Genomic DNA, 72,089 nt, shown 5'->3' with positions numbered 1-72,089 from the left:
TGTGGTTCGATAACCCTACCCCTCATGGGGCCACCACTTTATTACTTGTTATGATCCATACACTTTCGGAGAGTGCATCAACTTTTTGGTGTCGTTGCCGGGGACTGGCAACTTTTAGGAAAATTAGGATTATGGTGATCTAGTTTTGTTTATATTGTTCATGTTTGTGAATATTTTTTTTCCTATCTGATCATTTGTTTTATCTTTCTTTTCTTATTTCATTTCCTAATCTTGAGCTAATCTTGTTCTAGCTTATCTTGTGAAGGAATAATTGTATGATCCCGAGGGAGTACTTCATCTCCATTAGCAAGCCCGATCTATAAATCGAAAGAAGTTTTCAAAGAAGATTGAGGCAAGTCAATCTAAATGGAATTGGGTTTGTGAAAGTTAGTATTGAGGTAAATCAGGAGGAAGAAATGGCCTGGAATCAACAACAAAGTATTTCAGATTTTTCTTGACCAAATTTAGAAGGAGTGGGGCCTAGCATTGTTCACCCTCATATTACAGCGACCAACCTAATTTTATACAGATGGTGCAACAAATATGCCAGTTTGATGAGCTTCAAGATGAGGACCCATATGAACACTTGAGGAACTTCTTGGAAATCTGTGATACTTTCAAGGCAAACAACGTATCTGAGGATGTTGTTCGGCTTATACTCTTTCCGTTCTCTGTACCAAAAATGGCCAAGCAATGGCTAAAACCCTTGCCGCAAAGGTTTATAGAGTAGATGGCCGAGATTTTTCTCATGATATACTTTCCTCCAGTGAAAATATAAAAGTTGAAGAGCGATATCTCCTCCTTCCTACAGTTAGAGTCTTTATCCTTGTATGACACTTGGGATAGATTCAAGGAAATGTTGAGGAAATAATAGCAACATAGAATAGCGGAGTGGATGCAAATCCAAATCTTCTATAATGGGCTGAATTGTGCTACCAAACAGATACTTGATGCAGCTTCTAGGGGATCCTTATGCAGTAAAAACCAAGTGCAGCATACAATTTGATCGAGGAAATGACAAACAATGGTTATCAATGGAGTTTTGAAAGGAACAAGCTAGTGAAGACAACCAAGATTTATCAAGTGGATGCCATTGCTACTTTAGCATCACAAGTTGATGATATCACGAAGAGACTGGACACTATGTAGTCGGGTTCTCAAGCACTAGTACCACCTTGTGAGAATTGGGGGCTCCTAGACTGATCTAGGGTGTTTTTCATCTGATATAGGTGCCGAACAGATTGAACAATTTGATTTTGTTGGGAAGAACCATCGATATCAAAAAAACCCATACAGTAACACTTACAATGCGGGTTGGAGGAACCATCTGATTTTTCTTGGAGCCAACAAGGATAGGGGCAAGTGGCACAACAACAACATAGGCATCCGTAACAGAGTGTTTAATCAACTCTTCCACCGCTAGGACCTTCCAATAAACTCACAGTTTTGTTGACTCGGTACATTAAAGACAATGAAATTCGTCTTGCAAGGCATGAAGAAATGATGAGAAACACCAATGCCACTGTAAGGAACTTAGAACATCATATGGCTCAGATGTGGAAGTCAATTGAAAAACCTTTCGGGTTCTCTCCCTAGTAACACAGAAGTCAATCCCAAGGAATCTCTCGAGGTTGTGACTTTAAGAAGTGGCAGCCAACTTCCAAGCCCTACCAAGAATGAACCCAAGATTGATATTATTGAACCTCAGTCAAGAGTAAGGTAGACAGTTGAACTTGATCCTACAGCTCCAGTTAACAGTGAGGAGAAAGGAAAGGAGCAAGGTAAGGGAAGAACTGAATTGCCTGAATAATAACCCAAACTTCTTTATCTAGTGAAAATGAAGAAAGATCAACAAGAAGAGTAGTACAAGAAATTTTTGGATGTGTTCTAGACCTTACACATTAATGTTCCATTCGTTGAGGCTCTTACACAAATGCAGAGGTATGCAAAATTCTTGAATGAACTACTCACTAACAAGAGGAAGCTTGACGAAGTGTCTTCAGTGACACTTACTGAAGAGTGTTTAGCTTTGATCACCAACAAGCTTCCTAAGAAAGAGAAAAACCATGGAGGGAAGAATCCCATGCATAATTGGAGGGCTTCTGGATGAAAGCCTCTAATCGATCTTGGCATAAGCATCAACCTTATACCCTACCGAATCTTCCAAAAACTCGGGCTAGGAGAACAAAAGGCCACCACAATGACATTACAATTAGTTGATAGGTATATTTGGCAACCAAGGGGCATTATCGAAGATGTGTTGGTAAATATGGACAAGTTCATCTTTCCGGTGGACTTTGTAATCTTAGATGTGGAAGACAAGGTGGATGTGCCTCTCATTTTGGGATGACCATTCTTAGGAACTTCAAAGGCCTTAATAGATGTGAAGGATGGTCGAATGGTACTTCGAGTAGGAGAGGAAGAAATCACTTTCAAACTCAGATGCATATAAGACCTGAGAAGCACATAATGAGTGTCCAAGGTCACAAACATCCAACCAACCCATGAAATTCATGAAAAGCCAGTCAATTTATTACAAATTCAAACAAAACTACAAAACTACTACTAAAGACTCAAACTCAACAAATTACCAAAAATCTTGCTTGGGTTACCTCCCAAGAAGTGCTTGTTTAACATCACGAGTTTGACATACCTGAAATGTGCATGTCATGGAGGCTTCTCCTGAAAAATTTCTTTACCCTGATTAGGAGTATCGCCAAAGTAATGTTTTAGCCTCTAGCCATTTACCTTAAATGTGCCATGTTCTGGATGTGTGATCTCAATAGCCTCATATGGAAATACTTGAGTAATACAATATGGCCCCGTCCACCTTGATTTAAGTTTACCTGGAAACAATTTTAAATGAGAGTTATAAAGCAACACAATGATTTACATCATAGAACTCACGCCCTGGCTTAATCAATTGATCATGATAAATTTTTGCGCATTCCTTATAAGTTTGAGAGATTTCATATGCCATTTACCGCCATTCATCTAACTCACTCAATTGAAATTTTCCTTTTTTCTCCCGTGGCTTCTAAATCAAAATTTAAAAACCTAGTAGCCCAATAGGCTTTATGCTTGAATTCCACCGGTAAATGACATGTTTTTCCATAGACCAACTGGTATGACGAGGTTCCCAAAGGTTTCTTATAAGCTATCCTATATGCCCAAAGAGCATCATCTATTTTTTTGGACCAATCCTTCCTACCAATGGTTACTATTTTTTCTATGATTTGTTTCAGTTCATGATTAGTGACCTCTTCTTGGCCACTAGTTTGAGGGTGATATGGAGTAGCCATTCGGTGAGTGACACTATATCTCTTGAGAACCATTTCTAATTGTGCATTGCAAAAATGCATGCCTTTATTGCTAATAATTACCCTAGGTACCCCAAACTGATAGAACAACCTCTTCAAAAACCTACAAAAACTCTAGCACACAATTATAACAGCATTGAATGTACCTTTGTGTATCATGAAAAATGGGTGGCCAAAAAAAGCCAGCTTCAAGCTTTTTCGCTGTAGTTTTGTTGCCGTTATAATATCCTCCTACGGGTCCTGAATGACACTTCCTAATGATTTCCAATCCATCCCAATGTGAAACACACCGTCAGATGACTTGATTTGCACATACTCGAAACAAGTATGGGTTGTTGATAAGTGCTAAATTGAACGTATTTTCTATATAATTTACATTGCATCTAGTGTGAAATTGTACTTGTTTAGCATCTCATTAGGATGAAATTTCAATCTTTTATTCACAATGACCTGTATTTCTATTTTAGGAAGAAAGAAGCGAATTCGATGACATTTTGAAGCAAAATGAAGTAAGTTGCTTAATCAAGGCTGTACCACGACTCACAATAGGCATATTGTGAACTCAAAAGGAATGTTGTCTATAATTACCACTGCCATGATCGAGCCGTGGTAGCATGAGCTTATTGGTAGCAGCATAGAATTTCGGACGGCCTTGCAATGGCCATTGTGAAGTCCATAACGGTTGTTGTCAAGATGCATAACACCCAAAGACCATGCCAGGACGTGACTTAGAGCTCAAGCAACAACTTACTCACAACGGGTATGGCAACACCCGTGGTGAGACCGTGGAGGAGGCGATTACTATAAATACCCTAGTTTTCTCAATTTAAAGGGAGATTCTTTTGCCAAAGAGTTAGGGCGGCCGGATTTTTGGAGAGCAAGAGCATTGATAAGTGCTCGTGTCTAAGTAATACGAAGTATACTTTCTCTTACATTGAGCATTGCTTTTATCAGATTTTATAGCTCATTCGTGTGTATTTGTGTTCATTTATGCATTTAAGGGTTGTGGAAACAATTTTAGAAGAAAGATAGCAAAAGTAGGTTATGGACGTGATTGTTGATAAAGTTCTTGGATCGAACAAAGGTGAAGACAGAAGTTGTGCTCAAAGACATATGGATGTGTGCCAACATCCATTATGCTCAAGTGAATACACATAGTGAAGTGGTACAAAGGCAATCACACTCACATGTTCCGACTTGTGCAATATTATCAAGAGCTTTGCCAATGTGGTATTATTGAAGACACGACCTGATCTACCGTATGGGTGTGTGCCCATTCATGTGGCCTTGATGAAAAGAGTGGATTCGGGAGCATTCTGGAGAAGCACTGTAGCAGTTTACTACAGCTAAACACTATAGCAATTACTGTTCACAGCGCGTAGGAAATAAAGTTCTAAAAATCCACACGGCCGTGTGAAAATTCCACACGCCTATGTGGATGCCCGATTCCAGCTCTATAAATACCACTTGAGAGTTTTATTTGGGGATCTTCTTCCCATCTTTTTGCCTATCTTTGGAGGCGCTCACGGCTAGGGTTTGGAGAGGCATTTGCTTGGTTCTAGGAGCGGTCTCTATGGCATTCGACATCGAGTTCCTTTGGAGGAGAACTATTGGGGGAGCTTTCATCAGCATCAATTCAGCGAGGTGTGCCCTAGTTTTGACAAGAGAACTTTTGGAGAAGACAAGGCAGCTCCGCAAGACTATCGATACGGACTATAAGGGGATTTTATCTATGGATTTCTTGCACTTATCTTTGATTTCATATTTCCTTTTGTATTTGCTCCATGGAGAGCTACATCCCTAGTGGGTGCTTGGATTTGTAAACCCTAGGATGATTTTATTTCATTGACTCTTATTATGCTTCTTTAGTTGATATTTTAATTGATTTTCAACCTTGAATGGTTGTTGAATTGATTTTCCCTTAGAGTGACACTAGGGTTGAGAATCTACTTTGGCAATCCTTGTGAATGAGTGGCACTTCATTAGGGTTAGATAAAGCAAGGTTGAAGAGGGTCGAGAGGGTGAGTTGAAAGGTAGCAGAACACCCCCTTTCCCTTTCTATGTGATTTGTCATACCTCCACATTCCAAGAGTTCTTTGCGGTCACGATAGAGTAAAGTGCTAAGAGATAAACTCCACTGGGGCTTAGTTGTGGGAGCAACAGAGTGAAGTGTTGAAATAATCCTTAGTGCTGGGGTTTAATCGTGACTAGGGGTCATTCGCCTGGACCAAAGGGTTAGATCTATACTAGGGAATAGAGTTTATCACTTGGAATCCTTAGATCTTCAAGCAACCCTACACAGTGTGAGGCATCGAGAGTATCCCTTTCCGCCGGGGTATAGTGTAAGGGTTAGTCACGGTTGACCATAGGTTTGGGGCTGTGTGTCTTCAGATCTCCACAACTCATTAAACTTCATTTAGGAGGCATAATGATTAGTCTTTCACTTGAAACAATAGTCCTAGGGTAAGAATGTCTGGGGGGCCCATCTTCCCATCGATTACCCCTCCTTATTCCTAACGTTTTCTTTTCTCTTTTATATATTTCTTTTTACATTGATTATTGTTCACTCAAATCACAACTTGGGTCACTTGATAGCTAAATAGCATTACTACTTGCTTCCTAACAACTATTCCCTGTGGATATGACTACCCACTCACTAGGGTACTTTATTACTTTGACAACCCGTGCACTTATGGTACACACACGCAAGGGATGTGTCAAGCATTGGAGGTGATTTTCATCAATATTTCAGCAGATTCAGGTGAGTTTCTCAAGAGAAGATCAACGATCATCATTGGAGGATGGCATGCGTGACACACGTCATCTGGACAACCTTGGGATCCACTATTTCCCAACCTTTGGAGAACTATTGGAGGGAGTTAGTCTAGGAACACATTGAACGTTTATTTATTCATTATTTGGTCTTATGGCTCTCTTTGCACTTTGATGTTTTACTTTTCTTTAATCCATGAGAACCTAATTCGAGAGGAATTGTATATCTAGGTTCCTCAGTTATTGTTTATGAATCTTGATTGATCAATATATATCATTCTAGTTTTCTTAACCATTGCATGCTTTAATTATTCATCTTTGTTGATGAGGATAATGAGCATATGACCCCCGCATTGATAACACCCATGTTATGATAGATCTATGCATGTTCTGGGAGGTTAGGTATAGCTAGGTTTCCGGATTAAGGATTGATTGACCACTAGACTTAGGGTTTGATTTATTTCTTCTAATAGGGTTCCCGTATTTAAGGCAATTATAGGAGGCTGAGGAGGATTAGATTCCATCTGAGTGACAGGGTGGAGGAATTCCATCTTAAATTCCTAATAATTTAGACCTAGTCGCCATGGCTTATTGGGGCTAGTAAGCATTTTAATTCTCCCAGTTCGATCCTAGAACATAATTGATACTTAACGCCTATCATAATTAGTAATCAAGATAACCTTCATACATACTCCCACTTTTTCCAAGTGTGCTTAACGACATCTCCAATTATATTGTATCCATAATTTGTATTATTAGACTAAAGAGTGAACTTAAACGTTTAGGCCATTGATTAAGTAAAAAGGAAGTAATATGAGCCTCTTGCCGTTCATGGGGAAATATGACCCTCGTGTTCATCCTCGAGGTATTACTTGACAACCCGAGCACTTGCGGTATTATGGAATTGATTACAATATTTTATTGTGTACTTGCATACTTATATATTCATATTTTCATATTTTCCCACACCCAAAACCAGTAGGAAAGTGTCCGTCAGTCATCCCATATATAATGCTTGACATCCGCAAAGAATTTCTTTCAAAGATGTGAGGCTATATCCTTGGGAAGGACCCAAGCTACAAGGTAATTTGCAAAGTCTACAAACCAAGGTGTATCAACTTTACCTAATGCATTAATAGAATAGAGATACTATTCAGAGAAGGATTCATTAATGCCCATTTCTTCTTGATGTTTCCCCTTGGGTGCTCAAGTCTTCACAATTGATCTGCTGCTAAATTCTTCGCACCTCATTTACCCTTAATCTCCACATCAAACTCCTATAAAGCAAAACCCAATGAATTAATCTTGGTTTGGCATCTGATTTTCTAAACAAATAACAAAATGCGGAATGATCTGTAAAAACTATGACTTTGGACAAAATAAGATAGGGATGAAATTTCTCAAATGCAAAAACCACATATAGTAACTCCTTTTCGGTGGTGGTATAGTTTTCTTGTCCATCATTAAGAGTTTTACAAGTGTAGTATATAGGTTGAAAGTGCTTATCCCTTCATTGTTCTAAGACCGCCCCGACTGTGTGATCATTTGCATCGCAGATGATTTTGAAGGGGAGATTCCAATTAGGGGCTGGAACAATCAGTGTATTCACTAATCTCTCCTTGAGGGTCTCAAATGTTGATAGACATTCTGTGGAGAATTCAAGAGGCATGTCCTTCTTTAGAAGCTTAGTGAGAGGCCGGGTTATGTTTGAAAAATCCTTAATGAAACATCGGTAAAAACCCGCATGCCCTAGGAAACTCCGTATGGCTTTTACTGAGGATAGAGGTAAAAGCTTCTAGATAATATCAATCTTTGCTCGATCAACTTCTATCCCATTTTGAGATATTTTATGCCCCAAAACTATTTTTTTGCGAACTATGAAATGATAATTTTTCCAGTTTAGAACCAAGTTTGTCTCCTAGCACCTCTATAGGACCTTCTATAAATTTTTCAAGCATTGTCTAAAATAGCCTCTAAAGATAAAGAAATCAACCTTGAACACCTCCACAATATCTTCAACAAGGTCATCGAATATGGTGCATATATAGCATTGAAAAAGTGGCAGGTGCATTGTAAAGAATGAAAGACATCTGTCTATATGGAAATATACCAAAAGGACATGTGAAAGTTGTCTTCTCTTAATCTTCTGTATTGATTATATCCTAACAACTCATCCAAGAAACAATAAAACATATACCCAGATAGTTGTTCCAACATTTGATAGATAAATGGGTGAGGGAAATGATCCTTTCTTGTAGTATCATTCAACACTTACAATCGATGCAAACTCTCTATCCTGTAACAATACTAGTAGGGATCAATTCATTTCTCAGATTAGTGATAACCATCATTCCTCCCTTCTTGGGTGGCAACCTGTATGGGACTTACCCATACACTGTCAAAAATCAGATAAATTACCCTGGCGTCCAGTAGTTTAATCACCTCAGCTTTCACCACTTCCTTCATGTTTGATTCAATGTCCTTTGAGGTTGGACAACTGGTTTGCAATCATCTTCCAATAAGATCTTATGGGTACAAAAGTAAGGATTTATACCCTTGATGTCAGAGATCTTCCACGCAATTACCCTCTTGATGTTCCTCAAGAACTTCAACTAGCCTATTCTTTTGCTCAATAGATAGATGGGCTGAGATAATGAGCAATAGTTTAGAACTTTTTGGCCAAAAATGTGTATTCTAAGTGCTCCGGCAATTTCTTCAATTTGAGTTTGGGTGGTTCATCGATTGACGTTTTTAATTTCTCATTTTGAATACCCAATTGCACCTCTACAACTAGTTCATCCGTCTCTAGTGATTGCAAGGCATTGTCATTATCTAGAGCCGCTAAGATATACATCTCTTGGTGTTGCCTACTGGGAAGCCCGTGTGGTGACTCCGAACAACCCAACAATATCCAAGTCAAGATTCTACGCTCCTACTTGAAATGGCATATCCGGTTTGACGGTTTTTCCATGACACATCAACTAGGTCGGCGGTGGAAACCATCTATTTCTTATTATATTAAGTAATGAGGGTCCCCTATGTCACCATCCAAACAAATAAGTAACATATAGCCCGTAGGCTCATTGTATAGATCAACACAATTGCAGAGATCTCAATATGATTTGACAAATTTTCAATAATAAAGTTTTTCAAAAACATAAATACAATGTTTTTGCAAACTTTGTGAATAAACATGATCACGATTCAAATATGAGTTTAAAATACCATAAAAGACATTTCAAAAGCTATTAACAATGTAAGGTGTTATTGAGGTGAAATTAAACCAAATACGATAAAGGTATGCGTGATATTAAAATCTATAACCCATAGAATCTATAAATCTCCCTTACAAATTTTGAATCAAATATCAACTCGAATAACTTTTCTTTTGAACAATAATACTTTTTTAATAAGAAATATATATATAACTCATTCCGAGTAAAATCTAAATCTTAAATCCAAGTATAAAACCTATAAAGCCTTACTCAAGCATCATAATGCACATATATATATATATAGGTGTTCTTCTAATAGGACTATGCTTATTAGTCCCACTCACAACTTTGATGATTTTGCTCCCTTCAACGCTAGTCCTCTTCTAGCTCTTTGCTTCAAACCAACTCTTCTTTTCCTTGCTAAAGAACAACAAACACCAACAATTGTTAGCACAAAAGCTAAGCAAGAAACCCTATGTTTCTTCTACCAAACAACCCTAATCAACTGTAGGGTTTGCTCAAACTAACACCTTGGGCTACTAAAGAAGTTCTAAAGGGTTTAGCCTCACTCTAATCCAAAAGAAATCAAGAAAACAAGGAGAACTCACTAGAGCTAAAGTAACTCTAACCTAGGAGATGAAAGATCTCTCTCAATCCTTCACCAAACCAAGGAAATACAACCAATCAAGACTCTAAACTCAAGTACAACCATTCACCAAGGATTTCCCACCAAACAAACTCAAATAAACACCACAAGAGAGAAGGAAAGAAGAAGGAAAAGAATCATACCTCCAAGCTTCTCAAAACTCCAAGGAGATCTTCATAAGGGAGGAGGAAGGCGATCCTCAAGCTTCACTAACAAACAACATGGAGAAGAACAAGGTTCAAGCTCCAAACTAAACCAACCAACTAACCCTAGTTTCAACCAACCAAACAAAGAAGAAGGAAGGAGAGAAGAAGACCATACCTTAAAGAAATAATGGATAGATTTCTAAGCTCCACAAACAGGCCCAAGAAAACCTCCAAAATCAGCTTTTAAACTCCAAAGATTGGTAGAGGAAGAATAAAGGAAGGGATGAGAGGGTTTTGGGAGAAGAAAGAAGGGGGAAAGGGGTCCAAACGGTCTTAAAATGCAAAATCATGTGTGTGCTGGCTGATGTGCGGACTACATAGTACCTACACACCCTAGGCAGAAGGGTGTGCAGCCTTCACACAGGGCCACACCCCTCTGCCTGGGGTGTGGGGCGCCTTGTGCGGTCGCACTGGAGGCTGCACAGCCCTCACATGCTTTGTGCGGCCTGTGTGCAGCCCACACACTACAAAAACCTTCGAAAAACACCTCGAAACTCTTGGCAAGAAGCCCAAAACTAAAAACAAAAATGATTCCACCAAGACATCAAATCAACAAACAAAGAAAGACACAAAATACACCACTCTACACAAGAAAGGAAAAATCAAAATACCACAACAAGCATTCAAGATACAAACAATGGGGAAAAACATGAAAGCTATAAAAACCCCCTTTTCAATCGCATTGATGAAGAATCACCGGTGAAGCCCTAGGTAAGCTTCCACACACACTACCAAGATGAGCTTAACAATTACGATATTCAATCCCCTTAAATGTAGAGTGGAATCCCCCTTGATACTAACCTGAATCAGTGTTTCCTAGATAGGTCTATACAGAACCTTGGGTGCTCCCTTAATTTTTTGGCATGTGCTACTAGGAAGTGGGCTTCTACAACTCAGCTTTGACTTTCTTTATTCTCCCTTTACTTTTGTGTGTTTATTGTGAAGTGGATCATCCCTTATGATTGTGCTTACTTTGGTTCAACCTTGTTTTGGTTTTAGTTTTTTTTCTTCTGGTTATTGGTTTGGTTCTTGTCTTATATTGTGCTTTCTTTCTTTAATAAATTGGTGGTTTGCCAATTTTTATCAAATATATGTGTGTGTGTGTGTGTGTGTGTGTGTGTTGATTAGTGTACTATATTATATTATTTCATATCATTTTGTACACTCGTTAGGCTTGTATCATGATCATATTGTGGAATTTGGTGGTATACATAGTGTGTCTTACATTCTCATACTTTGGACAGCAATTAAAGATGAGAGGTAATCAAAAGAAGCATTACAGACCCAAAACGAAGAAGATGGAGCTCTTTCGGCATCAACTGAATAAGGACAAGGCAACAGGATAACTTACGGATAGATTACGGCTTGACTTATGGTTGTAAGCATCTTCCATAGAACCTTGCATGTATGCTTATGCCTGTAAGAAGAAGTTCAGAGCCAATCCAAAGGACCTTACGGGAAAGACTTATGCCCGTAATGACTATCTAGTGGAGTTTATGACCAGAGCTTACGCCTATAAGGACGGTCAAAAAGGCAGCACAGTGAAGCTTACAGTTTAGTGCTTATGGTCGTGAGCTCGATTGTAACACAAATAGAAGGCCTTACGGATGGGACTTACGGCCGTAAATGTTCTTGTAAGGCTCACGACCCATCTTCTCCAATTCCTTATGGCCACATCCTTTAAACCCGTAAGTAGCTAAGTATAATTAGACTTGATGAGGATTTTAGGACATCTTTTGTTCAATCTTCATTCACTTTCGCAAAGGAGGTTAGGAAAGAAAGGAGACGGATTTCTAGGGTGTGTTAGGTGACTTTTGCTATCGTGATGAAAGCCCTAGTCATCATATTTGATGCCCTTTGTGATGAGAAAAAATTCCCACCTAGCATAGACATACCGCAATTAGAAAGAATTGTGAGTAAGCTTAGAAATAGGGTACTTTGGAGACCTCGCCTCCCTCAATTCTCCCGAGTGTGTTAATGAGAATTTTCGTGCTCTTTGCAATCATGTGGAATAGATTTTAGGAGAAATTACATTTCAATTCTATATTCGGATTAGTGGTAATCTCTCCTCACATGAGAGATTACCTAATTAAGAAATTCATATTAACTCACATCGAGGTTTCACTGAGTGTTAATGCAATTGTGTGGTGACTGCATCAATGCTGCACGGATTCAGTTTCTCTTCACCCTTGAAAGAGGGGTTTAGTATGATTTAGGAAATCTCTCGGTTTAGATAGGATTGCATGCTTAGGCAACCTTTGTCCTGCACTTAACAAACCCTAAAGGAATGCAATGTCAGGACATCGTTTATTCCTCTGATTTCTTTACTCTTTTATTCCTTCTTGTTTTCACTTTCTTTTGTTCACACATATTACTTGTTTGGTTAGGCTAATTTTTGGAACTAGAGTTATTATTAGTAATCTCATTCTTCCATGTAGACTGACATCTGGCTTTTTAGCACTATTATTACATGATCGGCACATACATTTGCGTCTCTATCATGTGTGTGTATATATATATTTTTTTTTGTAGCTCTTGTTTGTTATTGATTTAAATAAATTAGTTAGTTTGAATTTTATTAAGATGACATTTAATAAATGGAAATGGAAATGTATTTTTATGCAGTAATCAATGCCTAATTTAATACAATAACATAATAAATAAAGTAACTGACACTATATCATAGCATAATGGTGTTGATGGAAAGTTTGAGAAATAATGCGACTGTTATTACATATATATAAGACAACTATTATGAACATTAATTTTTTATAATGACTGCCTTTATTATGGAAAAAAACATTTGTTATTTACATAAACACTTTTTCCAAGCGAGACAAGTAAAGAACTTTTCTCCACTTACATCTACCAAAATCATAGATCATGTGCAGTGGCAGAGCCAGAAATTATAAGGTTTGTGGGGCGAATTACAAAAGAAAAATTCAATTAGTATGATTTTTATAATTTTTTAAATTTATTTATACATTAATTTATAGTTTAATTTATAAAAATAATATGCAAACAAAAAAATTTAAAAACTCTATTAAAAATAGAATTTTATAAATTATATAAACATTAAAAACTAAAACATATATTTTTGAAAAGAAATATATACTCAAAGCTATGCATTTGTAAAAGCCACATTCTCTAGATTTATAAATAAGTGGGTTAGAGTATATATGTAAACTAAAATAGTGAATAAATATACGAAACTATGCGTTTTAAAGGTAGTTATTATGTTATTTTTGGGTTTTTTGGCCCATGCTTTTGGGAAGAAAAATTTCCTTCCCATACTTCAAGTGTTTTCAGGCATTCATTACAAGCAATATTGTACCAACCACCAGAAATATCGATATCTTCTATTTTGATGACCCATTAAAATTGAGTTTTTCCGGAAGAATTTGAATAAAAAAATGTATATATATATATATATATGTGATTGAATTGTAACATATAACTTGAAGTAAATAATTCTTATATTTTTCTTAGAAGGGAAAACATTTACCTTGATGATGCTTGGATCAAAACTTAGAAGTTGTCCAATTGTTGCTATTGTAGTTTGTTTATTTTGAATAGGAATCTCAACATTTTCATTGTCAAAGATCAGAATATTTTCTTATGGTAGCTGAATCGCTGTAAAAAGGAAAGGGTAATAAATATAAATGCATTTGATATTTTTTTAAGTAGGCATGGTACTATACAACCACTAATTGTCAAATTATTGTGCTTCATTTTCAGCTTCTTTCTTTATATACACCTTAAATCTATATTGTTCATGTTTTTCAAGCACTGTCTTCAAATTTCACCTTTACTATAAAACTTGGTTCATGATCTTGGCCACTTTTTTCACATTCATAACTTGGTGGTGCCAACTTTAAATTTTTCAACTATTTCCTTCAGCATTACTTTAAATTAAGTGGTAACAATGGCAAGATTTTGATTTTCCGTTTTCTTCAATTTTTACCTCCAAATAAATCCAATTATCATGATGTTATATCAATTATAAATGAAAAAAAGCATAATAATAATATAAAAATAAAATTTTTTATTTAGGGTTTTTAACATAAAAATAAAGAAAATATGTTTATTTTTAAAATATTTGTTTTACAAACAATTAATAAAATATTTCAAAAAAATATCCAAATAAAACTTAGGGTTTTATAAAAGGAAAATTTTAAAACTAACAATATATATACATAACTTGATTAATATGTTAAGCTACTTGCAAAGATATTAATATATATATATGGCTTAGAATTATTAATTTTTTAAATATCATTATTATGTAATCACATGTCAATGGACATTTGTGTTAAAGGATTCAAAGTAGCTATCTTGTCAAATATTTTAGATCGCATATAGCTGTTGATCTTAAGTGTATCTATGCAGACCTGGCTTAATATTTTTTTTATTTTGTTGCATAGAAGTTAGATGAATGGCTTCTTAGATTATTTATATATAGCAAAATTAAGTAAATTTTTAATTATTAATTTTTAAAACATTATTATTGTGTAATCACGTGTCAATTGACATTTGTGTTAAAGGATTCAAAGTAACCATCTTATCCAAAAAAAAAATTTTGTAGATCACATTAGCTGACTTAAAGTTGTGACCTTCATAGTGTTTAATTGTGTTTTTTTTAATCTTCTTATTTATTCAAATAATAATAATAATAATAATAATAATAATAATAATAATAAGTCACTCAGATTACTTTAACCATTAAATATTTGTTTTAAAAATATTCAATACGGTTATCTAATAATTTTAGATTTCTTTAATATAATTTAAAATATTGGTTATTATATGTTTAACTATATTTATTTATGTGCCGGTGCTTCCAATTTTATAAAATGAAATATTTAATATGATTATTTCTTAAAGCAATTAATTTTGAATAATCAACAATATCATATAGTTGGTATACATTTATAATAATTATCCAATTTAAATTTGAGAGCTGCTTTGCGTAAAAAATTTATAAAAAATAATTGTAAAATTGTTTTTATGATTTATTAATTCAATTAATAATTTCACAATTACATATGATTTAATAATGAAATTAATTATAGTATTTTAAAAATAATTTAGTCACAAAGGAAAGATAATCAATTGATTACTCTATATTACTAAGAAAAATAAAAATTATTTGTTGAGATGCTTTGAATTTGAAATTGATTGTGATTGTAACCCTATCCAAAATTATGACTCGACCCTAATTTAGAGAGTTAACCCTAAAATAGAGATTTCAATGAAAATCTGTGGTGGGGTTTTGGCTTGGGCCTGCCCAACAGACTTATCCATTGTGGGTTATATTATTTTATTTTAATTTGGATATATATAGGGTTTTATCTGTATTATCTATATGAGTTTTTTTCTCGAAAGAGAAGAATAAGAAATCTCTATATCCACGCCTTTTCGGGACGTAGGGTCATATAGAGCGAAACCACGTAAATCTCACGTGCTACTATTTTCTTTTGTTTCTCTTCATATTATTATTGTGTTTGGCATAACAAGTGGCATCAGAGAAAGGTTCCTTGAATTCAACTTCAAATTTAGGGTTTTTGAAATTCTCATCAACGGAAAGGATGACCTCTCATAAATTCAAAATTGAGAAGTTCAATGGATCAAATGATTTTATTCTGTGAAAGATCAAGATGAAGGCGATTCTGGTTCAGCAGGGATGTGCGACAGCATTGGAAGGAGAAGGAAAATTACCAGTGGAGATGAAGGTGGAGGAGAAGGCAGAGATTTTGGCAAAGGCTCATAGCGCTATTCTTTTTGAGTCTAAGCGGTGAAGTCTTGCGAGAGGTCATTGATGAAACGATCGGCGAGGGATTATGGAAGAAAGTCTGGAAAGCAAGTTTCAGAAGAAATCCCTAACCAACCGCTTATATAAAAAGCAGCGTTTGTATACCTTTCGGATGACAGAGAATATACAGGTGAAAGATCATCTTGACAATTTAAACCGGATTATTCTAGATCTACAAGGTGTTGGTGTTAAAATTGATGATGAGGATCAAGCTATCATCCTTTTATGGTCCTTGCCAAATTCATATGAGAATTTTGTTGATACTATGCTATATGGTAGAGAAAGTATTTCTGTTAGCGATATGAAGGATGCTATACAATCTAAGGAATTGAAGTGGAAGATTTCTGGTTCCAAAGAAGATGGTGCAGAAGCATGTTTGATTGTTAGCAGAGGCAGGATCAAGGAACGGGATAGTAGGAACAGGGGAAAATCATGTTCCAAATCGAGACCTGGAGGATGACGTTGTTTTTTCTGTAAAGAAAAAAGTCACTTCAGGAAGGATTGCCCACAAAGGAAGAAAGGATATGAGAAATAAAGAATCAAGTGGTAATGCCAGTGCATCTATAGTGCAGAAAAGAATTACAGTGATGCAAGATAATGATGATGTAGCAGTGGATAGTTCTGATGAAGGCATGGGAAGTGATGTTTTAACTGTAAGTATTTCAGGTTCTGCAAATACTTGGGGCTTGGACACTGGTGCATCTTATCATATGACATTCTCAAAGGAATTGTTCACTTCTTTCAAGGATTGGAAAGTCAGTGTGCATTTGGGTGATGATGAGGAGCTTAGTGTTGAAGGCAGTGGTTCTGTGCAGATTAAGATGTATGATGGAATAGTCAGAACATTTGATGCATGGTATGTTCCTGGTCTATGCAAGAACTTGATTGCTATTGGTACTCTAGCAAAACAGGGGTACAATTTCTCTGGTGATGGTGAGCAATTAAGAGTTTCTAAAGGTGCTCTGGTAGTCATGAAAGATAGATTGCAGCATGGTATTTACTTACTGATGGGCAGTTCAATGATGGGAACAGTGGTTGTATCTCATTCCTCGGAGCAGCATGATGATAGAACAGAATTATGGCATTACAGACTGGGTCACATGAGTGAGAGAGAGCTTGCAGTGCTAAGTAAACAAGGATTGTTGGGTGGTGCAGAAACTGGGAAACTGAAATTTTGTGAGACTTGTGTTATGGGAAAGCAACACAGGGTGAAATTCAGTTCTGGAAAGCATACTTCAACTGGTTTTCTTGATTATATTCATTCAGATTTGTGGGGTTCCTCTCCAGTTGAGTCTCATGGCAGATGCAGGTACTTCGTTACTTTCATTGATGATTATTCCAGAAAGGTCTGGGTATATTTTCTGAGATTAAAGGATGAGGTGTTTGGGAGTTTCAAGGAGTGGAAGACTATAGTTGAAAAACGGACAGGCAAACAAGTCAAGACACTCAGAACAGATAATGGTTTAGAATTTTGTAATAAACCATTTGATGAGTTTTGCAAGGAAGATGGTATAGTGAGGCACTACACTGTACGATATACACCACAGCAAAATGGAGTTGCAGAACGCATGAACCAAAAACTGTTACAGCGTGCTCAATGCATGCAATTAAGTGCTGGCCTCTCTAAGCAATTTTGGCCCGAAGCAGTTAACACTGCTTGTTATCTGGTGAATAGATCCCCATCAACTGCAATTGATTTGAAGACTCCTCAAGAGGTATGGTCCGGTAAACGCTCTGATTATTCTGGTTTGCGTATATTTGGTTGTCCTGCTTATGCTCATGTGAATGATGGTAAACTTGAGCCAAGGGCAATGAAATGTATATTTCTAGGGTATGCTGTGGGAGTTAAAGGATATAGATTGTGGTGTACTGAAAAAGATAGAACTCCAAAATTTATCATTAGCAGAGATGTTACTTTTGATGAATCTGCTATGTTTGGCTAGAGAAAGGAGCTTGATAATGTTGCAGGTAATAAAGATCAGGGTGCTAACAAGAAGGTGGAGTTTGAGATTGAAGCTCAAAAAGGAATAGAAGAAACTATTGAATCATAGAGTATAGCAGCAAGAAGACCAAGAAGGGAAATTAAAAGGCCTCTGAGGTATGCAGATTGTGTCAATATTGTTAATACTAACTCTATTGCTTATGCCTTGGCAATAGGAGAACATATTGATTCTGATGAACCGAGGTCATATAAAGAGCGGTCACGAGTAGAGAAGCATCAGAATAGTTGATTGTCATGAATGAGGTGATACAATCTCTAGCAAAGAACGAAACCTGGGAACTAGTTCCATTACCAAAGGGTATAAAAACCGAGTGGGATGCAAATGGGTGTTCAAGAAGAAAGAAGGATTCACAGAGTTGAACCATAAAGGTTCAAAAGCAAGGCTTGTGGCAAAAGGGTTTCTCACGGAAGTAGGGAATTGATTATCATGAGGGTATTCTCACCGAGTTGTGAAGCACAAAACAATTCGGGTTCTTCTAGCCATTATAAGTGCTTTTTGATTTGGAGTTAGAACAACTTGATGTCAAAAGCGACTTTTTTTACATGGGAATCTAGAGGAACAGATTTATATGTCACAACCAGAGGGATTTCTTGTTTCTGGAAAGGAAGACTGTGTATGTTTGCTGAAAAGATCACTGTATGGGTTGAAGCAGTCCTCGAGGCAGTGGTATAAAAGTTTTGATGCATTCATGGTTTCTCATGATTTTGTGCGTAATGACTATGATAATTGTGTTTACTCTAGAAAGCTTCTAGATGGTTCCTTTATATATTTGTTGCTATATGTGGATCACATGTTGATTGCAGCTAGGAATAAAGCTAAAATTGATAGTTTGAAGGCATTATTGAGCAATGAGTTTGAAATGAAAAATTTAGGTGCAGGCAAAAAGATGTTGGGTATGGAAATTTGGAGAGACAGGAAAGCAGGACTATTATATGTTTCACAACAGAAGTATATTGAAAAGTTGTTGCAGTCTTTTTAGATGGAACACTCAAAGTCAGTTAGTACTCCTTTGGCATCACACTTTAAATTTGATGCTAGTACCTTACCTAGTACAAATGATGAGAGGGATTACATGAGTAAAGTCCCTTATTCGAATGCTGTTGGTAGCTTGATGTATGGAATGGTATGTACCAGGCCAGATTTGGCTGATGCAGTTAGTGTGGTAAGTAGGTTTATGAGTAATCCAGGGAAGGGTCATTTGGAGGCAGTTAGATGAATTATGCGATATTTGAAAGGTACCACTGATATTTGCTTGGTTTATGGTACTGATGGTTGTACTGGTGGTCTTGTTGGCTATACAGATTATGACTATGGCGGAGACCTTATTAAGAGGAGATCTTTGACTTGCTATATCTTTACCCTATTTGGGTGTGCCATCAGTTGGAAAGCAATACTTCAGTCTACAGTTGCTTTGTCTACCACTGAAGTAGAATACATGTCACTAAAAGAAGGGGTGAAGGAAGGTATATGGGTGCATGGTCTTGTTGATAGTTTGGGCTTGAATGTGTAGAGACCAATTATTTATTGTGATAGTCAGAGTGCATTAAGCTTGGCTAAGAATCCAGTCTATCATGAAAGATCAAAGCATATTGATGTCAGGTTGAACTTCATTCGGGATGTTATTGAGGACAAACGGCTCTCCATAGAGAAAATAGCCACAGCAAACAATCCAGCAGATATGTTGATGAAGCCTTTACCTACAAAAAAGTTCAAGCATAGCTTGGACTTGGTGAATATCCGCACAGCGTGAGGCCCTTCGGGGCGTGGATGGCAGGGGGATGTTCTTGGTTCTTGATGAATAGGAAAATTCAAGTCAAGGTGGAGATTTGTTGAGATGCCTTGAATTTGAAATTGATTGTGATTGTAACCCTATCCAAATTATGACTCGACCCTAATTTAGAGAGTTAACCCTAAATTAGAGATTTTAATAAAAATCTATGGTGGGCTTTTGGCTTGGGCCTGCCCAACAAACTTATCCATTGTGGGTTATATTAGTTTATTTTAATTTGGATATATATAGGGTTTTATCTGTATCATCTATATGAGTTTTTTCCTCGAAAGAGAAAAATAAAAAATCTCTATCTCCCTGCCCGTGGACGTAGGTCATATAGACCGAACCACGTAAATCTTTGTGTGCTACTATTTTCTTTTGTTTTTCTTCATATTATTTATGTGTTTGGCATAACATTATTCATGAAAATTGATTACTTCATAAGACTGCCACTTGAGTCATGTTTGAAGTGTTAATGAAAAATTATTGTGAAGTGGCAATGAAAAAAAGATAAAAAGCTTTGTTGTTATCGAGAATCGGTATCAGTATTGCTATTATTTCAAGAAGGTTTAACCGATGATTTTTTATCTTTTAATTTATTCGAGAAATGATATTAAGATTATTAAAAAAAATTAATATGTGAGTAACTCAAGATAAGCACATGTGATGTGTTTTGCCGTTGTAAGTACAACCGTTTATCTATTTATTTCTTTATTCATATCCATCCTCTCCAAATTTGGAAATTTGTTTTTAATTATTATGAAACACAACCAAAAAGTAATTTGTCAATTTTTAAATTCAATTATCTTTCATATCAGAACACATTTTTTATATTGGTAACCTTAAAAAAAGAACAAAATCTTAAAATGCAAGAAATTTTAAGATTTTCTAAGATGTTAAAAGAGAATTAATTTTTACTAACCCAAAAAAGCATGATTTACAATCAGAAAATCTTAAAATTTTTAATTTTCCTTACCACAATCAAAATTTAAAAAATGCAAGAAATTTTAAGATTTTGTAAGAAATAAAAATAAACATGTAATTTCATAAAAAAATAAAAAGGATTAAACTGGAAATAGGAGTAGGAATGGATTCTTTCAAGAAGTTTTTATATTTTTTTTGAAAAGCATTAAATTCTCATTCTTTAATTTCATGTATGATTATTTTTTACATATATTCGTAGTGGTAATTATAAAAGAAGATGAAATAAAAAAATCAAATAGATCATCAAATAAAAGAAAAAGAAAAATTTAGTTTCACACTACACAAATCAAAATTAACGAGTAGAATAAGATTTTTTGCCCCATAAATTTCATGGCAAATCATACAATTACAAATAGAGAATCAAATAATAGATTATAGGATAAAAAAAGTAAAAGAAAAACACAAAAACAAATCTTCCAATTACACAAAGAGAATCTCATGGGATAACAAATAAAAATAAATACAAAAAACTTGTCATTAGATTTTGCTTGAAAACTAACAAAATCCTCAATAATATATGACTAATCAAAACATTCATGAAATTAACTTTAAGAAACCCATAATTCCCTCAAACTCTCATCATTATTTATAAATAAAAAAATGAACACCAGATCGACCATGGTCAAAGCTAGTAGTGAGAACACATCCAAAATCATTCTTGATTTAGTAGATGCTCATCTTACTTTTCCGATGACGACAGTAGATCAGAGAGTTTCTTCATCTTTCTCAGTCACCCACTTTTTTCGGACCCATTCTCTTCTTTCTCGGTAACTAGAGAGACATTAGACCTATAAAAACAAAGCCCACTTTGTGAGCTTCCCCTCCAATGGCCTACACATCCTTTCAATCATGTCTAGTATATGCTTTAATGTGATTAAAAATATGGGGAAAAGAGGAAAGATTATCCAATTCAAAGAGATGATAGAAGGAAATAGGAATACTCTTGTGTAGGTGGTAGAGCTTCAATAATTGATAAACACTATGTAGAGAGTTTAGATCTATAAGAACAAGTTTCTTATAGAAAGAAACCTGAAAATCTCAACCACTTGATCAGGAAAATTCACACAAGCTCAAGAAACCAGGAAAACCAGTAAAACATAAGTCAACATTACAAAACTAAAGATACCAGATTGTATATAACTTTGTTTCCTCTCAAACTCAATACACAAAAAGTTGAGATCATGAACAACAACTTTCTTATATAAAGTTTGGATGAAAACTCACTCAATTAAGCAGGAAAAATCATTCAAGAAAAGGCTTCCACTAAAAAAAACTTAACATTCTTATATGAGAACACATAATATATCTCTGTAAAAGTTTAGTGACTGAAATGAAATGAGCCTGCTTAGTCACACCACACGCGTCAGGTTCTCCTCAGCTGCAAAGCTTGACCTGTTTCCATGCCTCGAACTTAATACAAATCTCTTGATCAACAAATCTCAGCCATCCACAACAAACACAATCCAAGTCACTTCTAATGCCTCGAACTTAAACCTTTGTCTTTGATGGATCAAATCCTGACCATCCATTACACTCCCTCCGATTCTTCAACTAACTTAACAAACTTTCAAACACAGGAAATGACTTATATACCCTCTACTTCTTAACTATTGACACCAGGACAAACTGAGCTGCAACTTCACTGCTTCTTCTCTGCAATTTACTTCTGAAATTCAGTTAATCTTCAATCAATTCTAACAATAATCAATGCATGAAAGAGATCTAAATTCCCATCAAATTAACAATAGAGAAGTTTGATGATAGAAACCAAGAAGGGGATAAGGACAAATGGACAATATATGATTGAGTTGAAGATGAGCATTTAGGGTCTTTTCCCAACTAAAACAAAAGCAAAATTTAGAGTAGTTAGGGGATGAGTGTGGAACACCAAACACAAAGTTGTTCGGGTGTTTCTGGGGAACACCGAACCCACTCTCTAGAATGCGCGACATGTAAAAATACAAGAATGGTTTTTTCCCAAACAAAAAGAAAGGTAAAGTTCAGAGTAGTGAGGGTGTTTTTGTGGAACACCATACCCTCTCACAACAATATGCTACATGTCGGACTTAGAAACCATGAAGGAATGAAATTAATATTATGTATAGATATTCAATACCATTAAGTAAATCGAGCTAAGAAATAAATATAAAAATCTAAAACTTATCGATTTCAATAAAATAATTATCAACTTGTAATGAAATTAAAAATAAATAAGAACTTTAATAAAATAAACGTACATTAAAATCTTTAAACTGTAATATCTGTATTTATATTATCAAGCAAAAACTATCATTTCTATATCCCATAATACTTTCATCAACTCGATTCTTGCCCTGCCAGAGCATTGTTCACAAGTTGTATCGTTGAATGTTGATATAATCTTCAATGGCACGCAATAAAACTTAAGAAAGAAAAATATAGTAAAAATGAAAATGATTTTTTAAACGAAATCAATTTTATTAATTTATTAATATTATTCTAGTGGTGAGATTTCTAGCAATTTATCCAAAATCTTATATTTTAATTCTTCATGGATATAAGCTTTATATTTTTACTCTTTTATTTTAATAGTAGGTGGTTTATCCACCTTTTCAAAAAAAAATAAATAAATAAAATAACCTTTATATTTCGATCATCATTTCACAATTGTTTGGAAGAGTAGATGATTTCTCACATCCATTTCAATATATAACAAAATTTACTACCATTTGATGCACGTTACAACAATAAGTGAAACGTTTGTGAGCAGAAAAGTATCAGTCTATGAAAGCAAGTATAAAATCAGTTGTTTTATTTATCATACTATTACATGATCATACCATTACAACAATAATATCACACAACCACTACTGCTCAACATCTCAATATCCATGGAGCTGCTCATCCTACTGCTCTTCCTCATCCATGGATTTGCTCATCCTTCCTCTAAGGATGGCCATATCCACCACCATGTCCACCTCCACCGCCACCGCCACCTCCGTCTCCATGGCCTCCACCTCCACTTCCTTCACCAGACCCAAACCCATTTCCAGACCCACTCCCACCACCATGTCCTCCACCAACACCACCACCACCACTTCCACCACCTGATCCTTGTCCGGATCCTGATCCACCACCACCACCTAGTCCACCTCCACCTCCAGATCCTGATCCACCATCGCCACCACCTAGTCCACCTCCGCCTCCGGATCCTGATCCATCACCACCTAGTCAACTGCCACCGCCAAGTCCACCTCCACCTCCCTTCCCATATCCTCCTCCACCACCACCTAGCCCACCGCCACCTCCACCACCACCGCCTAGTCCACCACCACCACCACCTCCACCTCCTTTCCCATATCCTCCATCACCTCCAGTCCCAGATCCACCTCCTTCTCCACCACCACCATCACCACCTCCACCTCCACCTTCACCTCCTCCACCTCCACCAGACGTGTAACCCTCACTCAAGGTCCTTGCGGCTGAGGACAAACCTATTGCAAGGAGAAGAATGAAACCAAGAACCACAAGCTTTGCGCTTACAGCCATTGCAGCTTGAGTAGTAGTAGTAAGACAAGTAGAAGCAAGGGCCGTGGAGTTGTGGAGTGGAGATGGGAGCCATTTTATAGGGTTTGTATGCATGGGACTTATTAAATACTTCCTTTGTGTGAAATCAAGACTCATGGAGACACGGTTTCTTTTGACGGATTTCTCAAGTCTCATAAAATTTGCTTTCATATCTTCAATCAATTTCTCAAATTTTTTCAAAAGGATGTTTAAAAAGGTTAAAATTACAAATAAAATAAACAAATAGTTTCTTTCATGCCACCGTCATACCACCTAAACGTAGCCATAAGGCCACGATGCAATGCTACTTTATATATATACCAAGTTCCATTAAGAATTAAGAATTATCTTCTTATAAAGACTTACTTACAATATTTTTATTTAATTTATTTTTTAGGTAAGCAACCCTATTAATGGTGAATTGTCAAAGGAAATGGAGGTACGGAAATGCAACCATTACGGTAATTTACAGACCTCCTAAAAAAAATCCCCAAATCCGTAATTTTGGAGGGGAGAAACCATTGTTTCTTCTACAAAAGATCCACACCCTGTCTTGTAAATAGCATTGATGAATAGTATTAAACCCGAGTGTAAAAATATGAACATCACAAAAATAATATTGCTAGAGGAATGATTCAAATTCTTGTCCTTCTCTTTAGCACTTCTGAGTCATACCAATGACCTATTCAATAGTTGACTTTTACTTACAAATTTAGTCTAACAACTTTTGAGTATGAAAAAGGTTGATAGATCATGTATTACTATGTTAATATTACCATTGGTATATCGTTGCCTTACATAATTCTATCCAGTATATCTTGAAGCCTGATGTTCTTTTTATACACATGTGCATATTAATAAGAGTAATGCTATATAGAGCAAAGAAACCACACGAAACAGCCAGACGACTGATGTGGCTTGTGACGTGGATTTTTTTTATTTAATTAAAAAAATTCATAAAGTAAACACTAGTGCACATCGCTCCCGGTTGCCGCCTCTCTCTCGTTTGGTTTTGAAGAGAAACTAGGGCACAGGTCGGCCCTAGTTTGTGTCTCTCTCTCTCTCTCGTGTGGGAGGAAAGCTGCAGCCTGAACGAGGCAGAGAGCGGGGGAGAAAGCAGTGGCCAGGACGGTGGCAGGGAGTGGGAGAGAAAGCAGCGGCCTGAACGAGACCGGGAGCGGGGGAGGAAGTGGCGGCTGGGACGGAGCCGGGAGCAGAGGAGAGAAGCGGCGGCCGGGACGGGGGCTAGGAGCGGGGGAAAGAAGCGACGGTCGGGATGGGGGATGGGAGCGAGGGAGGGAACCGGCAGAGGAAAGCAACGGAGGGAAGCAAAGGCCGGCAGCGGGCTAGGAGTGGGGGAGAGAAGCCATACGAGAGAGAGAAAGACAGACTCACGTGATTTTATCAAAAAAAATATTTTTTAATAAAAAAAATCCACATCATCAGCCACATCAGTCGTGTGGCTGGTTTCATGTGGTTTCTTCGCTCTATATAGCATTACTCTATTAATAATCCATATAATGCTTTCTCTTCTAACCACTGTATATTCACGGTATTGCTCGCTTGCACCATTTGGCTAATTTATATTTGGATGTTTCTGTGTTAAAAACTCATTCATCCACCAAAAAAACAAAAAACAAAAATCAAACCTTTGATCCAAAGAACAAGCCCTTTCGGATGCATAAATTAGTTCATCATGAGACCGAAGTTGTTCATCATATGTCGATCACTTCCTTCAAAAAAACAACATAAACATTTTCCTTAAACAGGATCTTTTCATTAAAATTAATTATCTAATTAATTAATCTATCTTAAAATCTAATTATGATCAATGTTACTTACCATAAGTTACATTCTAGTAACATCAAATCACAAACTTATAATTTATTCTCTTTCAACATGTAATCTTACTAATCACATCAAATTTTTATGTTTGTTTATATTTTTCTTCAATTTTTTTTTTTTATTAAAAATGGCAGCATATACTTTTACTGATAACATCGTTATGGCGGAAGAACTGATCTTTAGTATTTAGCGATGGAAGAACTGATAACATTCTTAAAGTTGACTTTGCAAAAGCTATCGATATGGTGGACTAGGATTTTCTTTTGGATAATCTTCAAGCTAAGGGCTTCAGGAGGCGATGGATCTCTTGGATCCATAACATCCTTGAGACTTCCAAAGCTAACATCCTCATCAATGGAATTCCAATGGGATATATTAGGTACAAGCATGGTCTAAGACAGGCGGACCCTTTCCCTCTTTGCTATTTGTCTTACTAGCAGTGTTCTTTGCTCAATATATGATGCAGCGGTATACTCGAACTGTTGATTCGCGCACGAATACCCAGTACAAGTCTTTCAAACCTGTTGATCAACGATAGCCAGGAATTGGAAAAAGAGAGTAACTTTTATTACTCAAGAGAATAACTATTACAAAACTGATCATACTCTCGCCCATAGGCTTACATTAAATAGAAAAAAATCAAAGATATGGAAATAATCCATAAACGGAGATAATTCAAAAATATACAAAAAATGGTAAATTTTCAAATACCGGCAAGAAATAAAAGAGTTAACAAAATAAACGCTAACGCCATAAACGGCTTACAAATCAGAGATTTCTAGCCAAAGGAATAGCGAAATCAATTATTACTAAAAATAGCAAAATCAGGGTTTACGAGGCCTAAACGCTGGAATTTGGCCGAAATCATGCATGACACACGAGTTTGCACAGCAAACTCGTGACTTGTGTCCGTTGGCCCGTTTCCCATCAGACTAGGCCCAAGAAACCCAAAAACTCCACCGCCCGGTAAATTACTAAAATACCCCTATTACTTCGAGTCCCACTTCCGCATGAACGTGCATGCCATCTCTTCAATATGGCCCGCATCAATATACAACCATGCAATTACGGTTGGAGTCTTAATAGGGGTCTCACTAGGTCATCTCAGAAGAATATGCCACTTTTAATATGTAGATGACATGCTATTCCAAGGTCTCTCAGGACTTACTGTACACTTTCATAAAAGCTTCCTATACTCAACCATGCCAAGGAAGACGCTGAGTCAAGCAGAGTCACGGACTATCAATTGTGCGGCTGGCCTACTCCCAATAACTTACTTAGGAGTGCCAATCTCATGACAAAACCCAAGACTCCAAGACTGGCTCCTTCTCACTCAGTGGCTCCTTCTCACACAGATAGTAAATGCTTGGTTGGCATCTTGAAAGCCTAGTTCTATTATCTCTAGGTGGTCATCTCACCCTGTTTAATTTTGTTCTCTCATCTATCCCTTCATATTAGATGACAGTATACGCACTACCAAAATGGGTGAGATGAAATATTGATGGTATTCGGCGAGATTTCCTTTGGAGCGAATGTGATCTCAGTAAACCCAAATGTTGTCTAATGGCTTAAGCGCAAATATGCAAAACCAAAACCAGGGGGCTGGGGTGTCTTGAACCTACAAGATTTCAATCATGCCTTTATGGAAAAATGGTGGTGGAAAGCTGGTGTGACACCGCAAGTGCACTTGGTCATCAAGTAATACCTCTCACGCAAGCACGAGACGGTCGTATTCCCAAGGCTAGAGAAGCTATTCTTACTTCCTATTCGCGTGTTGTCTAGCCTACATATTCGAGTGATTACTCTAACTACAAAGTAAGAGAAAGAACTCTAAATGTGTGTCTACAGTAGATGTAAATCATGGGTAGAAATCAAGGGATGAAGATGGTCACAGATGTGGATCCCACTGGGGCTACTAGAGTGGGCAAGATGCTAGAATTATCATGGAATTGGTGGTGTGTACCAAGAGATTCCTGAGATAGGTCAACCTGATGTTTACGGCAATTGACACCCTAATCCGGTACGAGTATTGATACGGAATTTCTTCCGACCAAATCCACCTACGATTGCATTACAAATAGGGAAATCTCTAATTAGGGTCGCCGAAAGCCAATTGGGTTCAACCCTAATGTTGGAAGGGCACAAAATACCCAATGGTCATGGTGTATTTATATATGGATCCCTTCCAAGCTAGGTGTGTCTAGTACAAGGACGATGGTCAGGCAACCTAGTACAACCTACAAATCAACATACAAAGTTCTCATGCATATCAATACATCAAAGTACACCAAGCATGAATCACAAACACACCAAAATGCAATAAAATAAATCAAGGCATCCAACTAGACAAGTTTACCCCAAGGTTCACCAACATCTGCTAACCTTGGGGTTTAGTTGTTCATACTAAGAAAATATACAATCAAGTCCATGAAAACAACTAAATAAGAAACAAAGAACAACCTCAAGTGATGAATGTGGAGAGACAAGGCGCGGGGAGCTTCTAACGATGCCACCAAAGGGATGGCGTCCTTGCTCTCTACAAGCTTGAACAATGTTAAATGATGATGGATCTTGCCTCTTCCTTTGATTTCCTTGTCTAAAATGTCTTCTTGAGTCGTCTTTACCCCAGATTTGGAAGATGGAGAGGAATGTTGGAGGTAGGAGAAGGTGTGGAGGAAACTCTCTCAAAAAACCCTAAAACCCCATTTTAAAACTTTCTCTAGTTTTCTTTACGGCCTTCGTCATGGGCGTGAAGGAGACCGTTAGAGTCTCGAGAATTCACCGTGAGTGCTATAGTAAATGCTATAGGAAACTGTGCATTTTTTATCTGGGTCACAAGCATTTTCAGGGCCATCAACAAACCTGTCAACGAAACCCGAGACCTTGCCGTTTCTTAAGTTCTCCATGCTACAATAGTTACTACAGTGTTGCTACAGTATCTGGGGCTCTTAAACGCCATTTTCGGTGTTATTTTCCTTCTCTTTTGCGTTATCAAGCTCACTAGGGTATCCTCAAGACCTGTAACATGAATAAGACCAATTAAACCACGCAAATGGCAACAAATCATCGATCTATACATAACTAATACAACAAGAATACATATAAAAACACACATTTCGGCGTTTATCAAACATCCCCACCTAAGCGTTTGCTTGTCCTTAAGCAAACAACCATGAAGAACAGAGGTAAGAAGATAAACAACTAAAGATACAACCTCAAGATCAAAAGTAAAGAACTCCATAAGAACGAATGTAAAAAAATCAAGGTAGTGAGTTGTTCTATGAATGACCAAGTAGAAAAGTAGTCTTGTGTCATGTAAAGTGCTCATGTGTGTATGTGTGTAAATCTATAACCTCATCCTCCTCACCCTGAATTACCCTAAGGGTCCATTCACCCCACACACTCTAAAAACTAGCATTAGAAATGCTAAAGACACTCTCAACAGTCAGATAAGAATCCCCTAGTTCCTAAATAAAACTTTAGCCTTCAATTGACTTTGCAACAGGTTCTAGGAGATCAGCAGAGATACTTTATTTTCTTTTATACATATATACATTTTTTTTCGAGTCCGACTAACGTAGACTACACAAAAATCTTTCTGAAGGATGCACATGCTGATTAGGCACAAGAGCCACCCAACTTACTCGATTATAGTCTACATAGACGCATTCGTGCTGAATTAATAGAGGAATACTATCATAGACTCTCTTCTTTTTTTTTCATATGTACACACTGTATCTCATATCCGCTGGCACAACCACCTGCTTCAAAAACTTCACTTAAGGCTAAAGATAATAATAGAGGAACCAAAAGCTCTTAAAAGAAAATTGAGTGTATAATTTAACAAAGTAAAGCCAATAATTAAGTGATGGGTTGGCGGGAGTGTAGAGAGTAGAAATTTTCATGACAAAGCATGAAGGTGCACTAGAAATAGAACAAGACTTCCATTCAAGGACAGATGAGGAATACAACTCACATCTATCATTCTTTCAATTTAGGAAGTTCTAAACTAAACATCATAGCTATCATAGTTAAATCAAGCATGCAATTAATATAAGACCCTATCCCCACACCAAGAGCTGTAGATTGCCCTCAATGTACATATGTCAGTAGTATATGGTGAAAAATAGTAAATAAGCACAAGTAGATGGAGTAAAGCGACTTCCCCATTTTTGGTGATGAGTGAACAATATGCGTATGAATATGAGGAGAGTCCGATCCAAACGGGGTGATAAATGCAAAACTCCTATCATTATAGTCCTGAAAAGATCAAGAAGCATATCATAACTCAAAACTCATAAATATGAAGAAGCAAGCTGAGAAGAATCAAAATAGAGAGAGTTTAGTAGGGATTGAACCATTGCTAACTACACGGTACAAAACATACAACATAACACACAATACGACAAAGTACTAAAAACAAATAACAAGAATAAAAGAAGCTCATGCTTGTCAAATAATGCTCAATGTGGCGATATGTGTCTGGAGGAAAAGAAATGTGCTCAATGATGATGCCATCCAAGCCCAAGGTTTCTACAACATTCCAATCCATATTCTAGACCATGCCAAATTATTTTCGGCCCAAAAATGCGTAACGTGTCTTGTGCTCGTTGTTAGTGAAATGTGGTTTGATGGTAGGAGGTGGATCGTCCATCCTTGTTCACTTAGAGGCTATATGCTTCGTTAGAATCCTTATAAGACACAAGACAAGCTGATCAAACTGATCTAACAAACAAAACCAGCCATCGTGCTAATAGAGAATGAAGATTTTCAATGAATTCTAGAGTAACTTTCAAAAACAATTTTGGAACAGTTTCCTTTGTACATGGAGGATGAAATTTTTTTTACAAAGCTTAAAAATTCCATAAAAACCCATCAAAATGATAAACAATCAATCCCCAATAAGAATTTCATCCATTCATCAAGAGAAAAGTAAAGGAAAGAAGAAGAAAAAACCATTCTCAAGGTTAGGGTTTAGAGAGACATACCAATGAAACTCGATGGAAATGATAGTAAAACTCCCAAAAAAAACATTGCAAAACAAGTGATCAAGGGTAGGAGAGTGATCTAAAGCAAGAAATTTGAAAAAAAAAACGGTGAAAACATGAGTAAAATCGGTGGAGAATTGAGTGAGAAATGAGAGAAAGAAGAATGAGATAAAGAGAGAGAAAAGGTGGCAAAGTGGACTTTAAACAGGTTGCTCGACCCGTTAATGGGTTGGTAACTAATAAACATCTAAATGTACATATTTTATATGTATTTGTGCACATGATTATTATATTTTATTAATGAATAGATGGCCTTTTTATGGTTAAATTGTTTAATTTCGTGTTACAGGCATAAAAGAAACCTAGGTGAGCTCAACGACGCAATTTAAGAATAAATCGACACTGAAACGACGTTTTAGGGCCCAGGGCATTGTATCATTACTGTAGCAGCCTGAAGTACGAAGACTTTTGGGAAAGTTCTAAGTCTAGAAATCCTTATGGGTAACCTTACGGCCGTGAAGACAACCACAAGCAATTCAGAGAGTAGTAGTACTGTAATAGTTTTATTGTACCAACTTACTGAAATTCTCGGCTCATTTTCTGAGCATCCTCATGGCCATTATATTGACAGTGAGGCCACCCGTAAGCCATCCCGAAGCCACTCTTTACAAGCATCATTAGGGCATTTCTTTGGGAAGAGAAACCCCTTCTTGGAGCTCATCATCACCATTGTCGATCTAAGGAAGAAGAAGGATTTTGAGGGCATTTCTACCGAGGATTTGGTGATGAGAGAGTGGTTTTGAGCAAGATTCATCCCTAGGGCTTGATTGGAGGAGGTTGAAGACAAGAGAAGCCACCCCTTGAGTGGCATCTTTGGAAACTCTTCTCCGAGACATCCAAGTGTTATTCGGCCTCTAACAAACACCTTTTGTGTATGTACCGTAAGTGCACGGATTTTTTGAAGTAATAATACCCTAGTGAGTGGGTAGTCGTATTTACAGGGAATAGTGATCAGAAACACAAGGATTGCTATTTAACTAAAGTGAAGATGAATCGATAGTAGTGTGAACAATATCAATATGAAAAGAAATAAAAAGAACAAGAAAGAGAGACACTATAAAAAATGAGAGGAAAGACAATCGATAGAAAGTGGCAGACCCAGACATTGCTCCCCCTAGGACTATTGCTTCAAGTGCAAAACCAACTATTATGTTTCCTAATTGGTGCTTAATCAGTCGTGGAAATTCTAAAATACACGATCCAAACTTAAGGTCAACTGTGACTAACCCTACACTATACCCCCAATGGAGAAATCGCTCAGTCTCAACACCTCACACTGCGCAAAGTTGCTTAAAGCTCTATGGACTCCAAGTGATAAACCCTATTCACTAACATAGATCTAACCCTTTGGTCCAAGTGAAAGACCCCTAGTCACAATTAAGCCCCAGATTCTAAGGATTACTTCAATGCTTCACTATGTTGCTTGCGCAACTAAGCCCCAGCGGAGTTCATCTCTTAACACTTTACTCTGTTGTGACCTCAAAGAACTCTTGGAACGTGGAGGTAGGATAAATCACACCGGAGGGGAAAGGGACATTCCGCTACCTCTCGACTCACCCTCTCAACCCTCTCCAATCTTGTTTTGTCTAGCCCTCATGGTGTGTCAGTCATTCATGAGAATTACCAATGTAGGCTCTCAACCCTAGTGTCACTCTAAGGGAAAACCCATTCAACAAGAATTCAAGATTAGAACTCAATTAAAGGAATCAATTAAAGAAACATAATAGGAAGGTCAAAGAAACAATATCGTCCTAGGGTTTACATGTCCAAGTACCCACTAGGGGTTTAGCACACCATGGAGCAAGATACAATCAATAATGAAATCGAATGTAAAAGTATGCAATCCATAAGTAAAACCTCCATGGTATTCGTGTCAATGGTCTTGTGGAGTGGCCGGGTCTTCTCCAAAGGTTCCCTCGTCAAGCTTAAGATACACCTCGCCGAATCGATGCCGATGAAAGCTCCCCCAATAACTCTCTTCCAAAGGAACACGGTGTTAAAAACCGTAGAACTACTCCAAAAGCCTTGCCAAAGCCCATCTAAACCCTAGCCATGAATGCCTCCAAAGATGGTGAAGAGATAGGCAAAAGATGAGAAAATGACCCTCCAAACGGGCTGAAATCGCGACTTAAATAGGGCTGGAATCGGGAATTCACACGAGCATGTGAAATTTCCACACGCCCGTGTGAATCTATAGGAATTGATTTTTCAGCGGCATGTGAACAGTAACTACTACAGTATTTTACTACGATGGTTTGCTACAGTACTCCACCAAAATACTCCGAAATTCACACATTCATGCGGTAGATCGCGTTACTTCTTCAACAAAATCACATTTAATGACAATCTTGCTAGCATTGCATAAGTAGGAACAAATGAGTGGGACTGCCTTTGTGCTCCTCTAATTTGCATGTTCACTCGAGCACAACAAAGGTTAGCACATACTCATATGTTTTTGAGTACAACTTATGTCTTCACATTTGTTCACTCCAAGATTTCATGAAGAACGTGCATTCATGATCTACTTTGGCTTTTTTCTTCCATACTTTAGTTTGGCTTTTTTCTTCCATACTTGTGTCCATAACCTTACATGCACAAAAGTAACACAAATACACATGTATGAGCGATAAAATCTGAGAAAAGTAATGCTCATTGTAAGAAAAAAAAAATACTTCGTATTACTAATACACAAGCACTTATCAGCCTCCAATCTTCGATTGAGTTTGTTCATGCTTTGTTTAGTTATTTCCATGGCTTTAATTGTTTGTTTTGTGACTATGAATAACTAAACCCCCAAGGTCACCAGATGTAGGTGAACCTTGGGGGTGAACTTGTGTTGTTTGGATGCTTGTCTTATCTATTACATTTTGGCTTGGTTGTGATCCTTGCTTGGTTATGTTGTGTTGTTTGGATGCTTGTCTTATCTTATCAATTCTTAGGTAGTACTAGGTTGCATGACCATTTCCCTAGTGTTAGACTCACTAAGCTTGGAAAGGATATACATATAAATATGTCGTGACTATTGGGTATTTGTACCCCTCCATTTCTAAGGTTGTTACTAAGTTGTGTTTTAACCCTAACTTAAGAAAACCACTACTGCCATGGCGATCATAGGAGGATTTGGGTGGAAGAGATTCCGCATCCAATACTCGTACCGGATTAGGGGTCAGTCATCATAACCATCTGGTTGACCTAAATTAGGGTTTTCTCAGTCCAACTAGCCGCTTGCATACTAATTCTAGCATCCTACACACTTTAGTAGCCCTCAAGGGGATCCTCATCCATGACCACTTCCTTGCCCTGATTACTCCCCATATATTTTCTTTGTTGATAGCATTCTAGTTGCATTTTCTTAGCTTCTTGATATCTCTCTATCACACTCATAAATGTCGGTTAAACAACATTATGGAGAAGAAGTAAGAGTAGATTCTTGGGCTCTTGGGAATACAACCCTCTCTTGTTCACACGAGAGATATTACTTGATGACTCGTGCGCTTGCGGATCTCATCCAATCTGCAACCTTTTAAGCCACTTGTTAAGATCCTCGGGGAGCCATCATGGGTCCTTTGACAACCATCAAGGGAGCCGTAAAGCTTCCCCAAGGGCTTCACAGCCTGCTTGTCGGGCTAAGAAACGTGTCAAGCTTCTCTGTCAAGCTTAACGGGCAAAAATAGCCCATTAAGCGGTCTGTCAAGCCAAAGAACACCCTCCAAACTTCTCCAAAATTTCATGCAATCAATAACTAAATAACATAGACTTAAAGCACATCAAATATAGCATGAAAACTCATCAAACATTCACCAAATCCATGAATAGTCATCAAGAAACTTCAACCATGCATGAAATGATAAAATTCAAATAACTACACATACATGAAAATATAAGAATAAACAAGCAAGCATGCATGAAATGAAGATGTTGATCAAGAGAGCATGAGAGTCTAAGCAATGAAGAATACAATACCACAAGAGTATGGGTATAAACTTGAAAGATTAAACACAGAAGTAAGATGAGCATGAGTGTAAAGCATAACAAAAGAGAGAAAATAAAGAAGCACAACTAAGTACACAATAAAACCAAAATAACAACACGAATGGAATAAAAACTTGGGTTGCCTGCCAAGAAGCGCTTGTTTAACGTCATTAGCTCAACGTACCTTCGGTCTCCTTGGGTGTGTTTCCACACAGGAGGTTCATCGAAAGACATGAAAATTTTTTTAATTTCCCTTGATCTTTGAAGTACAACCGGTCTACCTCTTGGGGTGGCAACATAGTGACATTCATTTTCTTCTTCAGCCTTTTATTTGTTTTCCTCGACATTTTCTTCAAGTTTTTCTTTTTCTTGCCACAAGGCGACGTATTCATCTCCACATGGTTTACTTCTTGCATTGGGGGAGGAGTAGAGTTCTTTCTCTTGACTATTTTACTTTCTAACTCCTCTAAATACTCGTCCAGTGGGTTTATTGCTAGGACCTCCTACACACAATTAGAAATAACCATGTCAGTCTCATCAGTGAAGTAAAGGGGATCGTCATGATCTTGAGTATGCTTCATGGCATCGGGCAGTGTGAAAACAACTTCCTCATCCCCTACTATCAATGTAATTTTCCTCCTTTCACATTAATGAGAGCACCTGAGGTGTTGAGGAAGGGTAGACCAAGGATCAATGGGACCTCGACATCATCATCTACATCAAAAATCATGATGTCAACCAGGATAATGAGTTTGTCTACTCTCACTAGCACATCCTCTACAACACCCCATGGTTTCTTTATGGAACGATCAGCCAGGTACACTGTCATCTTCGTGGGCCTTAGTCTTCCAACCCTAGCTTCAAGAATAGTTGGTAGGGCATTACATTGATGCTGGCTCCAGAATCTGCCAATGCTTTTTCTTGTGTTCCCTCACCAATCACACATGGGATGATGAGGCTTCCAGGATTGTTTAATTTCTTTAGGAACATCCTCTGAATCATTGCTGAACAATTTCGTGGCAGTGCAACTATTTCTAATTCCTCAAGTTTTCTCTTGTTGGCGAGAAGGTCTTTCATAAATTTTACATATTTGGGTAATTGGGTCAATGCCTCAACAAGAAGGATATTGATATGGAGTTGTTTGAACACATAAAGGAATTTCTTGAATTGAGCACCCTCCTTATCTTATTTCAACCTGGTGGGATAATGGATTGTAGGCTTGTACTCTTGTACCCTTGGTATTGGTAATTGAGGGATCTCTTCACTTTGCTTTTCCCCACTTCCTTCAACTACCAATTTGGTTGGCTTAGGGTTTTCCTATACGGCAACCCTATCTTTTTGGCACTTGAGCTCTCCTCGGCTCTTGCCTCCTCTTGCTTCCCACTCCTCAAAGTAACAGCTTTCAAGTGTTCCCTCGGATTATTTTTAGTATTGCTTAGTATACTACTAGGGGACATTCAGAGTTTGCCTTAGCAAGCTATTGGACTTGTGTTTCAAGAGATTGAATGGAAGCTTGGACATTTCTCAACACTGTGCCAAACTCATCAAGTCGAGTGTTTATACTTAGAAACTTTGCTTTAGTGTTGATCATGAACTTGGCTAGAACGTCTTCAATTGTGTACTTCCTCTCTTGTTGCGGAGATGTTTGATACTAATTTCCTTGAGGTGGTGGAGGCCTCTATTTCGGTAACCCTTGATTCCAAGAAAAATCTGGCTGGTTCCTCCAACCCGGGTTGTAGGTATTACCATAGGAATTTCCCGGCCCTCTTTGTCCTCCACCAACATAGTACACTATCTCTATAGGTGCTGAAGAAGCAATAGAAATAGGACACTGCGTAGTTGCATGGCCGACACCACATGTCTGATAGGACAAAACTACTCTAGAATTTGAGCTTGAACCCAACATAAACTGATCAAATCTCTTTTTCAATGCTTTAACCTTTGTAGACAGTGCAGTGTTATCATTTACTTCATAAATACCCGTTGCCCTTGTTGCTTTTTGTCATGTACTCCAATGGCACTCATTTCTTGGCATATCTTCAATTAGTTTTCCAGCATCTTTAGGATACTTATTGCTTAAAGAACTACCTACTGCCGCGTCGATGAGTTATCTATTTGCATAGTTTAGTCCGTTACATAGCATCTATACTCTCATCCACGAGGAGAAACCATTGTGAGGACATTTCCTCAAAAGATCCTTGAACTTTTCATGAGCTTCGAAGAGTGTCTTTGAATCACCTTGCCCAAAAGCAGAAATTTCTTGTCTCAGTTTGGCTGCCTTGCTTAGCAAGAAATACTTAGCAAGGAACTTCTCTGCCATTTCTTTCCATGTAGTGATAGATCCGGGAGCTAAGGAAGTAAGCCATTTATATGCTGCTCCTCTCAAACTGAATGGAAATAATCTCAATTTAATGGAATCATCTGAGACCGAGTTAACCTTGAAGGTAAAGCAGATCTGTAGGAAGCAAGACAAGTGAGCATGGAGATCTACATCAGCTAACCCATCAAACTGCACTGAATTCTGAACCATCCCGATTGTGCTTGCCTTAATTTCAAAGTTATTCATTGGCACAGTTAGGGCTTGCACACTAAACTCCTCGCCAGTAAACTATGGTCTCTCATAATCTGATATTGTTCTTCTTTGCTCGGCATTGACTGAGGGTTCACTATGCTCAACTTGAATGTCTTGTTGCCTTAAACTATCTACTCCTTGTCTTAACCTTTGATGCAAGGTCCTCTCAATCTTGTTATTGGGCTCTACTAAGTTTGCTTGACTTGCACTTATAATAAGATGGGTACCTTGCACAAAATTTAAAACAAACACTTAAGATTGGAAAAGAGAACAAGAAAAGGAGAAGCAAAGAAATGAAGATATATGTACAATAAAAATAAACAAAAAAAAAGAAACAAATAAAAGAAACAATGGCCAAATCAACAAGCTCTAAGTTTTTTGAGTATTTCACGTGGGTACTGGCAACGACGCCAAAAACTTGGTTGACACCGGTGAGTGCACGGGGCTATCCAGTAATACCTCTCGCGCAAGCACGAGAGGATCGTATTCCTAACGCCTGAGAAGCTGCTCTTACTTCCTCTTCGTGTGTTGTCTAGCCTACAGATTTGAGTGATTATTCTAACTACAAAGTAAGAGAAAGAACTCTAAATGTGTGTCTACAGTAGATGTAAATCAGGGGTAGAAATCAAGGGATGAAGATGGTCATGGATGTGGATCCCCCTGTGGCTAATAGAGTGGACAGGATGCTAGAACTATCATGGAATTGGTGGTGTGGACCAAGAGATTCCTGAGATAGGTCAACCCGATGGTCACAACAATTGACCCCCTAATCCGGTATGAGTATTGATATGGAATTTCTTCCAACCAAATCCTCATACGATTGCATTACAAGTAGGGGAATCTCTAATTAAGGTCGAAAGCCAATTAGGTTCAACCCTAATGTTGGAGGGGCACAAAATACCCAATGGTCACGGCATATTTGTACATTGATCCCTTCCAAGCTAGGTGTGTCTAGTACAAGGACGATGGTCACACAACCTAGTACAACCTACAATGGCATACAGAGTTCTCATGTATATCAATACGTCAAAGTACACCAAGCATGAATCACAAACACATTAAAATGCAATAAAATAAATCAAAGCATCCAACTAGACAAGTTCACCCCAAGGTTCATCAACATCCAGTGACCTTGGGGTTTAGTTGTTCATACTAAGAAAATACATGATCAAGTCCATGAAAATAACTAAATAAGCAACAAAGGGGTGGCGTCCCTGCTCTCTATAAGCTTGAAAAATGGAAAATAATGCTGGATCTTGCCACTTCCTTTGATTTCTTTGTCTAAAATGTCTTCTTGAGTAATCTTTATCCCAGATTTGGAAGATGGAGAAGAATGGTAGAGGTAGGAGAAGAAGGTGTGGAAGAAGCCCTCTCAAAAAGCCCTAAAACCCTTTGCTTCATGGCCTTCTTTGCTACCATGAAGGAGGCCGTCAGAGTCTCAGGAATTCGCCATGAGTGTTATAGTAAATGCTATAGTAAACTGTGCATTTTTCATTCGAGTCACAGGCATCTTCAGGGCCGTCAACAAACCCATCAACAAAACTCGAGACCTTGCCGTTTCTCAAGTTCTCCCTTCTGCAGTAGCTGCTACAGTGTTGTTGTAGTACTTGGGGCTCTAAAACACCATTTTCCATTTAAAACATGTAAACGGTAACAAATCATCGATTTATACATAACTAATATAACAAGAATACATATAAAATACACACATTTAGGCATTTATCAAAAGTTTCAAGTCATGAATCAGCTTGTTGGTCTAAAGTTATCAATTTCAACTATGCTCGCTCAGGGGGAACCATCAACCTCCTTCATGAGACTCCTAGAAGAACCTTTTTCTTTTGGAAAGGCATCCTCAAAGGTAAACTGGCTTTTCTTGTAGGCATCGACTCCTCTTTGAACAATGGTAGGAGCACTTCATTCTGGATGGATAGATGGTATGAAAGCACGCCCCTTAACAACAAGTGGTTGGGTCTCTTTATACATTGGCAGGAACCACTTATCTCTATTGTCGACCTCCTATAAAGATTTTTAACAATTGAGAGTGAGAACCTACCACCAATACTGCATCATATACTCCCCTAATATCAAAACGAGATGAAAAGATTTACCAATGGGACCACAAGGTTTTTTTGGTAAAATCCTTCTACACCTTCTTGAACGATGGAGGACTCCGATGTTCTCAAAGTAGATCATTATGGACCGGATAATGCCCCCTAAAAATTAGACTATTCTTCTAAATGGCGTTACATAATAAGATCCTTATACTGGATAACCTCACCAAGCTTAGATGCAATAGGATATCCACTGCTACTTGTGTTCTCTACAACTCAGAATTAGAAAGGGTGGATGACCTGCTTGTTACCTGCTTGGTTTCTTCATGAATATGGGCACATTATGGGGCAATTTTCAATGTTGTAATGCCTTTCAACACCCTTCCTATGTCTTGGTTTGATTGGGTACTCAGAGGAACTCTTACCCCAAGCCATTGGGAAACCTCCTTATCCATGCCATATGCTGGGTCATCTTGATTAAACGCAACAATCTCATTTTTAATTTCATAGCTTTAGATTTTTACCCTTTAATTTACAAAATTAACCAACTGCTTCTTTCCTTGATTCTTGCAGCACTTGACCCAATCAAGACCTCTTTGGAAAAGGCTATTCCAAAGATCAAAAGGAGTCTCACGTTCGCAAGCATCCAACCCCTTCCAGATAGTAGCCCCAACAAACCACCCATTTAATGGCGAGATGATGTGATATTGATCAGGATAAAAATTTTTTGAGCTCCAACAATCTAACTCTATTCCCTTTGTCTACTTTTTTTGTCTTTCATTCCCTGTCTGTCGATAGGGCAGGTCTACTTCTGGTGACCGTCCCATTTCTTCTTCTCTCCCTTGTTCTTCATGTTGTAATCCTCCCAGTTTTCCATTCTACTCTTTCTTTAATAAAATGTGGTTTATCCAATTTTCTCAAAGTATATATATATATATATATACTTTTACCTCAAGAATAGAATTGCTTCATATTTTTATCAATGTATCATATGATGTGATATACAAGTGCTCTTCCATACTCACACTGTTATAAACTTATAATTCCCATAACTCATTATATTATTTCATATAAAACATATTTATCATGAATACTTTTCATTTCTATTAATATGCATAAACCAATTATTCTTATTGAATTTTTTTTACCCCGTCCTAACTGTGACTGCATGTTATGAGAGCCTTGGATACTTAAATAACTCTCTTGCTTTTTCACTTTCATGAGCCAATTTTTCTGGAGATTATTGCCACCTTTGAGCTTGAGCCTACCTTCAAAGGAAGCATTAAGCTTCTTTCTTCCATTGTTGTAGTTTTTAAGGTGTTGTGCTTTCTAACTCCAAAGACCTTCATGGTTTCTTAGAGTCATTAGTTTTAGAGTTTTCCTATCAGCCTTCTTCATCCCTCCAAGTAAGTTCTTCATATTTGAATTTTTTTCTTGGTTGTTCACTAGTGTTGCTGTCCATGCTTATATGTTTAAATCTTAATTATTAATTCCTTGTCCTGCTAGTATGTTGGAGTATTCAATTCATGAATTTATTACTAATTGTCAGTTTTTGAGTTTCTTGAAACCCAACTATGGGTCACTTTTCTTTTTCAGCCTTTAATTATTTTTTTCCATGCTCAAATTAAGTGTCATGATGCTATAAGATACTTTTCAAGCCATTATAGATATTAGAGACATGTGTTGTGGAAAATCCAATTGTAAGCCATAATTTTAGTGCCTTGATAGCTTACTAATCTGTTGATTGATGAGTGTACAATGCTCATATATTTTATATCAATTTGTACACTCAATTGGCATATCGTAGAACCCTAATATGGAATTCGATGCTAAATATTGTGTGTTTTGCATTAACGGGTTTAGGGCAGTGTTTAAAGATGAGGGAGAGTAAAAAAAAAGCATTCTAGACCCAAAACGATGAGTTCGGAGCTCTCTCGGCATCATCGTACTAAGGACAAGGTAAACTGGGTGGCTTACGGACAGCTTACGGTCATCCTTGTAGCCATATGTCTATTCCAAAAGACCTTGCGGGCACTCTTATACCTGTAAGGAGGATTTAGAGCCAAGCTAGATGACCTTACAAGAAAGGCTTATTCTCATAAGGATGCCCATAAAGACTATCGCAAGGAGCTTACGATCATAGCATATGCCGGTAAGTCGCAAGAAGCAGAACAGTGAGGCTTATTGTCTAGTATTTACAGTTGTAAGCTGGATCATAACAAAATCAAAAGACCTTATGGATGAGGCTTATGACCGTAAGTCATCACATAAGGCTCGTGACAATCTTCCCCAGCTCTTTTACGGCCTAGTCTTTTCACCCGTAAACTACCTGTAAGTAGTCGGGTATAAATATAACTAATGAGGATTTCTAGGGTATTCTCTATCCTATCTTTCTATTCTTTTTGGGGAGACTCTTGGAGACGAGGTTGAGGAAGAAAAAGGGCCGAATCTCCAGCATTCTAAAGGTGATTTGGAGAGGGATTGGGCCTTGCATTCAAGGGTATTGAAGATCATAGTCGTCAAGCTCATCTTGGCACCGTGCATAGAATCTTCTTTGGTGACTCTTCATTATAGTGATTAAAAAGGCGGTTTTCATGGATCTCATGTCTTCCTTTATTCTTTCTATCTTGAATGCTTGCCCTCCTTTAATGGAGGGCTAATTTGTAGATGTTTGGGCATAGTTGAACTCTAGGGTTTATTTCTTCGACTTTGGTTATTGGATCTTTGATGCTTTAATTGATTTATTATTTGCAATCATATCTATTTGAATCTAAATGCATGTTTGAATGCTTGGTTGTTGCTAACAAGGTGAAAGCCCTAGCTATTATGTTTGATGTACTGCGTGATGAATAGAAATACCCACCTAGCATAGACATGCCATAATTAGAGGGAATTGTGAGTAAGCCTGGCTATAGGTTACTTTCAAGACTCCGTATTTCTCAATTCTCCCGAGTGAGTTATTAAAAATCTCCGTACTCTTTGCAATCATGTGAAGTGGATTTTAGGAGAAATCGCATTTCTGCTCTGTATTCGGATTGGGGGTAATCTTTCATTCTCAGGGGGAGATTACCTACTTAAGAGATTGTCATTAGCTCACAGTTAGGTTTCATAGTGTGTTAATACGATTATGTGGATGTCTATATTAGCTTTACACCTATTCAGTTACTCTTTGCCTGAGAAATTGAGGTTTAGTATAATTCTATAAAACTATCAGTTTAATTAGGATTGGATGTTTAGACGACCATTGTCCTGTACTCAATAACCCTAGAAGAATGCTATACCCAGGTATTGCTTTCTACCTTGATTTTCCTCCTACTATTTCCCATATTTTCTTGTTTTCTTTTACTTTGGTTCACACACAAACACTTCACTATTCAGGCTATTTTTCTGATCTAGAGTTATTACTAGTACTCACTTTCTTTCCTATGGACTGACACTTTGCATTTACACACACATTATTCCGCAATCTACAGGTACACTTGTGTCCCCATCAAGTTTTTGGTGCCATTGCTGAGGAAGATTAGTGATATCAGGAACACTTTAATATCTGCCACTTTAGTCATTTCGTTTATTTTTCTTGTTTGTTTATATTCTTTTTCTCTTTGATTGTTTTTTTATTCTTCTTCTTTTGTTTGATTTTAGTATATGCCATCGAAGGGCAAAGCGCCAAGACTTGCAGTAGGAGAGAACAATGTAGAAAGGGTAATTAGAACCAGAATGAGAACAGTCTTACTGAGTGAGAAAGGATCTTTGACGGTGAGTGTTAAGGAAGAGAAACTAGAAACTTTGGTAGATCAAGGGAACCGACGCAAGGCCTTTTCGGATTATGTTTACCCCACTCTCGACGGTTCTCAATCAAGTATAGTGTACCTATTTGTTGCAGCGAACAACTTTAAGCTTAAACCTATATGTGTACAAATTGTACAGAGTGCAGTATAGTTCCATGGATTATCGGACGAGGATCCCAATAGTCATATTGGGGGATTCCTCAAAGTGTGTGACATGCTTATGATCAACAACATTTCTGATGACGCCATCAAACTCTGCTTATTCCCATTTTTGCTAAAAGGAAGAGCTAAATAGTGGCTTCAGGAGAATCTATCACCACTTTGGAACAGCTTGTTAGAGCATTCTTGGCCTGTTATTTTCCTCCAAGAAGAACAACCAAGTTGCATCAAGAGATTATAGCATCACACAATTGGATATTGAATCATTATTTGAGATGTGGGAGAGATTTAAATATTTATTGAGGAAATGTCCACATAATAACCTCCCCGAATGGATGGAAGTTCAGATTTTCCATCAAGGCCTCAATCAAAATAATCCATAGCTTATTGATTCGGTAGTAGGAGGATCGGTTGCCAGTAAGATCCAGAGGCAGCCAAGCAGTTATGATTGCTTCCCATTAAGTGTATGGGATTAGCAAGTAATAACTCATGTAAAGACACAAGGATCATATTCCTCAAGATTAAGGATCTACTATTACTCCTTCACCGCCTACTTTCTAGCCCAACATCTTTAAGTGAGAGAATTTACTTAACTACATACAAGAAAATAAATAAGAGTTTGTCACACAATTTCAAGATTTTTAAGCAAGAGGTTACAAAGACAACAATGATGTGCAAAGGGACATGGATGTGGATCCCCTTAGGGGGTCATCATGATACAAGGATGAAGAACAAAAGATGCAAGGGTGATTTGGAGCGAGTGATTTCTAGATTAGATCAACCACAATCTCTCGATGGTTGAACCCTAATCCCATATGAGTGTTGATCAAAATCTCTTCCAAATCAACACTCTTACAATTGCATTAAGAATAAGAAAATCCCAAAATAAGAGTAAACTCCTTCTAGGTCTACTCTTATGAATCGGAGGACTACCAACATCCAATCTCTATGCATGTTGACACAAGCAACCCCTTTTAATCCATTCAAGATCTAATACACATGAGTAGGTCACATCGACGTGTACAACTCATAAAAGAATTACGGATCTCTCCATATGTAATTCTAGCATGAAGGCACAATGGATTAAATCACAAATCAAACCCAAACAATGTAATTAAGTAGCAATCATCTAAAATACATGATGAACCCCTCAAGGTTTCACTGACATCTGGTGGCCTTAGGGGGTCTAGTGTGCCATCATACAAATGTGAAGAACAATATAGATCAAAAGACAATAGAAGTTCATAAATGATACTTCCTAGATGAAAAGATGATGAAGATGAGGTAAATTGGTTAAATGATGCTTATTCTCCGAAGGATTACCGAATGATGCTTCCCTTAGCTGAAGGTTGCTTCCTGGTCCTAAGACTCCTTTCTTCCTTGGTGGTGGATCTCCCTTTTGAAAGATGATGCTTTAAAGGCTCAAAATCCCTTGAATTTACCTTGAAAGATCGTTGCCTTTTCTAGGTTTTCTTTTCTTCCAATGGTGGCCAAGAATTTCTTTTCCAGCCCTACAAGGCTCTGTTATACGCCCCAAGCCATACGGGTAGTATGGAGGCCATATGAAGACCGTACAAAGCCCAAATAATGAGAAATCTCTGTATACAGGGGTCAATACCAGGGGCATACTGGTCTGATAAGGACTCGTATGGAAGCTGCATGAGTTAGGCAAAAGTTTCCGCCTCAAAAAATCTCTAGGTGCTACAGTAGTTGATGCAGTGAAATTGCTATAGTGATTTATGGTTTTTCCTCTTTTTCACCCTAATCTTCTCCTCGTGTTCTCCATGGCTTTCTGTGCCCTACAAAGCAAATAACATATGATTAAGCACAAAACAGGCATTAATTCTTAACAGAATACATGGTAAGTGTGAAAAATATATATATTTAGACACTTATCAAATATCCCCACACCTAAGCAGTTGCTTGTCTCCAAGCAAACAAATCATGAAAAATGAGAATGATATGTGGCTAAATGTATCATCTCTGGATCAAATAAATATAAGAGTCTAAAAGCAATGGATAATGATATAAAGATGTTGAGTTGAAATCAAGAAACATGAAAGAAAGATCATGCCTCACCTCTTATATGTGTGTGCCTTGTGTGTGAATCTTCTATCTCACTTGCCGTGATCTGGTCTAGCCTAATGACTTCCATCAATATAGCTCTAGATGCTAATCACTCCACACACAATGAGTACCGAGTCTTAAAATGCTAAGTGCTACTTCAATGTATAACTAAGATTCTCCTAATTCTTAGACTTGAGGATAAACCCTATTTTTTCAAAAAGACTAAGTAGGTAGTCAAAAAGATCAAAAGGGTTATTATTATTTTTTTTTCGAGTCTGACTAACGTAAACTGCAATAAATCTTTCTAGAGTATACACATGCTGGTTAGACCCAAGAGCCACCAAACTAATCAATTACAGATCTACATAAACGCATTCATGCTTCACTAGTAGAGTAATATTGACATAGACTCATTTTTCTTTTTCTTTTTTTTCACATTCACCCTAGATCACATCTTTAGACTGCTCTACATGCCACAATACTAGGACTAGCTCAACAAGACTTAGAAGTTCTTAAGAGTCCATTGAAGGATACAACTTAGTATTCTAAGACCAAGTACTCAAAGTTGTGTGTTAAGATACAAGAGAGTTGGAGCAGTCATGTTGGCTTTTGTCCAAGGCATTAACAAAAGATTCAGTACACAAGACAATACTAGAGATGAAACAAGATTCAAGAGGGCACAAAAAGCATGTAACTCACATCAATCATTAATCCAAGCTAGAAGAATCTCACATGAATGATCAAACCATCATAGGTAACACTAGCATGTAAATAATGGCACTAACAAATGGAATACACCCTTCCCCAAACCTAGTGATGTACATTGTCCTCAACGTACAATAATCATGAAATCACGGTAGAGTGAGCAATGAAAACCAATAGAGGAGGGTTAAAACGAACTTCCCCAGTTTGTCATGTGCAAGTGACAAGGTGTGACCCGAACACAGTGTACATCAAGCTGTACATGTTGGTTCTGGCTTCCACTGAATGTGGTGAAAGTTCACCTCTCTCCCTTAATGCCTTGCAAGGCAAAAAAGGGGCATAATCATTCCAAAAAAAATGCAATCTCAAAAACAAACACTAGGGAGTAGCCAAACAAACATACTAGATAAAAGGAAACAAAGTTTAAAACAAAAGGTTAGTAGGGCATGACCCTTGACAACTAAGAAGTATGGTAAACAAACACACAAACTGAGAAGTAAATAATAAAACACACTAAAGTAATAAAACAAGTGTCCATGCTCAAAAGAAGAACTAGTCATCCCTGGTTGTTGCAGGTGGTGGTAGCATGGCGGCACAAGAAACTGTGGTGGTGTGAGAGGAAGAAGCACAAGAAGAAATGACAAACTGATGGAAGTCCTCTGCTAATTGGCACTATCTCTCTACAACCTAGAAAATGCTAGCCTCACATCTCGCGACTGCTCATGATGCATGGCCTGGATCTCACTCTCCATCCCTCTCATCCTAGCATCGAAATCTGGTGGCACTGTAGTCTCAGGGATAGGGAGTATGTGTATCTTCAGATTCTAACTTTGTCTCATCCAGCTCATGCTGACTGGATTCTCCCATGGCTGTGTATCAAATAAGTCTAGAACTATTGCCTTTTTACCACCAAACCTATCACTCATAAAGTGACCTGCCCAAGGGTGCCACATCCCCTACTATCATCATGCCTCGAGTTCTGCTCAATCAAGCTCATGCCGCGAATCGGCCTATTAATATAAGGGCCAACAAAGATCACTCCCAATCGAACACACTGCCGCTGATGTATGAATGCCTCAGTAACAAGGTGCCCAAGATGAACGGGATACTGTTAAAAAATTGCCATACATAGTATACAGGTCTAACTCTGTAACCACCCAAGTACTGTCCTTCTGGTCCCCAATAGAATCAGTGATAAGAGCATGAATATATTTGTGCATTGGGTTCTTCATGTGAGTAGCTTTCTAGGTATTTTTACTGTTACTACCTGCTAAGGTGGTCTAATACTGGTTTGCATTCATGTATGGTGGAAAGTCTATTTGCAATCGGCCAAATGGTACCTCATGAATGAACTCGTGATCCTATATCCCCAACTACTTTAGCAAACTCCATGCGATTCATCTCATATGACCTTTGACAACACCTTTTGCATGTGAACTGCAAGTGCACGAGTTTGTCGAAGTAATAATACCCCGGTGAGTGGGCATTCGAATCCTCAGGGAATAGAGATCAGAAACATAGAGATTGCTATTTAACTAGAGTAAAGATGAATTGATAGTGATGTGAAAACAAATCAATGCAAATAGAAATAAGAAAAGAAGAAGGAGGTGCTAATAAAAGATAGGAGAAACAGTCGACAATAAATAGGGCACCATGACATTACTCACCCTAGGACTGTTGCGCGTCAAGTGCAAGACCAATCATTATGTCTCTTAACTGATGTCTAATGAGTCATGAAAATCCTTAAACACATGGTCCCAAAACTTAAAGTCAACCTTGACTAACCCTACACTATACCAGGTAGAGCAATCGCTCAGTCACAACACCTCACACTGTGCTAGGTTGATTTAAGCTCTAGGGATTCCAAGTGATAAACTCTATTCCCGAACATAGATCTAACCCTTTGGTCCAGGCGAAAGACTCCTAATCACAATTAAGCCATAGATACTAAAGATTACTTCAACGCTTTACTCTGTTGCTCGTGCAACTAAGCCCCAGCGGAGTTCATCTCTTAGCATTTCACTCTATTGTGACCGCAAAGAAATCTTGGAACATGGAGGTAGGATAAATCACACCGGAGGGGAAAGGGGACGTTCCGCTACCTCTCGACTCACCCTTTCAACCCTCTCCAATCTAGCATTGTCTAACCCTCATAGTGTGTCACTCATCCACAAGGATTACCAAAATGGATTCTCAACCCTAGTGTCACTCTAAGGGAAAATCAACTCAACAAGTATTCAAGATTGGAACTCAATTAAAACATCAATTAAGGAAAGCATAATAAAAGGTCAAAGAAACAACATCATCTTAGGGTTTACAAGTTCAAGTACCCACTGGGGGTTTAGTTCTCCATGGAGCACAACACAATCAATAATGAAATCAAAAATAAAAAGATGCATTCCATGAATAAAACCCCCTTGGTGTTTGTGTCGATGGTCTTGTGGAGTGGCCTTGTCTTCTTCAAGGGTTCCCTTGTGAAGCCTAGGGCACACCTCACCGGATCGATGTCGACGAAAGCTCTCCTAATAACTCTCTTCCAAAGAAATTTGGTGTTTAAGGTCGTCAAACCTCTCCGAAAGCCTACTCTAAGCCTCTCCAAACTCTAGCCGCGGGCGCCTCCAAAGATGGAGAAAAGATAGCCATAAGATGGGGAAAAAGATCCTGCAATCAGGCTAAAATCGTGACTTAAATAGGGCTAAAATCGGGCATCCACAGGGGCATGTAGAATTTCCACACGCCCATGTGAATCTGCAGAAATCCAATTTTCAACGGCCTGTGAATAGTAACAATTACAGTAAATTACTACAGTGATTAGCTACATTATATACTACAGTACTCCGCCAAAATACTCCCGAATCCACACTTTTCATCGAGGCAATATAAACGGGCACACGTCTATGCTATAGATCACATTGCATCTTCAAATACAATCATATTTGACGACAATCTTGCAAGCTTTACACAAGTCAAAACACATGAGTGTTAATGATTGTGCCCCTCCAATTTGTATATTTCCTTGAACATAACGGAGGTTGGCACACACTCACATGTCTTTGAGCACAACTTGTGTTTTCATGTTTGTTCACTCTAAGATTTCATTAACCAATTGCACTCGCAATCTACTTTGGCTTCTTTCTTCTATATTTGCCTCCACAACCCTACATGGACAAAAGAACACAAATACACATGTATTACGATAAAATCTGAGAAAATTAATGCTCATTGTAAGAAAAGAATACTTCATATTACTAATGCACAAGCACTTATCAATCTTCCAAAAGCTTGAAAACGAATGGCTCCTAGTCTTCACGCATCGATAGTCCTTTTATCCTGATGTGCTTCAAAAGTGCATAACACCTCCAAGGTTAGTTGGCGATAAGTAGGATCATCGATCGCGAACAAATTTGCCCAACAATCATGTGAGAGTAACCCCTTCATCTGTTTATCTATTTCAAGTGTTTCCAAGATACCCCATTCTATGTAACAGAATGTGCCAAAAGGTTTGGTCTTCAAAATCTTATATTTCGCCTTATGATGTGCATGCTTAAAGTGAGGTTCTTCGGGAGTTGCCATTGTACTCCTTAGACATTCTAAGGCAAGTTTCTTGATGTTCGGCATTCCTACAACACAGATGAACCTAACCAAGCTTAGAGGAATCCCAAAAAATTCAAAGTGTTGTGTAAAATATGAAGAAACAATGGATAAAATGATGGATAGTGACCATATGGCGTATGGAGGCCGTATGGTACTATTCAATTTGCAAGAACCTCCCCACAATTATGGAAATAAAAAACTTTGTACATAAATTCAAGGGAAACTTCATCCATGACAATCACACAACAAAAATCAAGCCAAATACTTGAATAATTCCACAAACAAGCTCCAAGAAAGGAAAAGAATTGAAAAAGATAGAAACTAGGGCATCAAACCACTAGATTGATGTCTCAATGAGGTTAGGAAGAGATTTAGGAAAAGAAATAGGGAGATTTGGACAATAAATGAGAGAGAAAAAGAAGGATAATTTGGTGGAAGAAGAACAAGATAGGATAGAGAAAAGGTGGTAAGAAGAAGAAGTGGGTTTAAAGGGTTACACGAGCCATACGGGCTCCATGCAGTACTCATGGAGGCCGTATGGCCTAGTGCAACCTCACTGTTTGGCAGCACATGGCCTCTATCAAGGGACTATTGAGGCTATATGGTGTAGGCAATCTTCTCTAAATTATTCATGTGTTCTCAATGACCCCTTGATTGAGGTCATATGAATCAAAATAATGTTTTTGAATTCAGAACTCTTCTCCAAACAAGCACAAGAAGACTAAGAGAACACAAAGAACTCCTCCAAGGAGGAATGAAAAGCTTTAAACTTCGATCTAATGCATTAAGTAGCACCAAGGATATAAGTTTCTCAACAAGATAGATGACGAAAGAGACACATAAAGCAACTGAGCATGGACTTATTCACACAAATAGCAAACAAACAAAATAACTTCAAGAATGATAAAACACCTAGAATAAGAAAAATGAAGTGTAAACCCCGAATGCTTAGGTTGCCTCCCAAGAAGCACTTGTTTAACATCATGATCAATACATACCTTGTTGCTTACCTCACGGGGGTTCTAAAAGTTTGAAATTACCCCTGATCACCTATGGAGTGTTGTTGTTGAAGTATAATTTTAATCGTTGTCCATTTTCCTGAAAGTACCTTTTTCGGGTGGTATACCTCTACCGCTCCATGTGGGAAGACTTGAGTAACATTGTATTTACCCGACCAACATGATTTGAGCTTCCCTGTGAATAGTTTCAACCTAGAATTGAATAGTATTTAGGGTGCTCAATGTACTTGTCATGGTACTCCTTTACTTTTTCCTTGTAAAGCCTGGAATTCTCATTCGCAGTGGAGTGCCATTCATCTAGTTCATTTAGTTGGAGCTTCCTCTTGTTACCTACAAGTGTAGAATCAAGAATTAAAAATTTAATAGCCCAATAAGTTTTATGTTCGAGTTAAACAAGTAAATGACAAGCTTTTCCATAGACTAGCCTATAAAGAGTGGTCCCTATAAGAGTCTTATATGCAGTTCTGTATGCCGAGAGAGTGCCATCCAAATGTTCTACCCAATCTCTTCTATTTTGAGCAACTATTTTCTCTAGAATTTGTTTTAAATCTCTATTAGATACTTCCACTTGCCCACTTGTTTGTGGATGGTATGGTGTTACCATTTTGTAGGAGATGCCATAACACTTTAAAATTTTTGCAAATTAAGCATTATAGAAATGAATGCCTCAATCGATGATGATTGCTCGTATTGTGGTAAATCTGGAGAACAATTTCTTCAAGAATTATACCACTGCCCTTGCATTACTTGTTTGTAAGGCTTGTGCTTCCATCCATTTAGATACATAGTCAACCGCTACGAGGATGAACTTGTATCCATACGAACCTTGGAAAGGTGTCATCGAATTAATCCCCTACACATCGAAAACTTCACAAGCTTGATTCCAATTTTTGGACATTTCATCTCGCCGAGAAATGTTGCCTACTGACACACCCCTTGCGTGTGACCTGCAAGTGCATGGGTTTGTCGAAGTAATAAATCCCAGGTGAGTGGGTATCGTATCCACAGGGAGTAAGAAATAAAAACACCAAGATTGCTACTTAACCAAGCGAAGATGAAACAATGATCGTGTTGATAAGATGTAATGTAGACAAAATAAAAGAAATAAGAAAGAGAGGCACAAATAAGTGAGACGAAAGACAATCGATAAGAAGTGGGGTACTCAGATATTATTCCACCTAGGATTATCGCTTCAAGTGCAAAATCAACTATTATGCTTCCTAACTAATGCTCAATGAGTCGTGGGCATCCTAAGATACACGGTCCCAAACCTAAGGTCAATCGTGACTAACTCTACACTATGTCCCAGTGGAGAAATTGATCAATCTCAACACTTCACACCTGCAAAGTTGCAAGACGCTCTAGAGATTTCAAGTGATAAACCCTATTCTTATATGTAGACCTAACCCTTTAGTCTAGGCGAAAGACCCTAGTCACAATTAAGCCTCAAATACTAAAGTTCACTTCAATGCTTCACTCTGTTGCTCGCGCAACTAAGCCCCAGCGGAGTTCATCCTTTAGCACTTCACTCTATTGTAACCGCAAAGAACTCTAGGAAATAGAGGTAGAATAAATCACAATGGAAGGGAAAGGTGACACCCCGCTACCTCTCGACTCACCCTCTCAACCCTCTCCAATCTAGCTTTGTCTAGCCCTTATGGTGTGTCACTCATCTACAAAGACTACCAAGATGGACTCTCAACCCTAGTGTCACTCTAAGGGAGAAATCATTCAACAAGCATTCAAGATTGGAACTCAATTAAAACATCAATTAAAGAAAGCATAATAAAAGGTTAATGAAACAAATACATCCTATGGTTCACAAATCCAAGTACCCACTAGGGGTTTAGCTCTCCATGAAGCAAGATACAACAATAGTAAAATCAAAAGTAAAAACAAGTAATCCATTGGAAAACCCCCTCGGTAGTCATGTCAATAGTCTTGTGGAGTAGCATTGTCCTCTCCAAAGGTCCCCTCGTCAAGCCTAGGGCACACCTCGCTGGATCGGTACCGGCAAAAGCATCCCCAATAACTATCTTCCAAGAGAAACGTGGTGTCGAAGCCATAGAACTACTCCAAAAGCCTTGCTAATACCTCTCTAAACCCTAGCTGCAAGCCTCTCAAAAGATGGAGAAAAGATGGGGAAAAAGATGCTGAAATCGGGGTTGTTTGCGGCTTTATATAGGCTGGAATAGTGAATCCACACGGCCCTATGGATGTTCCACACGGTCCTGTGGAATTTCCCTATGCCCGTGTGGAAATTCCGCACGGGCGTGTGGATTCTCTGGAATCATGGTTTTTTTTTTTTGCGTTATGAACAGTAACTGCTACAGTGGATTGCTATAGTTCCTGCTACAATACCTAGCCAAAATGCTCTTGATTCCATGTTTTTCATTGAGGCAACATAAACGGGCACACGTTTATGTCGTAGATTGCATCGCTTCTTTAATAAACAGACTCATTGGTGAATATCTCGTTATCATTGCACGAGTTGGAATCCGCAAATATGACTGCCTTTGTGCCCCCTCTAAACCATGTGATTGCTTGAATACACGGAGGTTTGCACACATTCATGTATCTTTGAACCCAACTTGTGTCTTCGCGTTTGTTCCTTCCAAGATTTCATCAAATAGTGCATTCATGATCTACATTGGCTTCTTTCTTTCATATTTGGCTTCACAACCCTACATGCACCAAAGTAACACAAATACACATGTATTAGTGCTTAAACCTGATAAAAGTAATGCTCAATGCAAGAAAAGAATACTTCGTATTACTAATACACAAGCACTTATCACCTACTCATTAACACCTATCACAAGATTGTATGAATTTCTGGGTTTCTTGGAATAGCGATGGCCAATTAAACCTGCATCAAGAATCTTCTTTGCTGTTTGGTTTGCATTGTAATGGCCTCTAATGGGTCCTGCATGACAATGTTCTAAGATATTTAGGCTCTCATCTCGAGATACACATCTTTGAGCAACCTGATCCGAACAGACTCTGAATAAATAAGGATCTTTTCATATATATATGTTTGAGGTATAAAATGATTTTATTTCGTTGCTGCTATGTGAACCATTTCGTGATAACCCCCTTCCCCAACGAGGTAGTTGCCAAAATTAGCAAACCATGGTGGCTCTTTTTTTCTTTCATCACCTGGATATTGTACAGGTGCTCTTCAGGAAATGTGTCATTGATGTTTTTTTCTCTAAATGGGATAAATGGTATGTCATAAGGTTCTTTGCCCCACGCTTGTCCTTGATCTCAAGACAAACCATGAAGTAACAAGACTTATCTAATCAGTCATGGCTTAGCATCTGATTTGCTGAATAGATACCGCAAAGTTGAATGAATTGTGTACACTATCACTTTGGAGAGAACTAAGTAAGACTGAAATTTCTTAAAAGCAAATACTACAGCAAGTAGTTCCTTTTCAGTGGTGGTATAATTGTCTTGGGCCCTGTCATGGTTTTACTTGCATAGTATATGGGATGAAAATGTTTGTCTCACCACTGTCCAAGGACTGCACTCACTATAAAATCGCTTTCATCACACATTAATTCAAATGGAGATTCTTAGTCTAGAGCTACCATTATGGGTGCTTGATTTAGCTTCTCTTTGAGTGTAACAAAGGCTCTCATGCATTCATTGTCGAACTCGAGTGGAACATCTTTCTCCAGTAACCTTGTCAAAGGACTGGCTATTTTGGAGAAAATCCTTGATGAATCTTTTGTAGAACCCTGCATGTCCCAAAAAACTTCTAATGCCTTTTACTGAATTGGGAGATGGTAGCTTTTGTATGGTGGAGATCTTTTCAATATCTACTTGAATTTATTCCTTTGAAATTTTATGACCTAGGACTATCCCCTCTTGGAGCATGAAATGGCACTTTTTCCAACTAAGCACAAGATTAGTTTCTTCACATTGAATGAGGAGTCATTCTAGATTCTTGAGGCACAGCTTGAATGAATCACCAAAGACATAGAAGTCATCCATAAATAACTCCATAAAGTCTTCCATCATGTCCTTGATAAACGCCTAAATGTACGTATTTTATACGTATTGATCTTGTATTATTTGTGTATATCTTGATGAATTGATGCCCGTTTGAGTATAAATTTGTTCTTTTGGTGTTGCAGATCATAAATGTGCCGAATGTAGCTCAAAAAAATGCAAATTGATGAATTCGACATCGAAAAACGGCATTTTTTTGGGGGTCCCAAAGACTATAGCGCATCAGTAGCCGATCACTATTTCATGCCGCGGGCATTTGGTCAGGAGCTTTCACGGGCTCCATGCGCCCGCATGGGTGCCCGTGAGGTTTGCCGGAATTTCACAACCCTCGCATCGTAGCATAAACACCCAGTAGCATAAACATCGTAGCTGAGTACTGTAGCACCGCATGTTTTCTGGGCATTTGGCAGTGAGCTTTCACGGGCTCCATGCGCCCGCATGGAGCCCGCATGGACCGACGCTATATAAATTTCGGGACCGAACTTTTTTAGGGCAAAGGGAGGAGGTTTTTGGAGAGCTTTTGGTGTGCAGTTTTCTTGGGCCTCTTAGGCCGCCGCACCACTCTTCCCGCCGGCGATCTACTACGCAAGACATCACCAAGAGGGAGGCAAGCTTTGGAGGAGAAGATTGGGTGAAGATCCTAGGCATCCAAGGCATCATTTGAGGGGAGATCTCTTCAAATCTTCAAGATCTTCACCATCTAAGGGGATCTAAAGCTAGAGGGAGTAGTTCTTACTTCTTTTCTTCTTTATTTGTTCCTTGGATTTGTATGAGTGGTCCTCTTTCATGAGGCACTAACTTATTTGTGATTTGGATATGATGAACTCTAGGGTTGATTGTTTGTAATTTGGATGATCATCTTTATTGATGTATTGTTGGATGTTGTATTTCTTTTATGGAATCTTGTAGTTTGTGGTTCAAGTCTTGTGTACTTTGATGTGTTGATTTGCATGAGAACTCAGATTTCAACTTCTAGGTTGTACTTGGTTGCGTGACCATCGCCCTTGTACTAGACACACTTGGCTTGAAGGGATCCATGTACAAATACACCGTGACCATCGGGTATTTTGTACCCCTCCAAAGAATTAGGGTTGGACCTAGTTTGAGTATCGACCCTCGATTAGAGATTTCCCGAGTGTAATGCAATCATACGAGGATTTGGGCGGAAGCGATTCTCGACCCAATACTTGTATGGGATTAGGGTTCAATTGCCGTGACCATCGGGTTGAGCTAATTTAGGATTCTCTTGGCCCAACTACCATCTCGCATTTCATCCCTAAATTCAGGACCTAATGACAACCCTAGGGGGATTCGTTGTCCAAATCACTCCCTTCACTCGCTTGATTCTCCCTTGAGTTCGTATTGTGTGTAGTAGTACCCCGGATTTCATTGTAGTTAATTCTTTCTCTTTTTATAATTACTATTCATCTTTCGGAGTGTTAGGCTAGGAAATAGACGAAAGGGAAGTAATAGTAGCTCCTTGGGCCCAGGGAATACGACCCTCTCGTGCTCGCACGAGAGGTATTACTTGACGACTCCGTGCACTTGCGGATCGCTCATCAGTCCTCAAAAATTGTCATCATGCATATCTAAAAAGTAGCTGGGGCATTACGTAGCCCAAAAGACATGCGACGATAAGCAAATATGCCATATGGGCATGTGAAGGTGGTCTTCTCTTAATCTTCAGATGCAATGGGGATTTGGAAATAAACAAAGAACCCATCCAAGAAGGAGTAGTAGGCATGTCCCGCTAGTCGCTCAAGTATCTAATTGATGAATGGTAAGGGAAAATGATCCTTTTGAGTAGCATCATTCAGTTTCTTTTAATCAATGCATACATGCAATCCAGTGACCGTTCAAGTAGGAATTAACTCATTTTTATAATTAGTGATCAAACTCATCCCCCCTTTCTTAGGGACTACTTGCACTAGACTTACCCACTCACTATCGAATATCGAATATATAATGCCCGAGTCTAGAAGTTTGATGAAACAAAGAATCCATCCAAGAAGGAGTAGTAGGCATGTTCCGCTAGTCGCTCAAGTATCTAATTGATGAATGGTAAGGGAAAATGATCCTTTCGAGTAGCATCATTTAGTTTCTTTTAATCAATGCATACATGCAATCCAGTGACTGTTCAAGTAGGAATTAACTCATTTTTATCATTAGTGATCAAATTCATCCCCCCCTTTCTTAGGGACTACTTGCACTAGACATACCTACTCACTATCAAATATCGAATATATAATGCCCGCATCTAGAAGTTTGATGACTTCAACCCTTACCACTTCCTTCATATTCGGATTGAGTCTTCTTTGAGGTAAGGCAATAGGTTTGTGAGTATAAAAAGATGGATTTATCCCTTGATGTTAGTAATCTTCCAAGCAATTGCTTTCTTGTGCCTTCTTAAAAAATTCACTAAATCTTTCTTTTGCTCATCTGTCAAGTTTGAGGCAATAATAACTAGAAGCTATGTCATTTCCTCTATAAAGGTATACTCAAGGTGTTCAGGTAGCATCTTCAACTCCAACTTGAGTGCCTCTCTGTTGATGGCTTCAAAACCTTGTTTCTCAGCCCATCATACTGTTTAGACTCTTTCTCTTCGGTGGAAACTAAACTCTAATTTAAACTGTCATCCATGCCATAAGCATATTGCACATATCATTCAGCTTATTCTCCTTGATCTTTTCTTGGCTCAAGCTTAGAATCCAAAATAGGCTCCTATATTTGTGTAACTGACCAATTCTCTTCAACATGTTTCAATAAGTCAGGATTAATGGTTGTCGCCTGTTTTTCCTCACTAATGGAAGCATGCTACTCTACTGGCACATTTCTTTATCCCCTTAATGTATCCAATCTATAATTCATGTAGGTTGTAAGCACTGTTTTCCAACCGTTATCCTCACTAGACAAGCTTGAACCTTCTAATGGTAGAAATGTGTATGAATAATTATCTTAGGGGCATGAAAGTGCTGCTGAGTTAGCTTCCGATCAATCCAGTCATCAAATTTGTTCATGTTGCTTTCTAGTGCAAAGTTTGAATTTGCCATAGTGCATTCTTAATATGAATTGTACAAAAGAAAACAAAAATAAAGAGCATATTAGAGCCAATATAATACAAGAGAAATAGAGAAATTAGAAGAATAGATATATAAATAAATAAATGAATGGCGAGAGCAATAAGCAAAAAGTTTCCTAGTAATCCTTAGTGGATCCCCTGCAACGGTGCCAAAAACTTAATTGCTTCCTTGCAAGTGTACGGGATCGCCAAGTAATACCTCATATAAAGACACAGGGATCATATTCCTCGGGGTTAAGTATCTACTATTACTCCTTCGCCGTCTACTTTCTAGCCCAACATCTTAAGTGAGAGAATTTACTTAACTAGATACAAGAAAATAAATAAAAGTTTGCCACACAATTTGAAGATTTAAGAAAGAGGTTACAAAAACAAAAATGATGTGCAAAGGGCCATGGATGTGGATCCCCTTAGGGGGTCATCATTATACAAGGATGAAGAATAAAAGATGCCAGGGTGATTTGGACCGAGGAATTTTTAGATTAGATCAACCCTAATCTCTCAGTGATTAAACCCTAATCCCATATGAGTGTTAATCAGAATATCTTACAAATCAACACTCCTATGATTGCATTAACAACAAGAAAATCCCAAAATAGGAGTAAACTCCTTCTAGGTCTACTCATACAAATCGGAGGGCTACTAACATCCAATCTCTGGGCATGTTGATACAAGCAACCCCTTTTAATAAATTTAAGATCTAATATACACTAGTAGGTTACATCGACGTGTACAACTCATAAAATAATTATGGATCTCTCCATATGTAATTCTAGCATGAAGGCACAATGGATTAAATCACAAATTAAACCCAAGAAATATAATTAAGTAGCAATCATCCAAAATACATGATGAACCACCCAAAGGTTCACCGACATCCGGTGGTCTAGGCGGTCTAGTGTGCCATCAAGCAAATGCAAACAACAATATTGATCAAAAGATAATAGAGGTTCATAAATGGCACTCCCTAGATGAAAAGATGATGAAGATAAGGTAAATCAGGCCGAATGACACTTCCCTCTCCTAAGGATCATTGAATGACGCTTCCCTAGCTGAAGGTCGCTTTCCAGCCCTAAGACTCCTTTCTTCCTTGGTGGTAGATCTCCCCCTTTTAAAGATGATACTTTGAAGCCTCAAAAGCCCTTGAATTCACCTTGAAAGATCGTTGTCATTTCTAGGTTTTCTTTTCTTCCAATGGTGGCCAAGAACTTCTTTTCCATGCATAAAAGGCTACTTTTATACCCCCCAAGCCATACAGGCCGTATAGAGGCCATATAAAGACCATACAAAGCCCAAATGATGAGAAATAGCTGTATACTGGGGTCAATACCGGGGGCATACTGGTCTGATAAGGACCCATATAGAGGCCGCATAAGTTAGGCAAAAACTTTTGCCTCGAAAAATAACTAGTGTTACAGTAGTTGCTACAGTGATTCATCTACCCATTTTTCTTCTTTTTTTTACCCTAATCGTTTCCTTGTGTTCTCCATGACTTCTTTGTACCCTACGAAGCAAATAACACATGATTAAGCACAAAACGGGTATCAATTCTTAACAAAGTGCATGCTAAGTGTAAAAAATACATATAATAAAATATATATATTTAGACACTTATCCAGTTGATAGAAGATATAGCCATGATTAATTATCAATAGAACTTGAGAGGCAAGTCAGTTACCAAACTAGTTCCCATGATTGAGGTTAGTGAGTGACACACGTGTGTGTGTACCGCAAGTACACGGGTGATCGAAGTAATAAAATACCCCGGTGAGTAGGTAGTCGAATCCACAAGGAATAGTTGTTCAAGAACACAAGGTATTGCTATCTAGCTAGAGTAAAAGCTAATTTGTGATGTTGCTTCAAACTATTAATGCAAATAAAAGTAAGAGAGAAATGAGAAAGCAAGGGGAATAAAGAAAGGTAATCGATGATAAGATGGGGCACTCAGACAATGCCCGCCCTAGGACTATTTTTTCAAGTGCAAGACTAATATTATGCCTCCTAATTGAAGTTTAATGAGTCATGGAGATCCAATGATACATGGTCCCAAACCAAAGGTTAACCGTGACTAATCCTTTACACTATGCCCCAGTGGAAAAGGATACTCTCGACGCCTCACACTGTGTAGGACTGCTTAAAGCTCTAGAGATTCCAAGTGATAAACCCTATTTCCTAATATAGATCTAACCCTTTGGTCCAAGCGAAAGACCCCTAGTCACAATTAAGCCCTAGCACTAAAGATTGCTTCAACATTTCACTCTGTTGCTCGTGCAACAAAGCCCTAGGGAGTTTGTCTCTTAGCACTTCACTCTATCATGGCCGTAAAGAACTCTTAGAATGTGGAGGTAGGATAAATCACGTCGAAAGGGAAAGGGGATGTTCCTCTACCTCTCGACTCACCCTTTTAACCCTTTTTAACCTTGCTAAGTCTAACCCTAATGAAGTTGTCACCTCTTCAAAGGATAACCTAATTAGGTTCTCAACCTTAGTGTCACTCTAAGGGAAAATCAAATCAATAAGCACACAAGATTGAAACTCAATTAAAACATTAATTAAAGGAAACATAATAAAAGTCAATGAACAAAATCATCCTAGGGTTTACAAGTCCAAGCACCCACTAAGGGTTTAGCTCTCCATAGAGCAATACAAAATCAACAATGAAATCAAAAGTATATGCAAGCAATCCATAGAGAAAACCCCCTTGTCATCCATATTGATGGTCTTGAGAAGCCGCCTCGTCTTCTCCAAAGACTCCTTTGTCAAGCCTAGGGCACACCTCGCTGAATCGATGCCGATGAAAGCTCCCCCAATTGCTCTTGATGAGTGTCTAAATGTAGATGTTTTCATGTATATATCGTATTCACTTTACATGTATTTTGTGAGGTTTGATGCCCGATTTGTGCTTAATCGTCTATTATTTGCTTTGTAGGGCATAAGGAAGCCATGGAGAACAAGAAGATATCATTTGGGGCTAAAAAGAGAAGAAAAGCAGAATTTTCATACTACCCCCATACTACCCAGTGATGGGGGCCGTATGCACTATAGCAATGATTGATTTTTGAGCGTCTTCCCAAATTTCCATACTACCCAGTATGGGGGCCATATGCACCCCGTATGGATCGCAAATCTAGGGTTTTTGGGTGCTATACTGACCCCATACGACCTCGTATTCCTCGGGGGTATAAATACCAACTTTTAGGGCGTAAAAAAGGGGACTTTTATCGGACCTTTTTCTTGGCGATTTTTGGGGAGATCACTTGGGAGATTTTTGGGCGACCTTTGGGAAGGAGAAGAAGGGCAAGGAAGCTAGAAGATCATTCAAGCCCAAGGTCCAAGTCTCTCAAGGCAAGAAGGCAACATCATTCAAGGGGAGATTTACCATGATTTGAAGGAAGGAGACCCACGGCTAGAGGAAGCGTCATTTGGCACTCCTTTGGTGGGGAAAGCGTCATTCAGCACATTCTTCACCTCCTCCTTCACCATTTCATCTAGGGAGTATCATTTATGCTTTTCTTTCATGTTTTGCTTGTTTATATTGCTTGTTGTGGGATGATGACACACTAGACCCCCAAGGCCACCGGGTGTTGGTGAACCTTGGGTGGTTTTATCATGTATGTTGGATGATAACTCGTTAATTCCATGCTTGGGTAATTTTGAGATTTAATCCATTGTTTTCATGCTAAGTGCTACACTAAGGAGAAATCCGTAGCTCTTTTATGAATGATTCATGTAGATGTAACTTGCTCGCATGTATTAGGTCATGAATGGATTAAAAGGGTATACTTGTATCATCACACTGAGAAATTGGGTGTTTGGTAGCCCTCCATGTAGGTTTAATCCGAAGAAGAGTAGGTTTAATCCTAAGTGAGATTTCCTCGTACTCAATGCAATCGTAGGAATTTAGATTTGGAAGAAATTCCTATCTATGTTCGTATGGGATTAGGGTTCAATCGCCGAGAAATTGGGGTTGTTCTAATCTTGGAATCTCATGGTCCATTTTACCCTTGCATCTTTAGATCATCATCCATGTTGCATGAAAACCCCTCAAGGGGATCCTCATCCATAGGCCTTTGCATCTCATTGATTTTCTTGCTTGCTTATTGCTTGTTCTCTCTAATTTGGTCATAATCTCGTTTTAGCTTTAATTACAACTAGTAGAGTAAAAATCCATCGCTTGAGATCTTAGGCTAGATAATAGCTCGAGAAGGAGTAATAAGAGATCCTTAGCCCCGTGGAATACGATCCTCGTGTCTTCACGCGAGGTATTACTTGGCGATCCCGTACACTTGCGGGGAAGCAATCAGCTCTCCTCCAAAGGGAATCGATCTTGAATGCCATAGAACCGTTGATAAAACTTAGTAAAAGCCTCTCCAAACCCTAGCCACACCCTTCCTTAAAGATAGGCAAAAGATAGGAAGAAGACCCCCTTCCCCCAAAATAAAACTCTCAAAGCGGTATTTATAGGCTGAAATCGGGCATCCACATAACCGCGTGGATTTCTAGGTTGTGTTTTCCTGCGCGCTATGAACAGTAACAACAGTGATTTTCCTACAGTAAACTGATCCAGTACTTTGCCATAATACTCCCAAATTCATTTGTTTATCGAGGCCGCCAAGTTGGGCACACAACCATGAGGTACATCATGTCTCTTCTTCAATTAAACCACATTGATGAAGCTCTTGGAAACGTTATACAAGTTGGAACACATGAGTGTGACTGCCTTTATGCACCTCCAATTTGTATATGATCACAACTTGTGCCTTGACCCTTGTTCGATACAAGAATTCCATTAAAAATCTCGTTCATGATCTACTTTTGCGTCCTTTCTTCCAAACTTGTCTCCATAACCTTAAATGCACAAAAGAATACAAATACACATGATTGAGCTATAAAATCTGATAAATGTAATGCTCAATGTAAAAAAAGTATACTTCATATTACTTATAAACAAACACTTATTAGTGAGCTCACAACATTAGAAGCCCAGGTGGAAGCTCTAAGTAAGAAGATTGACAGCTTGTCTACTCAGAGATCGGCTATAGTCATGGTGTGTGACACATGTAGGGAAGGATACGCTTCAACGGATTGTTCTATTGTAGGAGCAGTGCATGGACCCACCGAGTAAGTATATTTTGTTGGTAGTGCCCTTCGACAATAAGGAAACCCCTACAATAGTACTTACAACTCAGGTTGGAAGATTCACCCCAATTTCTCTTGGCGAAATCAAGGGCAACAGCAGAAGCCCATGCCACGATTCTCTCCTCACCAACAGAATTACAAGTGACCCGCATTAGAGGATGTGCTCACTCAATTCATTCAGAGTATAGATATTAAGTTCCAGCAGTTGGATAACTAGTTCCAAAGAATAGAACCGTTTATGAGAAACCAGCAGGCTTCTCTTTAGAACTTGGATAACCAAATGGGATAAATTGCCAAACTGTTGTCAGAATGCCCACAAGGAAGCTTACCTAGTAACACTAAAGCTAATCCCCATGACCATCTCAAGGCAATTACTCTTCAAAGTGGTAAGGAAGTGAGGACAAGTAGTGAAAAGGTGATGGAGAAGTAAAGGGAGCCAGAAATTGAATTTGTTGAGAGTCCGGCAGAGGATAGCGAACCTACTATGATTGCTGAGAAGAGAATGCCACCACCGGTAAAGGATTATGTTCCCCACCTCCCCTATCCATCATGGATGAAGAATGATCATGTAGATAAACAATTCAAGAGATTTCCGGACTTGTTAAAGCTATTGCGCATCAATGTACCTTTTATGGAAGCCTTGTCTTAAATAAGAAAGTACGCTAAGTTTCTCAAGGGCCTATTAACAAACAAGCGGAAACTTAAGGAAGTGTCAATGGTGACATTGAGCGAAGAAAGTTTGCCATTGCTTCAAAACCAGCTACCAAGGAAGCGAAAAGATCCATGGAGCTTTACTATTCCTTGTAACATTGATGATTTGGTTAGTGAAAAAGCCCTAATAGATCTAGGTGCTAGTATTAATGTAATGCCCTACACCATGTTTAGGAAACTTGGACTTTGTGACCTTAAACCAACTAGGATGACATTGCAACTAACGGACCGCTCCATTAGACATCCTAGTTCAATCATAGAAGACGTTTTAGTTAAGGTTGACAAATGTATTTTCCAGATAGATTTTGGGATTCTAGACGTAGAAGAGGATGTTGAAGTACCCCTCATTCTTAGTAGGCCATTCCTAGCCACCTCCCAAACCCTCATTGATATTATTAATAGTAAAATGACACTTAGGGTTGGGGATGAGGAAGTTATATTTGCTATATCTGATATAATGAAACATCCCTCTAGTTTTGATGATACATACTATTACATTAATGAAATTAACCCACTTGTGGATGAATGTGTGCAGGAGACATTGCACCAAAAGCCTTTGATGAGTGTATATTGTTCATGTATTTTATAACTATTTGTACACTCATTTGGTATACATTAGAACTATAATGTGGAATTCGATACTAAACATCATGTGTTTTGCACTAACAGGCTTAGGGTAGTGCTTAAAGGCAAGGAAGATCCAAAAGAAGCAATTTGGACTGAAAACAATGAAGTTAGAGCTCTCTCGGTATTATTAGAACAAGGACAAGGCTTACACCCATAAGAAGGGTTCAAAGTCAATTCAAAGGATATTACAGGAAAGGCTTACACCTATAAGATGCTTGTAAGGATCATCTAGAGCAGCTTACGACCATAGTGCATGCCTTTAAGGGCAATCACAAGAAGCAGACAGAGAAGCTTATGGTCCAACTCTTACAGTCATAAGCTGGACCATAACATATTCAGATCACCTTACGGATGAGGCTTACGACCTTAGGTGTTCCCGTAAGGGTCACAACTATCTTCTCCAGCTCTCTTACAGCCTTGCCCTTACTCCTGTAAATAGCCCATAAGCAGTCGGGCATAAATAGAACTTAAGAGGATTTTTAGGGCAACATCTATTCTATCTCTCTCTTCTTTGGGGGTGATTCTTGAAGGAGAGATTGAGGAAGAAAAAGGCTAAATCTTCAGCACCTTAGGCAAGACTTGGAGAGGGATTTGGCCTGGTATTTGAGGGGATTAGGGATTGTATCTATCAAGCTCACCTTAGCAGCGTTCGTGGAATCTACCTCGATGGCTCTCCATTCTAGGGATTAACAAAGTGTTTTCATAGATCTTATGTTTACCTTTATCCCTTTTATCTTGAATGCTTACCCTCCATTAATGGAGGGCTAATTTGTAGATGTTTGGGCATAGTTGAACTCTAGGGTTTATATTTTGTGACTTTAGTTGTTAGATCTCTTATGCTTTAATTGATTTCTCCTTTGCAATCATACCTATTTGAGTCTAATTGTGTGAATGGATGCTTGATGACTAACAAGGAGAAATCCCTAGCTCTCATTTCTTGTATTTCTACGTAACGAGAAAAATTCCCACTTAGCATAGGCTTGCCATAATTTGAGAGGATAGTGGGTGCCATCTAGTTCGGTTATTTAGGAGACTTTGTCTCCCATAATCCTTGAGAGTGGGTTGATGATAATCTCTGTTCTCTTTGCAATAATATAGAGTAGATTTTAGGAGAAATTACATTTCTACTCTGTATTCGGATTAGGGACAATCTCTCTCTTTAAGGGGAGATTGTTTACTTAAGAGATTGTCATTAGCCCACAATAAGGTTTCATAGAGTGTTATTGTGGATGTCTGTATCAGCTCTGCACTGATTCAGTTACACTTCACCTGAGAAATTAGAGTTTTGTATGCTTCTGGAAATAATTTGGTTCAAATAGGATTGCATGCTTAGACAACCATTGTCATGTACTTCATAACTCTAGAGGGATGCTATGCCCGAACATCATTCTCTTCCTTGAATTCTCTCCTATAATTTTCTTGTATTTTCTAGTTTTCTTTTGCTTTTGTTTTCACACACTTCACATACTTCATTAGGCTAATTTTCAGATTTAGAGTTATTACTAGTTTTTACTTCTTTTCTTGAGAGCTGACACTCTACACTTCAAGCACACTTTATTACGCGATCGGCACATTCACTTGTGCGTGTCCCTATAAGCCTTTCGAGGAGTCAATCGATGGCCTCACATTAAAGAGACCACATCGTTGCTTACACCTAACATGGTCGAGGAAAGCACGTAAAAGAAGCAATGGCGCGAGGACACTTCTGCCAAGAAAGGAATGAGAAAACCTTTGCCCAAGGAGGAAACCCCCGAGTCAGTCCACTAGATTGGTAAGTTCCCAATTTTCTCTAATCTTGCACTTGCTTCTGATTTTGACTTTGGTTCTTATTTTGAGCAGTGTTTTTAATTTGAACCTTCATGGCATCGCATTACAAGTACGCCAAGTTCACGATATTAAACAAGTGCTTCTTAGGAGACAACCCAAGACAGGTTTTAATATTTTTTTGAGTTTGACTCATTAATAGTAGTTGTATAGTTTTGTTTGAATTGACAATAAATTGCTCGGCTTATAATGATTTTCATGTGTGTGTTGAATGCTTATGATCATAGATACTCATTTTATCGTTCCAAGGTCATATATGTATTTGATCCTAATTGTAGGAAACAGGGAAAACTCTATTCAAACTTCTAGGATCCTTATTGCCAATTTATGCCCGTAAGTAAGGCCATATGGGCCGTCCATAGAACCTTACGGCTATATCTTTGAACCTTACGACCTGTAACCTTTGATAAGTACTTGTGTATAAGTATTATTAAGTATACATTTTGTGCATTGAGCATCATTTTTATATGATTTTATGGCTCATTCGTGTGTATTTGTGTTTTTTTGTACATTCAGGGTTGTGGAGACAAGTTTGGAAGAAAAGAAGCAAAAATAGATCATGGACACAATTGTTGAGAAAACTCTTGTACCAAACAAGGATCAAAACAAGAGTTGTGCTTATACACATGTGGGTGTGTGCCAATCTCTAAAATGGTCAAGTGAATACATAAAGTGGAGTGGCACAAAAACAGTCACACTCATTTGTTCCAATTTATGCAACATTATCAAGGGCTTCATTAATGTGTTTGAAAGTAAGACGTGACATGATCTACCGCATGGTTGTGTGCCTAACTTGGCGGCCTCGATTAAGAAAATGAATTCAGGAGTACTATGGCGAAAGTACTATAACAGTTTACTGTAACAAAATTATTATAGCAATTACTGTTCACAGCACGTAGGAAAAATATAGTCTTGAAAACCACACGCCAGTATGGAATTTCCATAGAGGCGTGTGGATGCCTGATTTCAGCCCTATAAATACCGCTTTGAGAGTTTGTTAAGGATCTTCTTCCTATCTTTTGCCTATCTTTTGGGGGTAGCGCGGCTAGGATTTTGAAAGGTTTTTGCTGGGATTTAAGAGTGGTTCTACGGCATTCAACATCGATTTCCTTTGGAGGAGAGCTATTGGGGGAGCTTTTGTCGGCATCGATTTGGCGAGGTGTGCCCTAGGCTTGACGAAGGAGTCTTTGTAGAAGACGAGGCAGCTCTTGAAGACTATCGACACGGACGACAAGGTGGTTATCTCTATGGATTGGTTGAACTTACTTTTGATTTCATCTTTGACTTAATATTGCTCTATGGAGAGCTAAACCCCTAGTGGGTGTTTGGACTTGTAAAACCTAGGATGATTTTGTTTTATTAACTTCTATTATGTTTCCTTTAATTAATGCTTTAATTGAGTTTTAATCATGCATGGTTATTGTTGTGATTTTTCCTTAGAGTGACACTAGGGTTCAGAATCCATCTAGGTAACGCTTTGAAGGGGTGACAACTTTATTAGGGTTAGACTTAGGTTGAAGAGGGTTGAGAGGGTGAGTCGAGAGGTAACGAAATGTCCCCTTTCTCCTCCAACATGATTTATCCTACCTCCATGTTCCGAGAGTTCTTTGCGGTCATGGTAGAGTGAAGTGCTAAGAGATGAACTCCATTGGGCTTAGTTGCGCGAGCAATAGAGTGTAGTGTCTAGTAATTCTTAGTGCTGAGGCTTAATCGTGATTAGGAGTCTTTCGCCTGGACCAAAAGGTTAGATCTAGGTTAGGGAATAGGGTTTATCACTTGGAAACCCTAGAGCTTCAAGCAGTCCCAGACAGTGTGAGGTGTTGAGAGTATCTCTTTCCGCTTGGGCATAGTTTAGAGCGCAAATCACAGTTAACCTTAGATTTGGGACTGTGTGTCTTTGGATCTCCATGACTCATTAATTAGGGGCATAATAGTAGTCTTGCACTTGAAACAATAATCCTAGGGTGAGCATTGTCCGAGTGCCCCATTTTACCATCGATTACCTCTCTTTACTCCTCTTGCTTTCTCTTTTCTCTCTTTTATTTTTATTTGTATTGATATTCTGAATCAACATCACAATTTGGTTTTCACTCTAGCTAAATAGCAATACTTCTTGTTTCTGAGCATCTATTCCATGTGGATTTGACTACCAACTCACCGGGGTATTTTATTACTTCGATGACCCGTGCACTTATAATACACACATGCAAGGGATGTGTCAACCTTCTAGGGATTTTGTCCTAAGTTCCTTACTGTTATTTTAGGCCCATAAACTAGACCGTAAGAGCAAGATAGAGAACCTTACAAACTACAGTGCTAAGCCTCTTACGGTCATAACCTAGGTTGTAAAGGAGATGTATCTTTACGAGGCAGTCCTTACAGCCATAATTCCCCCGTAACTGTTTATTCATAGGGACTTATAGTCGTGGCTTACTCCAGTAAGACGCCCGTAAGCAACTAGGGTTTAAGAGCCATAGTTGACATTTGATCTACATTCCTAATTAATTTTCACCAAATTCTTCATCTCCAGCACTTATCTCTCCTCCCATTCTCTTCCCTTGGTGTTCCTCTTCTATTTTTGAGTGTTTTCAAGAGGGATTCGGCAGACTTTTAGGCTTCCTACCGGCCAGTTTCTCATTTTCTCATTATCTCAAAGGTAACCTTCGTTTTAAATGATTTTTGAGCTGATTGTTTGATTTTTATAGATGAAAATAAATGTTTGTTGTTTAGCATTACTTGAATGTAAGTTTAGAATCAAATTTTGTAAGTTTTCAAGCTCCATTTTACAAGAGGGGTTCTTACGGCCTGAGCCCATAACTTACAGCCGTAAGGTTGCCGTAAAGATGAGGTGTAAACCTTCTAGTAAGTAGGCTTAAACACTCCTGCTGTGTTCAAATCTCATATTTTTGTATTCTAAACTTCGTAAATTTCTTGTACAACATGGTTCGAGCAAAGAGAGCAACTTCTGGGCCGGCCAAGAGGAAGAGATCTGAGGCATCTACCTCGGGTATAGCCATCGAGGAAGAGACATCAACTCTCCCGGTTCCCCCAGTCCCCACATTTATAGAGGCTTGCTTCTGAGAGTGGTTCACCCACTTAAGGAAGAAGCGGTTTGGCCAATCTTGTATGGTGGATTACCCATATTAGCACAGCTGGGGCTTGAGGATGAGGTCAGTAGGATGATGTCGCTGGGAGCCACGTTTAAGTTGGACAGAGGAATGGTAGTATTCAGTCTCCCGGGAGTGATCTGATTTCAGCTTTTCGGAGAGCAGTTGTCACTGATGCATACAGAGTTCACTCTGTTGATGGGGTTATATGACACCGACTTCACTGGTACCCCATAGCACGAGGAGAAGTATGTGCAAGCCATCGTTGCCTGATCTTCTGCAGGGAAAGCTGATAGTACTAGAGTGGTGGATGGTAGGAGCTCTTATTCCTGTTTAGTATAGTTGAGCATCGCCTCATCCACCTAGGCTACGTGTTGGCATATTTCATTGCTCATCAGGGCTAGCACATACGCCTGGGTGCAATCCTTTTCTGTCCATATGTTACATTACTCATAAGAGGTATAGGACTGGGAAATCGATTCGAGGGTCAGGAGATCATTGGTGGTGCAACATCCCTTAGTATGGATATATTATGACTGATGGGAATGGTCGCCTGTTGTGGCTCCATATGGGTCTTCACCCATGGTTAGACAGAGCAGATACCAGCAGAAAGGGGTAAGACGGAGGATGAGGAGTCGGATGATGAGTCCAACAATGAGTCATCCTTATCATTGGCCACTCCATCGGCGAGTGTAGCCAGCCCTGCAGTAGCTCATCAACGACGCAGATCAGAGATATAGGAGCTGTGAGCTATTGTGCTACAACTTTAGGAGGGTCAGCACACGATCATAGCTACCCAGGCACGGAACGAGGCTGACTTTGGCTGTGCCCTAGACATTCCCGCACAGCTGGTCCCATCTCTAGCTCTTGCTCCTCCTGCACCGACTCCTCCTCCTTCCCCCCATCCACTGACAAAGTCTACACCACCTGATAACGCCGAGCACTAGTTCCATTTTATTTTATTTCATTTTATCTTTTAGACAAGACATTATATTCAGTATTTTTGGCAAAGGTTGGCCCTGCCTAGTCTGTACTTATTTTGAGACTTATAATGGATTTTATTTTCTATTTTGTTGTTTTTTATTTTTGTTGAGCTTTAATATTCTTCCTTTACACCTTGTAGGACTTATTTGCAACACCCACCATCCTCAATTATAAAGGGGATGCTTACTCGGTTAATTCTTGACCTTGAGTGACCCCCACATTACCAGGGCACAACCATGGACACACTTGGCCAGTTCAAAGCTTCAATGATTTCACATACGTGAATTAGGGAAGTAATTGTATTCAACTATCTCCCTGCTATTGTTTGCATTGCCTTACATGCTTTTCTCTTACACACATTGAGGCAATGTATGATTTAAGTGTGAGGGAGGGGTTTGAGTTTCATTACTAATTCTATTACATGCTAAGTGTGACTTATAATGGTGATTGGAAATGTAGAGGAGTTTCCCAGCTAGTATTAAGGTGGACACTTGCGAGTTTGTTCTATTCCGAGTCTTATTTTTTCTAGTGTGCATGCTATTTTTGGTTATTCACCTAATTAGAGCACACAATTTTTCTATTGTAGTGACTTAGACCATGTTTGACTTCCATTAGTTGTATTCATTGTACTTCTTGTGGAGAAAAATTTTTGCAAATTTGAAAGAATTTGTTTCAAAATAGAAAAGTGGAAAGTTGAGAAACAGAAAGAGCTGGCCCAATTAGAAGTGTGAAGCTACTCTCGACAACTCAGATACTATATATACCGTAACGAGGAAAAGAACTACCTCTGTATGCGAGTGAAGGCTACCGTATTTGTTTAGTAAAAGATGTGAAAGAGCTACCTCTCTTGTAAGTGTGAAAGCCGCTCATTTAATGTTCATAGGAAAGGGCTACCTAGGGAGATGTGTGAAGCTACCACCTTATGCATAAGAAGTTTTATGTGTGATTGTTTGCTTTTGGAAGTCCTCTAGGTCGAAAACAAGTGAAATAGAGAGTTATAACACACACATAATGATAATCTTTAAATAGAATGTTCACTATTTTTAGACTTGAAATTTTTTTAGCATTCTTGTTTGGTGAAAAACCCCGAATTACTTATGAAACTACTAAATTCTTTAAAGCATGAGGTCCTACACTTCTTCCACTTCATGTGTAATGTTCTATTTTGCTTGAGGAAAAGCAAAAGCATAAGTATGGGAATTTGATGAGTTTACAATGCTCATATATTTTATATCAATTTGTACACTCAATTGGCATGTATTAGAACCCTAATATGGAATTCAATGCTAAATATTGTGTGCTTTGCATTAGCAGTCTTAGGCAGTGTTTAAAGATAAGGGAGAGCCAAAAGAAGCGTTCTAGACCCAAAATGATGAGTTTGGAGCTCTCTCAGCATCATTGCATTAAGGATAAGGCAAACTGGGTGGCTTACAGGCAGCTTATGGTCATGCTTATGGCCATAAGTCTATTCTAGAAGACCTTGTGAGCATGCCTATTGATAAGTGTTTG

General features: G+C 38.3%; 1 non-coding gene and 1 pseudogene across 1 annotated transcript; one reads left to right on the top strand and one right to left on the bottom strand.

Annotated features, from left to right (window-relative positions):
• Positions 1-23,654: 23,654 nt before the first annotated feature.
• On the bottom strand, positions 23,655-24,257 carry LOC120257616 (annotated as a pseudogene).
• A 13,048-nt stretch (positions 24,258-37,305) lies between these two features.
• Positions 37,306-37,412, top strand: LOC120257619. The gene has a single exon (XR_005535749.1). It is a non-coding gene; the product is annotated as a small nucleolar RNA R71 (small nucleolar RNA).
• Positions 37,413-72,089: the final 34,677 nt, after the last annotated feature.

Source organism: Dioscorea cayenensis, unplaced genomic scaffold, assembly GCF_009730915.1.
Source record: "Dioscorea cayenensis subsp. rotundata cultivar TDr96_F1 unplaced genomic scaffold, TDr96_F1_v2_PseudoChromosome.rev07_lg8_w22 25.fasta BLBR01002223.1, whole genome shotgun sequence".
In the NCBI taxonomy this organism is placed as follows: Eukaryota; Viridiplantae; Streptophyta; class Magnoliopsida; order Dioscoreales; family Dioscoreaceae; genus Dioscorea; species Dioscorea cayenensis.
The sequence above is the reverse complement of the archived record's forward strand: the minus strand, read 5'-3'. Positions and strand labels throughout refer to the sequence as shown.